Here is a 72,089-nt window from a genome sequence, read left to right on the forward strand (position 1 = left end):
CAAAGGAAATTGAACTGCAGAAGATGGTCATTTGAAGCTCTATAGATTTTTCTGCCCCATAAGATGCAGAGAATGTGTTTGAATGTGTTCATCCTTTCGTTATATGTTTCTATGCATATATTTTTTTATGTATGTGCAAAAATACACACACAAATAAATGTGCTACATTTATGAGGGAAACAGACTCCTGATATTCCACTTGCTGAAAAGATGCAAATTTAGTTTTTGTGTATTTCCCCTCACGTTTTTTAATTTTAACAGTTTTTCACTATATTCTAGTCAGATTCTTGGGTGTGGGGAGAGGCAGAAGAGAGAGGAAGGAAGGGCATAAATTAAAATATACACTGAGAGTCCTAATTAAGATTTATTTAATCCAGCTACAAAACAGTATTTAGCATCCTGATGGGAGCAGATTGCTTTCACATTTGATGTGATTTCCCATTTTTAAATGAGAAAAGTGCACTGTATTAGACCTGAATTATTGCTGCAGTGCTGAGATATTTGGGATTTCAGAGCATGCACTTTCTTCAGGGTCAGGTTTGCTCCAAAGCTACGGCAAAGATGCCAGCAAAGCCTGCCCTGTGCTGCAGAGCTCCCTGTGCCAGCCTCAGGGGAAGGACCTGCAGAAGGGCTACCAAAGGCAGCTTTCAGCTGGTGCTGTGCATCTTTGTTAAAACATGACCTTGAAGGATCGTGGCAGGCAATAAAATGTCAAATGGGACCTACTGCTCTGGGTCAGGTCTTTGAAAAAGTCAACCCAAGGAAATAAGAGTGAGATGGCATTTTTCAAACCCTCTGAAGTGGATGGCACTTAGCTCCTAAATGATTTCCGAAAGTATCCATATTCACCCTTAAGTACCTAAATACTTTGAAGAGATAGACCTGAGTGTCAAAGGAAAACCTCAATAGTGAGAAGCAATCCCTGACCCTACGGTGCTACAGCTATAACTGTACCACGGACCTAGACAGAAACATCTCCACCTCTTGTAAGTCAGAGACCTTTTACCAGCAGTAGATCTTTAGGATTCAGTTTCTTACACACAGGTGTCTCATCACACTTAGCATTCCCTAGGGAATATGTGAAGAAATTGGGAGGATAGTGGGAACAAATAGGTGTTGGGAAGGATATTCTAATATCTGTGTAGATACTGGGAAAGAATTCTTCCCTGTGAGGGTGGTGAGGCACTGGCATAGAAGGGGTGGGTGCCCCATACCTGGGATAAGGCCATCCCTGAGTTCAAGGCCAGGTTGGTGGGGCTCTGAGCAACCTGGTCTGGTGGAAACTGTCCCTGCCCATGGCAGGGGGTTGGAACTAAAGGATCTTCATGTTTTCTTCCAACCCAGACCATTCTCTTGCACTTTTACAACATCATATTAAATCCTTGCTAATACCTTTGACAGTGATTCTTTAAGTGATCCAAATCACCCACTCACAACACCACTAAGCCCTTTTTTTCCAAAATTTGCACCAAGAAACACCCCCCAAGCTCCCCATAGCAGGCAATCTCTGCAAACAAACGGGGGAAAAACGTGTTCTGTGAATTCATAATCTCAAAACAATCTCAGTTATTAATTTCCAAAGCCTTTCAATATAAAGAACTACATTACCAAACTGTTTTCCAAGGAAAGAATAGATGTGACCTCCCAAACCAGGCAGCCTTGATGCAGAGGTATATTAACTGGAAGGTTTAATGCATTTTTGACAAAGCTCAGCAGAAATAATTCCACCAGTATCAAGGAATAAAATGAGAAACATAATGATGCTGTTTAAAATGCCAAAGAGCTCTAGGTTAAAAATATGAATATAAGGCCTGATTCACAGTCATGAATTTAATAGAAAGAGTCATGATGAATGCAGTGATTCTGGAACAAGGCCCCAGAAGAACAAAGCACCACCATGTATTAAGCTACAGGTCAGCCCTCTGAACATTTCTAACACATGAACCAATTTCCACCGAGGCTGCTTGGGTCAGTGCCAGGCTCCCATCGCCCTGAGAGCAGGACAAGTCACTTGGGGCATCTGTCTCTGTTTGACCTCTGGGAGAAAAAAACCCATCTGGAGGCCTTTGGGGCTCGACAGAAAGGAGTTTTTGGCTGGAAAGGCCTTGTGAGACTCAGTGGGGCAGGGAGTGTGGGTTCTGTGAGTTGGTTGTGTCCTGCAGGCACCAGTGCATGGGAAGAGCATCCTGCACAGAGGGCCCCAGGGTGTGCCAATCTGTCTCACAGAATGCCACAAGGTCCTTTTATGCTTGCTCAGTGTGTTCCCAGTTCAGGCCCAGTCACATCTGCTGAAGTGGGAATTAAGTCCACTACCAAACCCTGTGCAAAGCAAGGAAATCCCTCATTCTGAAAGTCTCTGTAAAATAGGGATGCAATTAAAAAGTGAAATATTGAACTGTTTCATTGATAGGGAGCGACCTATAGCTGTAACTTATTCACAGTTATCGTATCAATGATCACATCTAAAATATTTAGAAACTGCTTTAGCTTTTCTAGACTTTAAAATATCCTCCCAATTCTTTTAATAGAATATGTGGGCTTATTAGAAAAATGTAATCAGCAGGAATAGAAAGTAGCTTTGTGATCTTATAATGGGTATTTTAAAAAGACCAGTATCAAACTTCCGCACTTCTACTTTCTCTTCCTCCAAGCAAGAAAAAGAGCCCCATAACAAAAAACACACAAGTAAAAAAAAAAATCAACCCAACAACTAATGAAAGGATTTTATTTCCCTAACTACTATTAATTTCAGTGAATTTGGTCTTCAGCTGCTGCTTTTTCAGTCAGTGAGCTTTCACGGGCCTGAGTTTACTCAGCCATGGATGGTAGATTTCCCAGCTGTCCTTTAAGCAATGGGTGCTTAACCCCAGCTCTAGCTGGTGGCACTCACTCAGTGTCACTCAGCTGTTTCCTTTCCACATCCCCTGAAAACCCAACTCTCTGCAGGAGGGCCACCAGAGATTCCCATCTGTTTATGTGGCATGTGCTGAATTTTACCTGTTTATTTTACTGTTTTACCTTTCTACCAATTTTTGCTGGCTTTTACTTCCTCCAGGACTTTTCGGGACACAGACCATCCTATTTCTGCCTAAAGAAAATACTAAATTTTATTTGTTTATTTTTCCCTCCTCTCCTTCCCCCAGAATTGTAACAAACATCTGTCATGACCTAAAGGATTACCTAAAGGACCTAAAGGATTACCCAGCATACAGGTGTGTAGAAATCATGGATTCCATAACAGATGGGGACACAGAGGATTCTATCCTCTGAATTTCTCTATTTTAGTACAGATTGCTGCACATATATAGCCCAGAGAGGGATCTAACCAGCCCAGAGGCAAACCAACCCCAACAATGGGTCCAGAGGGAAATGAATCAGAGGACAGACTCCCTTCAAAGACAATCCATGGCACAGTCTGGAGTCAGACAGGTGTCCCCAGTGATAGTCCAAGATCTTGAGGAAAGCTCATGTGGAGAATGCAGCCTGTTTGGTAATGGAGTACACACAGCATGAGAAGTCCTCACAGAGAGAAATTTCATTTTGGATAAAAATTAGGCCCTTTTTTATACCACAGAGACATCAGAGGATGGAGGACACCATCACTTCAAGCAGCCAACATGTCCTGCAATTTCAATTTTCACCTGTTAACAGCCAACAGATGATGTTTCCTTTTCCTTCAGACCCACTTGATTTTCTCCATTTCCACTTTTTCAGATGATAAATTGCCACTACAATTTGTTGGGGTTGTGTTTATTGGTAATACCTCAGGGTGTCCAGCTTCCAGATAGCCCAGCTGTACTTCAAAGAGGCCCAGCAGCACTTTCCAAGGATCTTTGTGGTTCCCAAGCTGAGTTTCCAGACTCACAGCCCCTAGGCTGCCTGGCCTTTCTCTGTTCACTAATCCTCCGTTCTAACCAGGCTGCTCACATCAACATCCCGCATCTGTATTTCAACTGTTGCAGTGACTGAATTCTTTCTCACTTGAGTTGACCAGAAGGAAAAAAAAAAAAAAAAAAGGAAAATATTGATCTGGTTTATTCTCCTCCTTACTTCCCAGTGTTCTGAAAAATGTTTTTGACAACACTGACAACATTTTTGTACTGCCTGAAATGTCCCATGAGATACAAACCTCCTTAGGAAGGCCTTTATCCTCTAAGGATTTACCAGTCTCGAACATCTGTTCTTTGTGAGTGATAAAGAGCTAAAGGAGATAGAGAAAAGAAAGTCACAGGAGAGATGCCAGTACCCCAGGGGAGAGAGGACGTGAGGATCCCCTTTGTGCTGCTCTACATAAAGCTTCAAAAAGTTAGCACATTTTGTGATTTCTGGGTACACTGAGGTCTATATTCCTTAAAGTCTGCCTGCTCTGCTATTTGAGGATCACCTGAAGGCCTTCCCACACTTATCCAGAATATGCAGCAGCACAACCTTCCTGATGCAAATCATTTATGAGAGTCTGTACCAAAGCCCTTTATTTCAGTATAAATTTGGTGTCTGCCAAATTCATTTGTGGCACACACAGCAAGGAGGCCCTCTGGAAATCAGACTCTGGATTTGCTTTTCCCTTCTGGCAAATGGAGTTCAGAAAGATGGGAGCAATACATTAGGGGCTTTCTGTTAATTTATTCAGTGTATTCATGACCTGCAGGTTTTCTTTTTAAACCTGACACTGCAGAACATGTTTGAAGCTGGGAACCAGGCAGGGAGAACACGGATTTCATGGCCACAGAACATCAGAATTTGCAAGGCAAGGATAAGATTGAATTCCAAGAAATAGAATTTCCAAGCAGGTGTTGGAAGCATGTTTTAAAGGCTGAATAGTTTGTGATTAATAACAACCCAATCTAATCCTATTAACATTATAATTCAGGATTGTTAAGAATAGAGTATCATTTTAGGAAGATGTTATTTTTCAGACGCTGTGTGTTAATTTGCAGATAATCACTTTAACAGCTGTCTTCAGGAACTTAAAGTAGTTAAATAATTTTAAGAACTAAAAATTAAAATGCTAATGACAGAGGTATTTGTTTTATTATCCTTAAGAAAAGATGTACTTATGGAACACAACTTTATAACTTGTTAGCAAATGTTAATGTACTTTAAAAATCTTGTACTTTAATCTCTAAGTTTTTTATAGATTGGTTATTTCCAGTGCAACACAGGTAACAGATGATCATTCACAGTCATCTGCCTCCCTGCTTTCCAGTGCTAATAACTGAGAATTACTGAAGCAAAAATATAACTTTCTATTAGCAGCCTGTGTTAATTGAAGAAGGTCTAAAGCACACATGCCACTTAGCTCTTAAATAAATTACAAGCCCTGGGTGTTAAGTGGCTAAATGAGTATTTTTTAACAATATTTGAATGTCACCTCTTTTCTACAGCTGCAGGTGTTTACAAAATGCCTGTATTTTACCTGCGTTTCTGCACTAATCTCTAAAATAACACTTTTAAACAGCTGTTAGTTTGTCTGTCAATAGCTCTTGCTTTGTAATCACCAGTAACAACTCAGTGAGATTCCCACTGCATTCCCTCAAGCTATACTACACAAGGAGGCAGTTTTCCAACTTATTTTTATTTAAGCAGCATTTCAAGCACAAAAGTTCAGATTTTTCAATGGCATTAATGTGCAGAAAAGGGAAGTTGTTTGAAACAGGTGAAAATTTGTTCATCCCTCACCTAACAATGGAACAAAACAATCCCTGCAGGTAGGCTGAGGTTCCCTCCTTTGTATTACCATGCTACTAAAGAATTCTGTAATAGGAAGGAATTTGGAAGGAATTTGGAAGGAATTCGGAAGGAAGGAAGGAATTCGGAAGGAAGGAAGGAAGGAAGGAAGGAAGGAAGGAAGGAAGGAAGGAAGGAAGGAATTCGGAGGGAAGGAAGGAAGGAATTCGGAAGGAAGGAAGGAATTCGGAAGGAATTCGGAAGGAAGGAAGGAAGGAACCTTTTATGTATGACTGAGAATGTTTAACGTTATCATAAGTTATTTAAATGTTTCAATGCAACATTTAGTGCCATGGAATATTCAAAGGTCTTGTACTTTTACTCCAGGACCTTGGTATTTTTCAAGTAGCAACCTGGAAATTAACAATAATGTTAAAGACACACATTTATTTTCAATGTGAGAGTTGTAAAATTAAATATGGTATGAGTTAGTTGTGCTACTATAGATTAGTGGAGACATTTGACAGATCTGCTCACACTTAGAACCCTGAGTCCTCAGAGCTGAAGAGCATCAGAAAAGGCACAGAAATGTGATCCCAAGTGAGTGATACAAAGCACTTAAAAGTCCAGAGAGAGAATAGATTTGAAGAGTTGAAAGGTATTTTTACATGTGCTATTTTTGGTTCAGTGTTCCTGACAGCACCAAAATAAATGTGACTTAACAATGAACCTCAGTATAAAGATTTTCTCCTCTGAGGGATCAAGCTGTGGGAATGATGGACAAACCTCAAGCAGAGAGTTTGAGCTTAAACTCAGACCTCCAAAAATTAGAAGTGTAACCAAATCCTCCAAATGTCTTTGGATGTGTAAGAGTATTTACTAATGTGGGTGAGTACTAGAGGTGCCAGCTGAAGAGGCCCCAGACATGACTGTGTGGAAGGAGGTTGGTACAATAGCAGCACACCCAAGTTTAGGAGCTTCTAGGTAAAGGTTGGAATGCTTTGATGCAGCTTGTGCACCTGGCACTGGGATGACACATCCTTTTTCCAGCTCAGAGGGCTCTGGTTTTCATTGCATGCCACAAAATACCAATACCATGCTGTAGGGTACAGACCATTGCTGGTGAGACTTACTAAGAGCCAAGCTCCATCCCACAGCCACTTTTCCCTTTGGGATCTCCCAGTAGATCATGGAGGACTTCAGGCAAACTCATAGTTTCACTTACAAGGATCCTATTTTAGGCTTAGTATCATAAAACAAGATTGAAGACAATGCATAAAATGGACTAGAATTACTAGAGCTGCAAGGCCTGAGATACATTTTGTGTCTCCTTAAAATAGCTTGGAAATAAACCCAAACTACTCATGGATATCTTCAGGGTTTTGTGCTAGAACAAGCCTGACACTTACAGATCTTCTGCTGAAAATATGATTTTATTACCTGGCTGAACTTGCCTTTTTTCAAGGAGAAGGATCTGGAAGATAAGATGTCAGCTGAATGAAAATTTGCTGACCTCAGAATAAATTCTTCCCAGTACTCTTCATTCCCTCTGAATAAAGGGCTGCAGTATCAGTGTCTCTCTTCATAGTCCAATTACTTTAGTTTTGCTCCTAGTGACACTTGGCTGTCTGCTGTCTACCAAAAAACAGCTAAGTAGGGTTCTATTGAGTTACATTGGGGAGGAGAAAAATCTGTCTTCTAAATCGCAAACTTCACAGTCAAAAATTTGAACTTTACAAGTCTGAATTTATCTCAATATTTTAAAAGGCCATACAAAAGATTGTCCATTTTCCAAAGTTATTACCATAAACTGTAAGCCAGACAAAGGAAATTTTATACCACTAAAAGAAGCTGGAAGTGAAACATAGGGAAAGCTGTGCAAGAGTAGATTGGATTTTTAAAAGGATTACAATTTTACTTTTCACAATGATTGTATTTATATTAGGGTTTTTTTCCTAATGAAATTATGGAACAGACCAAATTAAATGTTAAGAATGATACTGAGATACCAGGCTATGTTTGTAGGAACAAGCTGATAATTTCGGTATGTCTGTGTAACACTGAGAGGTGAAATGAAGAAACATATAATATGCAATTTTTTCTGGAATTATATTCCATTTGCATTAGAAAGCACAATCAGTGGTGCCAGTGGGTCCATTATTCATGGCCTGGATGGCAGTACGCATCAATATGAACACAAACCAATCTTCACGTGGTAACAACAACACACTTTTTACGGACAAAAATTTTATAAAACAGCAAAAAATGCCACCCAGCTCAGGCTGCTCCTTCCTGTGCTATCTCAGGAGCTCTCTGACATGCTCACAGCAGGCAGGCTGCTGCTAAATGGCTTTGATGAACAGTTCATGGAACTCTAATGTGAGCAAAATCACCTGGCAGCTGCATGGAGGATGGCACAGCCATGGAGGGAAGCCAGGGATGGGTTCAGCCTGTGTGTTCCTTGCCCATGAAAGAGAAGGCACTACAGCTCTGAGGGACAGCAGTGCACTCACTCCTCATTTTCTGTCTTTTCTGGGAAAAGTTTCCATAAAACAGAATTTTCTGAACAAATAGAACAGCCTCTGCTTCACAATGCAGGAAGGAGATGGTTTGGCACTGGAGATAATTATGTCTGATTGTCAGACAGAGGTCAGGTAGGTCTTGGTAACTCCTTTTCCACATTGACAGTGATTATTAAACTGTACTTTCAAAACTCTTCTATCATTGGTCCATTACTGTGTCCCATAATAAAGGTCGTTCTCTTTTCCTACCTTTCCTTCAAATATAACAGGAAAGAAAACTTTTTTTTTTTCTTATCAGGCCAAATTTTGTAAAATATGGTCAATTACATTTGACAGTTGATATACTTAAAGTGAATTTTCGGAGCATTTTTCCCTTATGACTTTCTGATTGAGCCATGTGCATTAAAACTGTGACAATTTGGGGAAATTTTCAAAGTTAATGATAAAAAAGTACTGATTAAATTCAAGGTTAAAAATGGCCTTTTTTCCCTGAAATCTTAGGGTCTACCTTGAGAATCTACCCTAGAAACAACTACTCACTACCTGTTCCTTAATGTTTCGTTGATATGATCAAACACAAAAATAATCAGAGTAAGATTAACGACTGATTTGGATTTGAAGATTTTTTTTTTTATTATTAACCCAGTTAGTGGATCTGTGTTTAGCAGCTAAAACTACCTGCAGATGGAAACTTGTTAGAAAATTGACAAAAAGTCTCATGGAAGCTATTTTGATCTCTTCAGCAACAGCTTCCTCACAATGAACATCTGGTGTGCTTAATAGTGAATTATCCCACACATTTCAAGAAAGGGAGGAATTGTTAAAATTTTCTTTTTCTTTCGCCAGGCTTTGCATACTTCAATAAAAGCAATTTTCTTATAACTTTTTTAGTAAAGTGGCATTTCCTGAACATATGATGTTCACATGTGCTATGTAATTTGGTGAGCCATTCCACGCCTTGGATTTATTCTATCATTATATTGTTAACAAAAATACTGGTTTTCAGTTGCACAGAAGGCCACATGGACTCCCAGGCTTTTTTGCTTTCCCTTTAATTGCATCTAACTTTCGTTTAAGGACAGTCATTGCCATGCCTACTCATTGAGTATTGTATGCTGTAGATGGGTTTTCATATGCACAAAATACAAATTAGCGTTTGTTCTGTAACCTGATGATGCATTGGCATGGCTCTTGCAAGTACATTGTGTGCATGACTGGTTTAAAATTCTTGCTATTTGCCTTTGTATGGATTTCTGCAGACCTGGGTTTGGTCTTCCTAAAGGAAACCACCCCACAGAGCACAGCAGAGGGTATTGGTATTCCTGGTGTTTTCTCTGGGTAGTTCAATCTCCAGCTGACAGCTGCAGCAGGACTCCTACTCAAAGCAAATTTGGGGCAATTGGAGTCTTGCTTCTTTTCCAGGAGTAGAAAAAACCTGCAGTTAGAGTCAGCCTCCACTAAACCCATTCCTGTTCAGAGTAATTTCATTTCCACTGGTGAAATCAAGAGCAGAATTATGCCCAGATTGTCTAGCAAAGAACAGGATGTAATGAAGGCTGGATTTACTTTGAGAAATCCTCTTAGGGTATTGCCTCAGGAAAGATAAGAGAAATAATTTAATTTCATGAACAGTTCAGCAGTGGTAAAATCCTACGCTGTGAAACAGAAAGGAGACTTTTGGAGAAAGGCTTCTTTGGGTCAGCTGCTGAGGAGCATCAGAGCATCTCACTCAAGTCCCACATCCAGACACATCTGAGACCAGTGCTGCAGCTATGGTGCTATTTTGAAATTAAATGTGCTCTTCCTTTGACAAAGATGTCACCTATCCTTGAGAAATTAGTCCTTTCTTTCCCCATCACAATGAAATATTATTTTTGTTACAAAGAGAGGAAAGACTTTTTTCTGGTTTTATTCAGCATCTGGACCTATAAATTAAAGGTAAACAATATAATTTTGCTTTTTTCCTCCCATATCTCTTGAAGTATATATTTAAGTTGCTAGAACAAAATTTACTTCTATTTCAGGCCTGCTTTTGTATCCTGTACCTACTCAAATAATTTTCTGCTTTAAGGTATTTTAAATGTATTTTGAAATTAGACAAAAGACAGTGACTATGAACCCTCAAACCAATTTGAGCTCGTATAATGAGCATAAATCATTCTAATAGAGCAATTTTAAATCAATTATGACACCATCATTTTCGAGCTCATTACTGATTTTATAAATAAACCAGTAACCTTTCATCATTATACCATGTAGATGGCTAGGTTGCGTTGTGTAGTGGGTGTCATCTTGCATCCTCAAGGCTGTACAGTTATTTCCTAGGTTATTAAAGTATTTGACAACCCTGTGAAGTGCAATTCAGAATAACACCATGGAAAGTGTGTATCATTTCTCTCAAAACACAGGGAACAAGAGAGTTTTTCCACCACTCTGTTAAGTCATCTTCCTCCCTGATTAAGGAGACACTCTGTTGTAACTGCTGGACTCTCCTAGCAGGGGTTTCCTAGTGGGGGTTTCCTAGGGCCGTGTGATCAGCCACATCCCATTTGAGTCCATTTGGGACAGCCTCGCGACCTGGCTCCGGCAGCCAGCAGCGTTACAGCGCAGTGGGTGCCAAAGGAGGTGGAGAAGGGTCTCCCATGAGGGTGGTAAGATGGCTTTATTCACATCTTGTCCCAGCACCCTCAGAGGCAGAAACACCGGGCTCTGGGTCCGGGGTGGTTTTGTCAGGGGCTCAAGGGCGGGGTTGGGGTACAGGAGCAAATAGGGAGAAACAGAGGGAGTGGCCAGGGCTAGGGCAGGGAACAGAGGGAACATCACAGAATCAGGGGGTTAACAGGCTACCACAACACTCATTTCTTTATATTATTCTTTTCTGCCTTTCCAGTTAGATCTTTTTACATCATCTGAAACTTGTAGGACATCCCAGCTGAGGACTCAGTTGTCTCATTTGAACTGTTCCTTTTTTATGCATTAAATTTGTGCTTCATTTAAGTCAGCACCCTGTGCGGAAAAATGAACATGCACCTAGTGAGTGTCAGAGCCTTCCCAAAGATGTAGATGAGGTGGATGAAGTGGTGATGGTCCAGTTCAGTGTCTCAATATAAATCAGAAACAGAGACTAAAACTGAAGACCCCACTGCCAGCCCAGTACCCCACTAATCTGCATCCCCTCACAACAGTGCTTGCAGGAAAAAAAATCATTTACCAGGTAAGTTTTCATACCATTACAGTGATACTCTTCAAATGTCTTTTTTATCTTGGTCTGAAAAAAATCACGTTTTCTACCTCTTTGGACCACCCCTATTAATGTAAAACTGTTGACCTTGAAAACAGCTATTCAGATAACAAGTTAATATTTGAAATAAGTTGCTTTTATAAACAAATGTGGGTTCAGGCTGCCAAAGGAAATGGAAATGGCATTGACATGAGGATGATGATGCATTTCTGAGCAGACTTCTAAGGACAGGTTAAAAATTAGGAGAATGTGAAACTGAGATCCTCCCTGCCAGAAAAGGAGAGTAACCTGTTGTACAAGGGGAAATTTACTCCAGTGGCCCCTCTTGAGATGCAGTGACCCTGCCATACTCTTCACCTCATCTTATCTACCCAGCATGTAATCACAGAGCTGCTCAAAGCAGATTATGAAAGAAATGCAGAAGCCATGCTGCAAACATGACAGTACCACACTTCCTGACCTCTGCAGTGCTTGTGTGAAGCTGTGCCTGTGCTGTTAAATAACAGTCTGTCCTCTGTCCTTGAAATCCAGTGGTGTCTCACGGTGGCTAAACTGTCTTCCCTCCTTTGAAAACAGTGTCGCCTCATATGTGCTGGATACTAATAAATATCTCCAGCCATGCTATCCTGCAATTTATATTTGGGAGAATGCTTGCAGACCCAGGCCAAAATCATGCCACGGAGCACACAAGTAATAAAGCATTAGGAGCCACCTTGGGATGGTTTTGAAGGCAGCTCCCTGGCCCTCGTTCCTTCACCACTGTGAGCGACTGACTTAAAATCTTCAGGAGATCCAGGGCACAAGCACAGGAGGTCAGGACTGCATGCTGGACTATAAATCACAAATGAGCTGGAGGGTTCCATCTGTCCCCTTGTCAACAACTGACAGACAGCAACCGAAAAGAAGTGGTGGTTCATAAAAATGCCAGAGGGAAAGGGGAGCACAGAGCAAAGGAGCGTGGGCTGGAGCTCCCTGGGCAGCTCTCAGCATGCTGACACATCCACGGAGGATTGCTGTTGGCCTGGGAAAAGGCCAGGCTTTCAGCACCACCTTAACATGGCATTGACAACACTGCTAAGACAAGGAGGGGCTTCTTTTCTAGTCTCTTTTGTTTTCCAGGTGGTGACAATGACAAGAAACCATTGTGTGCATTTGTCCTGACTGTGTTTGGAAGCAGGCAGAGACATCTCCGCCTCAGAAACCACGTGCTGGTGTGATTCATCTGCTGGGGGTTGTGGCACATTAGCTCTGCCCTGTGTCTGTCTTTGGGCAGTGAGTGCTCCAGCTCTCTGCTGTGCCTTACACTCTCAGAAATTTTCAGACAATTTCAGAAGAATTATGACATACAAGGCATGAAATTGGAAACAAAAAGCCACAGCTAAATTGTTTGTAAAGTTACTGCTACAAAGATATAGATCCAAATCTTCAGAAGGTGTAGACTGATGGAACTCTTTTTTGTCTTCAGTGGAACAATAATCTCACTGGCTCACTGCAAATTATCTTTTTTCCATTTGAAGGGCAGGGCAGTAGCATAATCAAGGCAGCCAAGGCTGGGATCCTTCTTCAAACGTGAATCCAGAGGGTTTCTGAATGCGGCTGCATATTGGGTATCCTAACCTCCCTCACAAAACTATTTGAGTCATCTACAGCTCAACGTGGGGTGTAAAGAAAGCAACTAAAAGGACTGAATTCAGTAAGTGTAGGAAGGAAAATTTTAGATTTTTTTAAAAATTTACAGCTCCTTAGAGGGTACCTAAGAGACAAAGCACTTTGAATCTTACATTCCTTCATCTTTATCTCCTCCTGCTCCTCCTTCTCCTTTTATGTACATAGCAGGGTTTGGCTCTGAGGTAAAATGTCAAATGCATTTTAGTGCTTTGTAACCAAAGACAGGAGAAGGAAGTTTTCCTCGGCCTTCTGCTATGCTTTAAACCATCTCCAACTGCCCCATTTCTTTTTAAGACTTACTAATCGGAAAAAGAAGCATTTTTGTATTTGAAGTACATTTAAAATGGGATGTTTCAATAGCACAAAGGCACACCTCACCTGAAGGCTGACTTCAAATGTGGCTGTTGTCGAGGTGGACATAAAAGCCACACTAGTCGTAATCCATAGTCGAGAAAGGTAGAGAGATTTTTTTATTTCCTCTACTGCTATTCTTATACCTCTTCACAATGGCTGTGGCCTAATTTAAGATTGGCTGCTTAGCAATGACAAGGCTGTCTAACAAACAATGACCATTCAGGCAGTAAACAATCAGCTATACAAGCAAAAGTATAATTGCTACATATTATCCACAAGTTCTTCCTTGTACACTCTCAATGTCCCATAACAAGAACATCCTCCCCTTGTGTCCAGAACATCTTCTCTCATTAATATCTTCTTGGCCTTCTCTCTGGGTTTTACTAAAGCTGCAGAATTTCACTGTAATATTCTCACAGGTAAATTCTGACTGGTTTCAGGTCTGACTCTGTGAGACTGTCAGTCCGGCTGTCAATTTCCTCATTCAAAAGGCACAGAGCCTTCTGAGAGTGCATCAGGCTCAATGGCCATGTGGAGACATTCTGTGTGGTTTGCATTATGGATTTGACAGGTTTTTTTACTATAATTCCTTGAAACCACTTTTAACAAAGTTTTTTTGGCAATTCATTAAGCATCATTGCCACAGAATGATTTGTAGTTATTTGTTGACCGTAGTAGAAAAGTTTCCATACCTAAAGACCAAGGATGGGATCATTCCTGTCCCCTGCATTCAACTTGAAGGAGGGATTGGTTTTAATGGTAACAGCTGGGGTTGTTGGATCCCATCTCCTTCCCATTTTGTTCAGAAGAGAAACATCTAAAGAAAAAATTCCCTCTTTGAGGAAAAAACCCATCCTGAATGACTCTATTTGATATCACTGTAATTTTAAACAAGTTCAGAGACATGATAAGCTCTGACCTGGTGCTTCCACCTCTGGCAATTTTCAATGGCCCATCTGTCACAAGGCAGTGATATGTATTTCCACTGCCTGGACATCCAAGGCTCATCCCTAACACATGTGCAGAGAAGAAAGCACCCAAGCCAAGGTCCTACTCCTCTGTTACATGACACTGAATTTTTTCCAACATCTTCTAGACTTACCTGCTACACAGAAGTCAGGGTAAGTATTTGGTAGAAGCAGGAGATACCCAATTGACCTCGAGCCTGCAAGCATAGAAGAGTTGAAGCCACATTAGTAAGGATTTAAAGGCAGTCTTTTCAGAGATTTACTTAGAGTCCTGAGAGGTTTGTACAGTTTGTACTAAATACTTTTTTTTTTGTCACATTTAAACTGTGACAGCTATGTCAAAGCCAACGTGAAGAGCTCGGTACAGATGGCCTTCGCATCTGTGAGTGGAGTGGGAAAAAAAGCACCAAAGGCAGATATTTAATTAGGGCAAATGGTGGGATTATTATTTTTCTGCTCTACAGACTCCCAGTACAATGACTTTGGCGCTGACTGTGAGCGTTGTGAGGAAGAAGATCTAAAGCAATTGTGGGGAAAGTGTCTGAGCTGAAAATAACCCAAAATTAAAATTAAAGTAGGGGAAAAATTGACAACTTTCTCTGTAAAGTTTTTTACTGCAAAATTTTAAAGTGTTAAAGAAATGAAGAAAAAATAGGTGTGTCATTTCAAAACGTACTTCACATTGTTCATATATTGTTTTCCTTTAACGAGATATGTATAATATTCAACTCCAGGCATGGAGGCAGTCTATCAGCATAACAGTATAAAAAAATCCCAAACTCTGAAGGAAATATTTTTAAAAAATGATTTAAAACAGGCAAATATGCTATAAGTTACAAATTAATATAGAAATCAACTGAAATAATGATTTGTTTTGCTACTCTTATTGAGTGGACTGAGCCTACGTTGTGAGTAGAATATTGGTACCAGAATCATGCTGGCCAAAAATGGACAGGTGTTATATGAATGTATAAAGGGGCAATTCCCATTTATAGTCTAGATGACAAAAAAAAAAAAAATAATTCAAATACAGGAGAAGAACTCAAATTTCACAAATGCTAGAGAAGAACTCACATTGCCCAGATACTGCAAATCTTTGTTGTGTGTTTACCTTGCTACAGATTCTCTCAAAAATTCAGGTCACAAAGACAGTCGTTCCCTTCCTTTTAGCTGTCCCCTTATATTTATCCCTTCATTAGGTAGTCTACACCTAATTCCATTATTTTCCATATTTTCTTAAAAAACACTCTGATAATCTTTACATCCATTCAAGCTTTTGTGAGGGAGCAATGCACTTTGTCGGTGCAGCAGCCTCACGGGCAGTAGCATTTGAAAGGTATTTATTAACAACTTCTGTCTCTGGCTTCATCCTTCATTTGCTTCTTACTGCATGAAAAGCTGCATTATATCAAGCATTTCATCACTGTAAAGTCTCACACACCAAGAACAATTAATGCACACCCATTAATGCAATCTGTTCCTCAGCTTATCTTTTTCCTTTCTTCCCTCTTCTCTGATTTTCTTCTTTGCTGCTGTTTGACCTCCCACAAAGGCATCACACCACAGTAGCCTGGATGTCAGATGAAGATAACTGAAATACAACAAAATCAAAATCCTACCTTAAAGAGCTGATTGTGGGGGCAGAAGGAGGCGGAAAGAAAGTTTACCTGCTTAAGTTAATTGACTCACGTAGGTGTGATTTCAGTGCAGTGATGTAAAATACCAGCTGGACAGCAGACAGATAAAACAGCTGCTCAGTCACTCAGAACCCCAGATCAGATCTTAAACCAGTTTGGAAGCAGGACTTTGGCCGCTTTCTTACTGAGTTTCCCATGGGCAAAGTTTCCCATTAATTCTTTGAAAATAAAATGAGGGGAAGGGAGGGAAGGTGTGTGTGTTTTTGGGGTGATTGGATGAGAAAGAGAAAGAAGTGGGAGAGAAGAAAGTTTTAAACACCTAAATGAGGCAGGAGCAGCAAACACTGCTGTATTGCAGGCAATTTGAGCCAGCTCAGGTGGGAACCTTTTGCTTTCTGAGTCTGGGCTGGTGCAGGTTGATTATACAGTCATTCAAATTTATTCACTTCTGTGTCAGATAGATCCAGTGCAGACAACTTTAATCCACAATAATTTACATCAATTATTTTCTATAGGTCACACATACAGAATTTTTTTTTTAATATTGATATATCCTGTTTCATTATTTTAGATGAATGAAAACTAAATATTAAAATGGAAGGGCTAGATTTTCAGACATGAAATTTCTCTAGCACTTTTTACTGGTTTGATAGATCTAGGGTGATTTATAGCAGCTCTAAGTCTACTTCTGTCCTGTAATATAATGTCCTGACAGATGTGCTTAACAGTATATACACCAGAGGTTTAACAAGTAAGCATTGAAGATTTTACTACCAAAAAAAAATTAGACCTTGAATTCAGAAGGATCAAAGTGAAGAGGTAGAATGAAATGGAAAAGAGGAAGGGAAAAATGAGCTTGTCCTCGTGGATTAGTTCCTTAATCTTGCACCATCTGCTTTGTGGGTTTCCTTATGTCTGTATTAGAGCTTGCAACTTGTAGCATGACAGTGCCTGGCAGTCGTGGTGTTAAATACCTCTTTCTAATGTTGCAGTTACAATTTCTATTGAGATGTAAATTAAACAGCATAAACTCAGGTATTTGAATTTCATATGTTTTTAAAAATAAGTTAAAGCAATTAGAAAAAGGTGTATTTTGTAGCTGCTTTTTCTGTAGCTCCCCTTTACTCACTCAAATTGTGGTAATTTAAAAATTATTCTAACAGTCCCCATGCCCCTTTTGCATCAGTCTTAAGTCAAGCCTTAGCTTTCCTGAGATATGGTCTAACACTGAATTAAAAGAGAATGCAGGGTAGCTAAATGTCTGAAGGAGTTATATTTTTTTGCAAAGACAATACCTGCACATGGCACATTGTCTGTACTCAACCAGAGATGTAAATGAGAACTGCAAAAGCATCAAGAGCTGATATTCAGTAAGAGATGTGCAGTTAACTCCTTCAACTTTTTTGGCTTCTTTGCTTTAACCTAATTTTATTTCACAATTTGAAACATGTAACTGATGTTCCCAGTAAGATTATTCAAGTGTTCTGTAGCCACAGATACTCAGTTATGCCTTCATGAGGACACACCTGGAAACTGTCCAGGAGCATTCACTTCCACAAGGCCCTAAGAAGTGCCACTCAGGTAATTTTCTTTCAGTGGTGGATTTGGTGACAGTTGCTTATTCATAAAGAAAATCAAGCTGGAAGGTACAGTGCAATTTCAAAGCCCAGCTGTTTCCATACTAAACAGAAGATCAAAAAACATTCAGGTTTTTGTGTGAATTTATCAAGGCTAAAGTAAAGAGAGATTTGTTATGTCTTTATAATTCCTCTTTTCTGTTCCTCTGAAACCAAAATGAAAGGCGTGTGAAGGAGGAGGTTCCCTCCTATTGTACTTGCCAGGCTCCTTTTATGAGGATCCCGCTCGAATCTAGGAGTATGAAGAGATATCAGAGAGGAATTTCATGCAGGATGCCTGTACTGCTGCACAAGAGCTGTCTCACAGATCCCTGGCAGAGTCCCTCCTACTCCAGGAGTGGGCAGGATGAGGTACAGGAGGAAGAGAGAGGAGGTAGCACAGTACAGACAGAGCTGTGACAAAGCTGAGGCAGGTCATCACTCCTCAGGGCCAATTAGGGCTGTTGGTAGTGGAGTGAAACCAGAGAATTCTTTAAATACGCCCTAGACAGACTTGAAATCAGATAGAGGATGTACATTTTATCTCACATTTTCTTTATCCCTAGGAAAGAAATTCTGTAGCTCATTTTTTAACCAGTAGAGAATTTCTCCTGTCATTTTTTCCACACCCCTTCACTGTGGCATGAAAGAAGTTTTGGTAAATATCTATAAATGCAGCTCCAGAGTGAAGCCAGGGGTAGAAGCAGGCCAGGTACTCCTCACTTGCACTCAGCAGGTTCCCTCATGCAATCTCCAAAGCCACCACTGCCACAAAATGCTGATAAGCCCTTGCATGAGTCAGGCTGAAGCTCATTTCATTTGCAGAGGTGAGAACCCTGACATCACTGAAAGCAATTCTGTTATTTTCATTGCAATTCATTGAGTTTTCAGTGGAGGGAGAGACAAAATTACATCGTCTTTTCTTAGAGTAACCTGTTTGCTGTAATGAAATTCCTGCTACCAGATGCTGGCATAAATTCTAATTCTAAAACCACTGATATTTCCAGAGCTACCTGATCTGAGTGATAATGTTAGTGGTGTGGTTCCTGGCTTGTTGACAGAGATGTTGCTCTTTTACTAGAAGTGTGTTTAGGAACCTGAAGGTCAGCATTACAGCAGTGAATGCTCTCCAATAAAAGACTGCTCTTTATTAACCATGGAAAGAACAGAATCAGTGAGCAATGAACCAATAAATGAGACAATCTGTGAAAAAAACTGGAGGAAGTATCACAAGGTCACGTTGGGCATTTCTATCAGCTCAGGGAAAAACAGACTCATGAGCCTCTTGGGAAGAGATTTCTGCTCTTTCATATCAACACCTATCCCAGCAGCACAGGGCAGCCATGTGGGAAGTCAGATTTAAGTCTCCCAGGGCTCTTTGCATGGTATTCAATGGCTGTTCAGAAAACTGGGAACAATTAATCTGCTGAGAAAAAGTTAAGATACCTTCCTTCTCATTCTTCTCATCCTCTCATATCAAAACCCATTTTCAATTTTTTCCAACAAAATCTTAGCACCAGGTTTTATTTTAAGGGAACAGTCATTGAATTTAGATTGCAGGTAGTTGACACAACAAATATGCCCAGGACACCTCTAAAAAGAAAGAAAAAGAGATGGAGTTAAAGAAATTAGGCCCTGAAGATTTGTTATAATGTTCACCACTGAAATGTTCTTGGATTTGATGATTACTAACCACAGGAGCTGGCCAGAGAACCTGCTGTATATTCATTTTGTGAAAGCTGGTAATAGTGAGTTATATCAAAATGCGAGGCAAGGAATTGCCATGAATTGTTTCTCAACTGCTATATAAAGTAATAGAAAAACAAATGCTTTTGTGAAGTACTGTTTCTGGAGGAGGAATTAAAAAAAAAAAGAAGAACCTATTTCAAACATTGTCCATAGAAATATTTGCTTGGAGACGAAAGAAGTCCATTTTCTTTTGCAAAATTTTTATTACTGTCTTCCATGCACTGTGAATTCCACTGGAAAAAAGAAACTTCACAGATACATTTGACTTCTCAGTATAAATCTTTAGTATGAGAACTGAGATCATCTGCATATATAACTACACATCTTTATTTATATGTCATTTAGTAAAAATAATAAAAAAGTACTTTGGCTGACTTCTTGGACTAATGTAGTGAGTAGCAACTGCCGAAAATGTCTGAATTGCAACAGTGTATAAATGAATGAGAGAAGTGGATGAATCCAATCAAAACAGAATGAGGTTAATTCAGATAAATTTGAAGTATTTTTCTTGTGAGAGAAAATTTTTGAGTCATTAAGGAAAAGATTTGCTAGAAAATTGTAAAGACTCTACAGCATTTTAAGTACATTTATAATGACTAGCAAGGATAGATGACTAAGGCTAGAATAAGAACTAGCTCCTTTTGAGTCCTTAAATGTCTTCCTGAAAGAATTATTCTATCTATTTCAAGAGTGGGTGAACAAATCTCAGTGCACTGAAAAGGGGCACTGCAAGAGAGCTGGATCTCATTACCTAATCTTGGGAAAAAATCTGAGGATTCCTCAATGCTGTGTGACAGAGAGAATTTGTCATTGCTGAGAAGCACAAAGTACACAGCCACACGTGCCCCAGAATGTGAAGAAGGAATAATTCACCTGTGTGGATGCACCTGGAGACCACAAATGGGATCTTTTCTGTTCAAATTCACCTGCAACCAATTTTCCTTGCTACAATAAGGTATTGTTGTCCTCTGAGTGGAGGCAATTTCCTGTCTGCTCTCTCAAAACCTCAGAAGACGTGAGGTGCTATAACATAGCCAAGTCTGTAATGAAAGATGGTTGGACTCGGTCATGAGACTTTGCCTTCTTTGTCCACATGAAAAGTCCATACAGACACAGAGGCTCAGATAAGCCAGAAGATAAGTACAGCAGTTTATCCCTGAGAACATGAGAAGTGTGTTTCTGATAAGACCAACAGTCCATCTGGTCCAGGACTATGCAATATCACAGACTCTTTAAGGTGCTCTGGTCACTTCTCATATGTCCTTCTCCAGTCGATTGGTGATGTTAGAAACTACATCCAAGTCCATTTCTTTCACCCTCTGTTGTTCACAAAGCTTTCCCGAATCTAAAAAGACTGTTTTCACAACTCTGTGTAGTAAGAAAAAAATTCAGAAGTTCACTACCTGCTGAGTCAAGAAGTCCTAAAATCAATCTCCTACTGATTTTACTGAGAGCCCATTTGTCTTCTTTTCATACTGTCCAGAAACATGGACTTTTGCTCACACTCTAAATGGCTCTCCACATCTGAAGTTACCTTCATTTCTAATGGACATAGCTGCAGTTGTGAGTCTTATTCCTGTCTCAAAATGATGATGTTTAGGAAGGTACCAGTGACAGCTGATAGCCTGTCAGTGTGTCCGTTCCGTGGAGGCTGTAGGATGACACATTTCACTGACACAACAGTCTTCCAACCTTCTTTTTAAAGCCACACATGCATTCACAAAAACGAGGAACCAAGGTGGGACTACTAGATTGAGTAGCTTGACCATTGCTGTTCCTATTGCTATTAAACACAGATTTCTTTGCCAAATACCACTGGAGAAAAGATGTGATAAAATGAAGATTAGTTTCACTTTAGAGTGCTTTCACATGAAGGAGAGTTCTCGAAATGCACAAACTGATTGAGGCCATTCTTGGAATGCTGTGAGCCAGTACCATGTCAGAGGGGCAGGGTGTTGCTCCTGCTGTGCTGTGCCCTGCCTGTCCTAAGGGCTCATCACCTCCCATGAGGAGAAGCAGGAGGTGATTTGGGCAGGGAGTTTCTTTGGATGCTGAACCCTCTCCTGAAACCAAGTGTGAAGCTGTCAAAATACTCAAACTAAAATTTCACAGTGCTCTGAGCCTCATTTTCTGGTGTCTGATTTGGTAACTGTCTGATTTTCAGAAGAATTGTACACTCTTAAGTCATGGTTTGAGACAAAATAAGTGCTATTCTTTAATTCTCCAAAGTGCTAATAGCTTCACAACTATGTTCCTTAAATTAGACATTCCAAATAATCAGTTATATTTTCATCTATTAGTTCTTTAAATTTATGATGGTAAAACAGTCCATTGCTTATTTCTTGGGGAAGTCACAAAGGTTTCTTCATGTTTTTCAGGAGAAACACAGATGTAAGATGGCTGAAAAAAACATGAAAATTCCAGTGAGTAATTAATAGTTCTGCCTTCAAGGCCAAGCAGAAAATGCACTTAAGCAATGAAGAAGGAGAAGGCATCTGAAACAGCCACTTTGTACCTTCAAAGGGGCAGGGACTCTGCAGGAAAAGAAACAAACTCAGAAACCCAAACAGAATTAGAGTGTGATCATACTGAAGAGTTCCTTCATAATGCAGTTTCTAATTTCAAATGATTGCTTTAGCAATAGAGCCAGTGTGAAATTTGTTGACAGAACCATTTGGTTTTTGAAGCCACAATTCCATCAAAATGGAAATTATCCAAAAAAAGTTGATTTTCCTTTGAATTTTTGGGTTGGAGGGGAGAGAGAAATATACATTATTCCATTTTCACTTTTTCAAAGTTGAACTTTTATATGATTTTTATTTTTCTATCACGTGATAATATACAAGACAAAGTACAAGTGACAAAACTGATGGTACAACAAATATTCTTTCACAACAGGATTTCAAAATTATAGGGCATATCATAACTACATTTTAAAACCTGGCAGCAGTTCCAATTTTATATCCCTTACATTATTTTTTAACTTCTCTATGTAGAAATGTTTCTATATATAAATGGAACAGGAAAAGGCACTAATTACAAAGGACAAGATGTTCCTTGTTTTGTGGTTTGTTTTGTTTTTAATTCCATCCTGTGATGATGGAAAGATTGAATTATTTGAAGGTGTCACCAGGACATTCTGTTTCAATTTTTTGGTAACAATAATAGGTGGCAAACATTATTATGGCCAACCTAAGTAAAAAACCGTGGGCAGGGACACCTTCTGCTATCCCAGGTTGTTCCAAGTCCCATCCAACCTGGCCTTGGATACTTCCAGGGATGGGGCAATGCCTCATTAGCTGTCAGCCCAAAAGTTCAACCTTTTTGATCAGTGAGGTTATTCTTCCCAGGACTCTTTACATATGGGACTCTATACATAAAGCATATTTTTTGGCGTGTAAAATGGCAGAACATGGAAAACCTTTCATAAGGCGGATTCCGTACTTTCACTTTATTTATGTTCAACACTATTCTCGCAGCGACTGCTGCTCTCTGCAGGACATGGGAATTGTCAGGATTTCAATAAAAGCAGCTTCACTGCTATTGGTGCTGTTGCATTGGGCTGCTCACTGGTGTCAGTGCTAATCTTATTTCACAGAAAATAAGCAAAATCTTGTCTAGTGCTAAAGACTTGATCATATTTATCACCTACAAGACACAGCCCTAACGTGTCCCAAAAATGTGTGAGCACATTGTCATAAAGCTACAGTCACAGGGACAGTGTCTGTCAAATCTTCCTTCTAATCCATCCAAGTGAAGAGGATGGCTGAAGAATCACTGTAGTAAGTTTTGTATAAATATATTTATGCAAGTGTGTGTCTGTTACATTTCATTGTTTCATTGCATCCACTATTATCAAACGTCATCATTTTCTCTGTGTTGTCTGGTAGACCTAAATTATTTTGCAAGAGATTTTGCAAAATAAATATGCAAATATATCTCACCAAAAAAGAAGGAAGGCAGCAACCTTTAACTACTTGATTACAGCCTTTGACACTCTTTAGAAATCAGTGATACTGACTGCTCTAATATATACAAACATGTCCTTATCTCTTTCTTTAATATTCAAAATATTTCATCTTATTCACCTGTCTCATCTCTGTTCTGCATAGATCACCCATTTTAATCACAACACACCATGAATCATCTGTGGTGGTCCCCTTTTCTGCTCTCCCCCACAAGCCTTCACTGACCCCATTTCTGCTTCTGAGAAAACTGATTTACATGTAGAGCAACTGCTGACCCCACTGGAGTTCAGGCTTTTAACACGACCCAAGTGCTGGTTTATCTTTATATCTGGGGCAGTAATTTCAAGCAGTGGCTTCACTAACAGCTGGCTCATCTCTGCAGGGCAGACAGCTGGAAATGGAAACCATTAGTGCTGAGGGGGAAAAGAAAAGCTATTCACATGCAGATAAAGCCCTTGCAATTTCAGCTCCTTGACTAAGCCTCTCACCTAGCCTTGACCTTTCCTCCTGGAGGATCAATCCCGTCTAGGTAACAAAGGAACCAACAGAAACCCTGAATGCCAAATTTAACAATTCCAATGTTCTTAGTTTATTTAAATTAGTGAATATTTCTTCAAAGACTCTACTTTGAATTTCCTGAAGTTACAGCCAGCAACCAGAATAAGAACCAAGTCATGATTGTTTTGTTTTTAGGTTTTTTTTGCATTAAATCTTAGAGACCAGCAGAACATTTCATGATACCTGCAGAAGATGTACAGAAGCAAATCAAAGATTCCAGGGTTTTAATTGCCAAGAATAAACATCTTAGAAAAGAAAAAGAAAATAAATGCATAAAAAGATGAAGATTGCCTAAGGAATTTATATTCACTTTTATCATCACAGTCACAAGGGGTACTGCACTTTTTTAGCTTACCAAGACCACCTTAGCAGCAGACTGGTTTATGCACTTTACCCCATTCTAGGTCTCTTTCCTCAGTGTTCAATCTTTGTGCCTCTCAGGCAACACTTCAGGTTGCTGGATTAATCAATTTGCCAGGCTATAAATATGTGAGTGGTCTACTAGGTAGGATGGCTCCCAGCTGAAAACACAAAGCCAAAGGAGTAAAGAGAGAAGGAAATGAACGCAAGAGGTGGACTGAGCAATAATGTACATTTCAGACTTGCAAGGAGTGGGGGAAGATATGCTTTTCTTTGTTCCTAAATGAAAAGGAAATACTATTTTTATTTGCTTTGCAGTGATGGCACAAAAATTACTCTTTTAATTTCTCCAGTATTCTCTCTTTCTGCTTTGCTTACACTTAATTACATTAACAACATCTACTGAAAGCAGGCTGTCATCCAAAAATTAAAACTGGCCATTGAGTATCATAATTTGCACTATTTTTAAGAGATTCTGTGGGAATAACTCTCTCAAATATGTTGATTGTGAAAGTCTGAATAAAAGGTCCAGAACTGGATGTGTGGATGTGCATGAACATATATAAACTCGCACACCACAGCATATATGTACTCATTATCTAACTAATGCCTCTAATGTTTTTCTTCAGATTGTTTGCACAAAAGATTCTCAAAGTGGACTTGATGCCTCCAAAGGGTCTTGAATCGCCTCATGTCTTTATCATTTAATTTTATTTCCCTTAGCACTGGTAAAGAAATAACATTGCCTTAGGTGAAATAGCTAGATTGTTTGGGCTCAAAACTCATGTAGGTGCTTAGGAACATGGTTTAGTGGTGAACCTGGCAGTGTTAGTTAATGATCTTAGAGCTCTTTTCCAGCCTTAATGATTCCATGATTCTCTGGGCACGGATTTGACTAGGGGCAGTTTTGGAGATATCCATTCCTCCAATGCCACTCCCATTTATGCTCTGCCCTCTGAAACCACAGCTACTTCCTTGATGCAGCAGTTTCCAACAAACCTGTAAGAGCTGGAGGAAGGATCTCACAAACCAGGGAATCCAGGAGAGCAAAGCAGCATCACTGCTCCCATCCCACCAGGGAAGAGAGACATGCAGACAAGTGCTGGAGTAAATGGGAATACAGCCCTCAACAATTCCTTCTTCCCCTTCTTTCTCCCCTTTAGCTGCAGTGGCTGCAGGGCTGCTTGTTCTTAGGGTGCTCATTTCTCCTCTGCCTCTTAATGCACAATTCTGGTTAATATAAAACCTCTAAGCACAGTCTCCAAGCTGGTGCTGGCCTTTGTAGCCCATCTGCTGGTGCCTTTTTTCCCCTGCTAATATTGGCTGACCCAGCTACAAAGGTCAGTGAGCAAATAGAGGAGCCTTCCATACCTCAGGCAGGAGAGCTCATGCATTAAAATCCAGAGTACTGGGGTTCAATGTCTGCTGTCTGGCAGTTCAGCCACAGGCACATCAGAACACCTGAACCACTTCCTCTGCAGAGATGGCTTTAAATAATGATATATTCCTGTCTTGAAAGAGTCAAGGCCAAAGCCTATTCCTCTTAAATTCAGTGTCAAGGATCCTATTGATTTAAAGGGATTGGTTTTCAGCCATCAAACTAGAAATGTATGCCTTTACTGACAGGAAGAAATACAGGGTAGGGTAGAAAAAGGAAGGGGAAGGATCCAGGTTTTCAGTCACTCAGGAATGTGTGCTGGATCCACCTTTGTTATTTGAATGTCAAAAAATGTTGTTTATTCCTTAAAGTGCAAACCCCCTCAAGGTGAAGTCCAAGCATGTCTATAATTGTAATTTGTCTTGACTGTAGGAAGCTTCTTACCATTTCATTTTTTCAATAATAAAGAAATTGACTGTAGCATTAGACTTACAAGGCACAAATTTATTGGTTGTGTTCCAAAACCTTGTCTGGGTGTTTTAAACAGAAAGAATAAACCAGAGGTGGAATCAAATAGAGATGGAATAAAAAAATAGATTCAAGTGATACTTTTGAATACATATACAAAATTTTTATGTGTGCTTAAATGTATAGAAGAATTTTAACCCTGAGTTCAGTGAGACTGATTCAATAAATTCATGTGAGAGTGATTTTCCAGAATCAGATTTTCAGTCTGAACTGTGTGAGGAGAGGACGTGTCCTCACCATCCTTGTCTACGTAGAGACTAACAGTATTTGAGTATTATATAAAGAATAATTCACCACAAAGATTAACTGACTCCTGTTAAGGATCCCATTTGCTATTCAACAGGCAACTGACATTTAGTAGTGGTGAATTTAAAGCACTTGAGATAAAATCAATTCGCTACTCATAAACTTTTAAATTCTATTGCCCCTCGTAAAGGTCCACCAAATTCTTGTAATGTGGTCAACCATGTGCATGAGGTTTGCTCATGGAGGGGATTTCCATAAAGACTGTTTTACTCAGTAATGTAATTTATAAATGTCCTCTGATTTCAGTATATTTTATTTGTGTAAGTATGCACTGCATATTTGGTAACAATGCTGAGGCGGGGAAGTCTGGAAACAGTTAAAATGATGGAGCAGGTGAAAAAACTAAAGTATAATAGGAAGACCCTTTTTGAAATTGTGCTGAGAAGCTCCTTCCTTTTTTTATAATTCTTCTGATTTATACTCCAAGATTGAAGGTCTGAAGGAATTGATCAGTCTGAGTGCAAAAGCAGTCAGAATGTTTTGCTTTGTGTTTATCTTAATCACTATCCAGTTGATAAATCTCAAATTTAGAGACAACCCTAAAATCTGATGTGGAAGCTGGTATGACAGAAAAAATGCATTGCTATTAATTCTCTCTCAGGGCATCACTTTGGGTCAGTGTTTGAGCCACTCTCCAACTTTACAGTGACAGTTCTGCTTTGTACAGAGAAAAAAGTTTCTTCATTTAAAGTGTCCTAAATTTAGTCCAAGTTAAGACTAAATCTTGTTGAAACAGGAAAAAAAGTGCTGAGTAACACATTGCTAAAATATTTTGGTGACACAGAGCATAGATACCCCTCTTGTACAGACAATAATGTTCACAGCTTGAGGATTTCACCCTGAGGAGCATTAGGCTACAGTCCCACAGGGACAATTTGATAGAGGAGCTTTTCTTTCTTATTGTCAAGCAGACATCCTATTTAATGAAATTTCTTTTCTTATTATAATTCACATTATTTCTTCTTAATTCAATTCTTTCCTGTAAATATTTACTTCCTGTCCAGCTTGATGGAATGTGGAGATCATCCATTCTCTCCCTTGAGTCTTTTAGGTCCAAAATGCACTGTTTCAGATACCTGGAATGTAAAACATCCCCTCAAATCAACTCAGTTACACAATACAGGTGCTAAGAGACCTAAAGATAGACCCAAACTGATCATGTGTGATTATGGGCAATGCTCTGACACAAGTGTTGCACCAAGAAAGACAAGCTGGAAATAGGAGGATAATTAGGCTCTTTCTTTAGCATGAGCACATTTCTGCAGTGCTGTAGTAATTACAGCCCTGCTGTGATATGCAGAAACTTTCTTGGAAGGCAGAAAAAGACTTTGGAAATTGTAGCCATGCAAGAGATCACTGGGTCTCTATTTCTGTTGAATTTTTAGGAATATAAGCAAATAAAAGTTTTAGGCAAGCTTGCAAAAATTAATAACATCTCTGTGATTTGCAAATATTGCTCAGACTTAACTTATTTCCCCATCAGGGATTTTTCACAAACAGTTGTATAGTGTTAAGACTTATGGTTTGGGCACAACAATCAGGGCATGCTAGGAACCACAAGGAGGTTTCTCCCAGAAAGTTACATGGGTTCAAAACCAAACCCGAAGTCTCTGAAATTTATGAGATTCAGCTAGACTGAAGTATTTACACATTTCTCTGGATCTGGACACTTCTGGTTTTGTTCATCTCACACAACTTTAGTGGGCTAAACATTAGAAATAAAAGTTGCTCATTCAGAATTTGCTCAGAAGCTGGAGAATATTTTTCTCAGGCAGCTTGGAGATGACAGGATGAGGGATCCTACAGGAGCACCTGCCTGTATTCATTGATTGCTGAGAGATTTAAGATTTCTTTTCCCAGTGAGGCTGTGGATTCCCCATCCCTGGAAGTGTTCCAGGCCAGGCTGGATGGGGCTCTGAGCAACCTGGTCTAGTGAAAGGTGTCCCTGCCCATGGCAGGGGATTGGAACCAGATGATCTTTAAGTTCCCTTCCAACCCAAACCATTCTAGGATTCTATGATTCTAACTTTCTATTTTTAGTAAAAAACTCCCCACAAATAAAAGCCCTGAGGGTATGTCCTAGAATTCCACTGGTCAATACTTAAGAAAGTGTTTTAGTGTCCTAAATGAAAGAAAAGAGGTCCTCAAAGGGGCAAAGTGTAACACACTTAAACTCTGGTGTTTGCAGATGTCACAGCTACAAGTGAGGAATCCAGCTGTGTCTTTAAATAGCATCTCTAGAGTTTATAACCTGGGTTTGATTCTTAAGACACTTGCTTTGATATAAGAAAGGCAATGGAGTCATAGTGATTTGAATCTTCTCAGATCAAAATTAATACTCCAGATATTTACTAAATTATTCAAAAAGGTTCCTATTGAAAATAATCTAGTAGATAAAACAATAGTCTTGAAACAAGGCCCTGAAAATAACCAAATGTGGCCTGTGTGTACATATTAGTTTAATTTTATGCTCCATTTCCAACATGGATATTACAATAATATTTCACCCAAATTATAGGTCAATTTTCACAGAGATGCTGCCCTAAAGGTGCATGAAATTGCATTAGGAGGGGAAATTCACATCATACTTGGCAATCACAATTGAACAGAAAAGCAATGTTTTAGTAACCTCACAGCTTTGAAAGTGATGGTGGGTTTCATGATGTAAAACTAATGTTCCACCAGAATGCACCAGCTGTAATTAAAATGGTTTGCATTGTTCCTCGTTCTATGAAACCTTCTATGAATGCTAACACAGGCACCTGCCTTACTAAGGTTTATGAAGTTTTGTTATATTTTAATTTTCTAAAACAAACCATGCCAAAACACTTCTTTCTATGCTATTCCCCATGACCTTGTAGCTTTTCCTCATCACTATAAAAAATTTAAGACAGTTGCAGTTCATTCCTTTTTTGATGCTTGGCTGTTGTAGTTGGCGGGGGAAAAAAAAAGAGAAGAACATAAAGACCAGGTTAGGCCAAATTCCCAGATTGCTGGCCCACGGAATGGACAGCCAGTGCTCCTTCCAATGCCCAAATTTACCTGGCCAGAACCCCTGTGCTCCATACTTCTTATCATCTGGCTCCAGGATTCCAGATGGGCTTAATTAGTGAGATACATTAGTCCCAAGGATTGAGATAGAATTAAGAGCGGACGACTTCTGGCTCAATTTCTTTGATTTTTTTAACCCCGAGTACATATTTCTGGGCAGCTGAGTTGTACTGACATTTTTATATTCTTTTTGTCAAGAAAATTTTTCTCCACAGTTTGTTATTGCCTGGTAAGTGCCCTAAAGAGCAGCTAGCACATGATTCTTTCCCTGTGGTAGATTTATCCTTATATTTGTCTGTTTACTATGCTCCAACTCATCTCCAAAGATCTGTTTAATTAAGGTCTATATAATTAACAGGGCAAATGAATGAAGAAGGTGAAATTCCTGAGCTTTGTGGCTCAATAGCTGACAGAATTTTTATCACTCACTTTTCTATGTGACTCAGTTTATCTAACAAAATCTAAAATTTTAAAAGATATAACTCCTTGCATTGCTCAGAGGACAATTTGAACATAATTCAGCTGTGACAATAGAAAAAGAGCAATTCTGCATGGTCCCAGTGAAATGAAAGGTGTGATTTTGTTCAAAAAGTAATTGCCTGATGTAAATGGACTTCCCAGTGAATGCCACCCACACCCCTAATTCTGTATTTCAGAAAACAACTGGCATGCAAACCACAGGAAGTCTGACTAAGAGATTTAACATCCCCAGATAATATTCACATTAATATAGTCAATCATTATTTAAATACTCTCAGCCAGAATGTGGATTTTCAGATGGTAGCAGCCTCCCCTTCTATCCCAGGGGTGCTACCATTACAAATTTAGAGAACAGATAACTAATGAAATGTTTATATCAATTCCAAGAGCACGATTTATGTGCACCTTTATAGTCTTATCTCAACTGAAATCAATTTTTAATACTCTGTGTAGGTCAGCTCTGAACTGCCATTACAAGACTCACTGCTGTGAGATGTTGTAGACAGAAGAGGCTGTCCTTGGAATGTGCCAGTCTTTCCAATGGCAGTAGATTGCTGCTTTTGCTTCCTATGAAGAAATTGTATGTAAACATTTTCTTCAGGTCTCTTTAGAAGCAAGTGATGTTAATCTTTTTTTCTCCAGATGTAGAAAACAATAGTTTTCTACTAAATGCTATGTAGGTGACTGGTAAAAGAACATGAATGAAGGAATTCATGCATCAGTACTTGAAACCTCACTAATATCTTCCCTTCTCCATAAAAGAGGTGCACCTTTACACAGAAAATTGTGCAACAGTCAGATGCATCACTACAAAAAAACATTATGTGTATTTTGTGTCCCTGGGTTTGGAGAAATCCTTGAACTACTGAAATAAATGTCTTTTTTTTTTCTCATTAGTTTTATGAAAGGAGTCCCAGTATGTTTCACATTTGTCTTTATGCTCAGTGCTTTCCAAAACAATACCTGATTACTCAGCTCTATAATTAAAAAAACACAAATAGATCATTTTTTTGTTTCTTTTCTTATTTAAAGAACACCCTATAGACTATGATAGCCACTTCACATAAGAAAAATTCCCATGCTTATAACTAAGACAAGTATAAAGCAAACCCTTTATTACATGTGGTTCACTTTCATTTTCAATTATAAGAGAACAGAATAGAGCTCAGCAGGTCATCTACTCCTTTGTCTGCACCATAGCTGAATCACATTTACCTTTTTTTCTTTTTTTTTACAGGTGTTTGCAGATGTTTTGTTTGTCACAGGTCAATTAGTGACTTACTGGCAGATTCCACAGCCTGGGAACTTCTGTCAGACCTCCTTCTTCACACTTAATGGAGATGGCAGGAAAGCCTCTGGGCAATTTTGCTGTCCTAGTAGCTGAATGCCCTGAAGCACAGAAGAGGAGCACCTGCTCATGGCTGGATCCACAGGACAGCCTGGAATCACTCTTCTTTGTATGGATGTGCATTTTCTCTCACAGCAGAAGTTGTTGCTCCACTGTGGGCTGTAAAATGGGAATTTGGACCTCATAAAAACAAGGGTTGAGTTGTTCATCCTGATGGATACATAAGAGAACTCTTCATTCTGACTTTGAGTCACATTTAAAGCGGAGCCTGTTACCTGTTCTCTCTGATCACGGTCACTGGATCAATAAAGTATTATTGTCCTTTTTCATTTGCTCAGAGAAGCTGAGGCTGCCCCATTCCTGGAGGTGTTCAAGGCCAGGTTGGATGGGGCTTGGAGCAATGTGAGCTAGTGGAAGGAATAAGATTATCTTTAAGATCTCTTCCAACCCAGGCCATTCTGTGATTCTATGACTATCTTCTTCTTAATAAGGCTTTTTTTCAAACACAAATATTTATTAATATCCCTGAACTTTTTTTTCCTTGGGCTGACAACCTTTTTTTTTTTTTTTTTCTTTTTCCTCACCTTTTTATTTTTATATATATGTATATTTTAACATCAATGTGGATGATGTTCTCATAGAAAGACACTGATACAGATCTCTAATGAACAAGGCATGCCACCATGTCTGGAAAAAGAATCATATGCTTGAATTTTCTAAACTCAAGAGCTGGTTTAAGTAAACTGGGGGAAACACAGACTTGAAAAAGAGATTTCTTAGAAGCATAGAATGGTTTGGGTTGGAAGGGACCTTAAAGATCACCCAAATCCAGCTGTATATAGAAATTAGCTGATTACACCTTCCTATTCAATGGTTGTTAGTAGTTTAGAAACATAGAATCGTTGGCACTGCACAGGACAACACTAAGAATCCCACCATGTGACTGAGAGCCTTGTCCAAATGCTTCTTGGACTCTCTCAGGTTGGTGCTGTGACCATTTCCCTGGGGTGCCTCTTCCAGTGCCCAACCACCATCTAGATGAAGAACTTTTTCCTGATATCTAATCTAAACCTCCCCTGATCCAGTTTCATGCCAGTCAGGGTGTGTGAGTCTCAGCTGCAATCACTTTGCTGAAATGAAGCCACAGTCTCTCCTAAAGTGCTCTTTGCAAGGTGGCTGAAGAATTTTTATTGGGCAGCGTTCAATCACAAGCAATTCTCCTGTATGGTAATTTCCTGTTACCCCAAGCTTTTGGCTCACATTGGCACTGATTTCACAATCTGAACTACACTGCACTAGCCACTATAGGACTACTGTGCTTGACAAATGATGGACTTAAACTTCACAACAGTGCTATTTTGGGCCTTACCAGAGCAGTAGGTATTGAAAATCTGTCTGCTGTAATTTGTTTTAGGAGATATCCTGCCCAATATTCCAAAACCTGCATTGTGACTTTTATTGCAGAATTTCTCCAGGCATTTCTATCCCTTCAGACAGGCAGCTTGCTCCTCATATAATGTTAGGACATTACACGAATGTTCCACTCTGTACTCGCCGTGAATATGTAGATGTACCTGTGCTACCAGCAGGTGTAACCGCCTAACTCACTCTGCAAGGGCTGAGCTTTATTATTCTTTAGAATGAATGAAATTATACATTAATTTACTTGGAGAAAAAAATAGATGCTGCACAGACAAGACTTCAGCTGGGGCAGTTGAGCCCCAACTCAATGGCATTATGATGCAGCCCCACCTGTATAATGATGGCTGTGGCAAAAACTCCTTTGCCCATCAGCACAGGGCAAGAAATGTGGTGATCCTTCAGCTTCCAGTCCCTTAGGCATGGACTATTCTGCTCACCGTTCAAGTACAGACTAATGTGCGAAACAAATATTCACAGATTATATGCTTTATTTGGGGTATTCCCTTATTCCCTATGCATGGGCAATATCACCTGAAAGCTCTCATGAAGTTAGAAGTCAATAAAACAGAAACTGGCAATATTATTACACTACGAAGCAGAATTCAGTTTTTGCACTGAACTGAAGGGAAATCTCAACCAGTGGTTCATTTCGACAGTTATAAACTGGTTTTGTGCAGCAGAAGTCACTGCATTTTAAACATTTCATAAAAATGCTAAAATCCTTGCCTTTATCAAAAATTTAAAAAATTCTTAAATTTTGCTCCTTTATTAAAGTGTAGGCAGCCCAGCCTTTCCCTCACTTCCCCATGTGAGGCACCCTGCCACAGAAGATCAGGGTGTCCCGCAGGACCTGTCTTTCCCAAGCCCGCACTGGGAAAGAAGCTTGTCCTGTACGAGCTGTGTGATGGCACTTGAGGTGTTCTGCTCCATGGGGAAGCTTCTGCCTACTCAAGGACTATGAAGCTGCCTGTGCTGCTTTCATGCACTGCAAAGAACATCTCAGTGCAGCTCTGCTCCTTGGAGCGGCTGCTCACCAGGAACTTGCAGGAGCGGGAGCAGGGCAGCAGCATCAGACACCGGCGTGGCCACTGAGGCAAACGCAGCCAGGCTGAGAACAGCAAGTTTTGCACCCAGGTGGAGATTTGCTCTATGTTTAAGTAGGAGCCTGTGCAGAGAGTTTCTAGGAGCAGTGAGCTGTGATCCTGCAGGAGCTCGCTGCCCCGGCGATGGACAAAACACAAGGAATATCCCATCAGACGCTCCATGGAGCATGTGCACTCCAGCACCACACGGATGTCAGAGCACCTCTCTGGGTGCTGCCTGACAGTGTCCCGCTCCAGGATGAAAGACTGACCAGGGGGTGGCCGCAGGAACACGAGCAGCTGGTAGAAGATTCTGTTCTCAAAGATACTCCAGGATTCATGGCTGCCATCTATTCCACTGTCTGGGTAAATCTCTGGCATGAAAGTCCTCCGGGAAAACTCTCGGCTGATATACAGGAGGTCACGCACCAGCTGCTTCAGATTCCTGCACGGGTCAGGCAGGTCCTGCACTGGTAATCGGGTGGATTCAGCCAAAAGTCTGGTACCATTGCTTGCTTGGTTGAGGCCCTGTTCCCCCTTGTTGTCATCCTCCTCCTTGCGGTTGGAGGCAAGCTTCCTTTGCCAGGCCAGCCAGCAGACCTCCATGAGTATGGCTGCTGCAGTGGCCCAAAAGAGCCAGTTCTTAATCACAGAATGGAGGAGGGCTTCTTCCAGGGACCTGGTCTGCTCAATCTCCTGCCACAGCCGTGTCATCTCCTGATGCAGAAGCTCCTTGTGCTGCTGCATCCGCTGTGCTGAGGCCATATCAGCCTGTGGATCGTGTGTTAGCCTGGGCAGCATGGCCAGCACAGCCACGAGGAACACGATTGCCTCAGTCATGGCCTGTGAGAGGTGGGGAAAAGGGGGCCAGCAGCTCTGGGTGACAGGGAGCGTGAGACTGGGGCAGCAGGACAGGAGCTATCTGGTGTTGGCTCCCATTGTGACCTGCTCTCTGTGATGTCACAGCCACCAGAGCCATATCATAAGGTTGACAAGCCCCAGACTCCATCCCCACCCCTGCTCAGTGCGTTCTGGGCATCATAACACTGAGTGCCAACACACCCACAGGAGCTCCCAAGGGAGCTTTTTCCCTTGGCAAAGCAGGCAATCTCCCAATGCCACCACAGAGAGCCCTGAGCTCCTCTGACCCATCTCCAGTGGCAGACCCCTGCCTGGCCCCGAGGGGATTAGATCTCTTGCTTTGGCTTAGAAAGCCCCCTAGGGATTTGCCCCAACCCTCATCCAGCCCAGCCCAATCGTGGAACAGAGCAAAGAGCTGAAAACATCAGATAGAAAAGATTTCACTCACTGACAGAATCAGAAGGGAGCCTTGAGATCATGCTAAACTTTGATTAAATTGAGCCTAGGCTTATGGAGGATAAAATTTAGTGTGTGTTTCTGCAATATCTAATAAATATCGACAATCAGCAGAGACACTGACTTGCCTGTTATCTTTATTACTGAGGCCAGGTTTCCTAGAACAAGGAAAGACTTTGTGCAAGAGATAAGACAATGTATTAGTGATGCTGTGGGATGTGGGGATGAGATGTCCAGCTCTGCCTTGAGCTCAAAGACTGAAGTTCAGCTGACACCTGAAGAGGTCAGTGGCAGACCTTGACTGTCCTGAGGGGACAGAGCAAGCCCACATAAGATCTTACTTTGGTGAATCTGAATTGCTCTGAATTGTTCTGGCCAAGTGTACAATAGAGATTCCAGACAAAGGTCAGGGGTCTTCTGTGGTCCCACAGAGATGGGATTAGTAGAAGTTTCTATTTTTGCTGATTGTTTTTAGTCATAAAGAAGTAGCTCACACAGAGAGGCACGTGCAGGTGACTGCGAATGTAACAGCCTGGAGATAAAAACATTCACAGTGTGTGGATACATCACAGCTCAGGGACAGAGGATGTGACCTGAGTACATCCTGTGATTTACAGCTGAAAGGTCCTCTGCAGATACAAAATTTGGGGGTGGGAGCTGGGCTCTGCTCCCTGGCAATCAGTGGTAAGAGGACAGGACAGAGCCTTAAGCTGTAGCAGGGGAGATTTAGGTTGGACATCAGAAGGAATTTCTTCACAAAAAGGGTGATTAGACATTGGGATGGCTTGTCCAGGGAGGTGGTGGAGTCACCGTTCCTGGAGAGGCTTAAGCAAAGACTGGACATAGCACTCAGTGCCATGGTGGTGTTGGGTCATAATTTGGACTCGATGATCTCAGAGGTCTTTTCCAACCTGATTGATTCTGTGATTCGAAGGGGATGCTTGATGCTACCGCATTTGCATTAAGTGGAGGCCTAGGGCATTCCCTGTCCAGTTTCCCCCACTGAAGGATGTTTGAGGGCTGTTTCACTGCTTAGCCACTTACACACAAAATCCATCCTATAATGATGTTTCTAGCAGGTGGTATTGTGTGTCCTGTAGATGTCTCAGACTTGGCACTTTAAATCTCCTCCTTTCTTTCTTATTTTAATGCTTAATGCAGTTAGGTCTTTTCCCCTGTACACTCAACAAAATGCAAAACTCATTCCCTTTTTTATTTCTATTTGGTAGATATATATGGATATACAAATATATTGGTATTCATGAAATTGAATTTTATCTATTCTTACTCCAACCCTCGTCTCTCCTCTTCCCTCCCTGTATCCATATTTATTGCATTCACTTTATCAGTCAGCCTCGAATTTTAATGTGTCACCAAAGGAAGAACCTATTTCATCAGTGGGGGAATGCACCAATTCTTCTAAGGGTTTTTTTCCCATTAAGGAAAAGCATTTCCCTGGTAAATGCTTCCTTTTGGAATGTTTCCAACAAAGGTGTTTCCAGAGGCCTGATTTTCAGCAGCTGAGCACACAGTGTCAACACCACTATTGATATTTACTGGGACATTTTACAGCTTCAACAGGACAGAGTTTGTATGTATCCATTTAAAAAGATATTATTTAACATATTTTTCTAAAATGTCTCAATAGAACTGTACTCATCCTTATGGATTTGATGTTAAGGTAACTGGCCGGTGGACCAAACTCATGAGATAAATTTATGAAAGATGTAAATATGAAGAAGCAATTTGTCTGACAAAAAATGTATGTAAGCAGGTATAAGGGTAGGTAACAGGAAATACCCTCTACTCACTGACTCTATTGTCATACTTCTTCTTTCCATTTTAAAGCAATATAAATAAGAATTTATCTGATTTGCTGTTATGAAAATCAGCATTGACCTAACCTTAGAAACTTACCTACAGAATGTGGGAGATATGTCCCAGAGTTAGACATCCCAATGAGGCAATGAAGCTCTCCTGATTTTTATAAACTCCAGACCTAGACCTAAAGCTGTAATTTTTGCAAGTTGTTTTGCCTTTAGCCTTAGTTCACTCGTGCTTTATAATTTTGAGACTGCCCTGATTATTATGGATTGGAAATATATTTTCTCTAATACACAAGCATTGTTGTTGGAAAATAAAGTGTAGACTAACACAGAGCTAACTCATAAAGAAGAATCAGAAAACATAAAGATGTATTGCAAACCCTGGGGAGAGTATCCTCTAAGAGAGATAAAGAGATTCCTAAAGGGCTTAAAAGAGTGAATAAAATCAGAATGTTTCTGTTGCTGCCACATGATATGAACGCTGATTTCTTCAGGCTCTCCCTCCTATCTCCTTCAAAACAGGGTACCTTGTTTGCATGCTTCAGTCCTTTTGGGGTAATCTTGTTGCTCTTCTGGTGAGTTTTGCCTTATATACACCTGGTTTTACACGTCATCAAGACTTCGTCTTATATTCCTCTTCCCTCTTCTTCAGTTTCATGTAAGGATTCATCTGGACTATTTCTGCATAAAAGCTTTTATTTAAGGGAACAGCTCCTACCCCACTGCACTTTTTTCAAACAGCAGCTGTGCAAGGCTGGCCTCATAAATTTATTTTGTTATCTTTATTTTGATGTGAAGCATTAACTCTTAAATAACTGTCTTGGATTTTTTTGTGCATCCCTAGGCAACCACATGCAAAAACCCCCCCAACATTTAACACTACATCCATGTCTTTCCCTTTACTGGATTCTAAACCCAGACTTTTCCATTTTAATCTACCTCTGGATATTTTATTACTATATTTGCTGATATCTAAGCCATGTTTTTTCTAAGGTATTTCATCACATATATGCTAATGAAATGTGCCAAACCAATGCTTGTTCTTTGGATGATGGATGTCTAGGATAGATGAAACAAAGCTTCTTGATGGAAACTATCTTCATGGAATTTGAACATCCAAATCCAAGCTGGTTTTTAATATATTCTTAGATAAAACTTTTATCAATCTACCTATCTATCTATCTATCTATCTCTACCCAAACAAACATTTTAATTGCTGTGACATCTTTTCCCTTCAGATTTCTCTTTTCTGATAAAAAAATAAATTATTATTTTGCTGCTGGTGCCAGTACTTGAGGAGTTCTCTTCTCCTTCTTAAGAGAAGTTGATTTGGTTTTAAACCTCATATTACATTCATGGCTGGGTTTAACATAACTTCTAAAGATTGTCTAAGAAATCTGTGTCCAAACAAAACAAAAAAATAGTTTATGTAATTCTGGACAACATATTCTGATCTAGCCATAACAAGGAAAGAAGAAATCACTAGTAGATAGCATTTTTCTCAATCTCTTCCTTACAGGTTGTGAATAGCAACCCTCACAGCATTGATCAGTAAACTTTGAATTAATTCTCTTTTAGAGGAAAACTTGTGCTGTTCATGGTCATGAAAGAATGTGTGGTGATGTGATACCTTTATTGTATTTTTATGTAAGTTTTCTGTACCCCAATGGTTCATCCCTACCTTCCCCACTCCTACTCCCAGCTGGTTTGCCCCAGACCCAAGCCGCTCCCCCGGTGCTCCCTACATGGTTGTTCTCCTCCCCTTGTTCTAGCTCTTTCCCTATCAATCACCCAAACCCCTCCTGTTGTTCCTGAAGGTTCAGTGTCCATCACCTGAAACCTCCCAATTTACCCTCATATGGTCCCCATCAATCCCCCGAGACCGTACCCCTCTAGATACCTCCCCCTTTGGAAATCCTCTAAACCTCGATGCCCCATTGGGGCATGTGATCCCTTTCCCTCCTCCCCTTGGGGCTACTGGTTCAAGGAAATATCTATCCTTGTCCCTATCCCTCCCTAAGGATTTCTATTGGTCCCCAGTTAAGCCGTCCCCATTGTACCGCCTCACTTTATAAGAAGTTCCCTGGAGCTGTTGGAGGGTTGTCTCCTGGGGGTTGCCTTCAGTAAACTTGGATTATCCCGTGTGGCAAGCCTCCTTGCTATTTTTTATCCTCTCCCTCATCCGGACTGCTGACAGCCACTGTGCCTGGAGCTTCAGCTCCCCTGGGCAGAGCTGAGCTCCTGAGGAGCAGCTTTAAAGCCGAGAGCCTCCAGCTGCTCCCCACTCCTGGCGCACACCTCAGGAGCTAGCCTGGGCAGTGGTCAGTGGCAATCATTGCGACAGGAATGGAAACAAACAGACCTACTGTGGATGCAGGGGAAAGGGAAACCCTCTATTTCCCCTTGGAACAGGATAGAAATTATTTGGAAAAATATTGCATCCTGAAGTTTGGAGGGAACTCTGATAGATCCTTAAAATTTTTACATTCTTTCCTGTATTCTGTTCACAGTTGGAGAGAACCATTACTTTTCTCTCTTTTTCTTTGTGTACAATTGTGTCCAGAATATGTGTCTTTCAACTTTCAGCTTTCCAGAGGAATTAAATTGTCTGAAAACTTTTTACATTTGTGCATTTCGGCTCCCCCAACTCTCTCCAGACTTTGCTTTCCCCACCACAGACACACAGTAATTGCATAATATTGATGTTATTCTCCTATTTTTCAATTCTAATTCTGTGCTGCCATACTTCAAAATACCAATTTGTTTCTTAACATCTACAGTGTATATGGAATAAGACTCTACTGTTAGCCGAGCTGTCCAAACTGATTTGTTCCTTTTCAGGCATTTTTGGTGTTTTACTTAGTTTAGTTCCTTACAGTGGATACAAACTTTCTCTTTTTTTAAAGTTTACATTCTCCCTATTTACCACATCCCTTCTGCCCATTAAATTCTTCCTGCATTTTTTAAATTGAATCATTAATAGTGTTTCTGTTGGATCATGACAGCTTTGCTTGTTGTAGTTGTCATTTCCAGTGTATCAGAGCTGTCCCAGAGTATGGGTGACAGTGACATTGCTCTGAAATGAAAATTAAATGGGGTGCCAGCTCCTGCTGGATAGATAGTTTACTTGAGAATATATATCTGCAAAATAACTAGTGCTAAATCATGATGAATGAGAAAGGAAAATAGAAAATCTTACAAGAGGAGATGGGTTAACACTGAATAAAGCAAAAAGCCATGTGTTGATATAGAAATGGAGTAAAATAACTGATATTAGCAATGCTGTAAATAATAATTCAAATTGTTATTCGTAATAACTGGTAATACAGGTTAGCACCATGAGGTACTGTCTACAGGCAGAAGTATTGCCCTGAAGAAATTCTAGTCTGGGTTTAATGATAATCTGTAGCTAAAATTAAGCACTGCAGCAAGTGGGGTTTGGGGTTTTTTTGTATAAAAAAAATTGTCTATGAAGAAGCAAAAGCCTAGGGGAAGATATGGGAGACTGGAGACTGCCTGTAAGAAAGATGGCAGAAAAAGGGAATCCTAGACCAAGGGAGTCCCAAGGGCTGGAAAGAGAGCTAGAGACAAAAGTCCTGTTGTGGGAATGTGCCCTGATATCCATCCTAGCACAAGAAAGAGCATTTGAGAGGAAAATTTATCCTTAATTTGAATTATATTTTAATATATTTGACAGTCAAAGATGTATTTTTCTGCATGCCTGGACTCTGTTTCCCCTGGGAGGAAACGGCCTTTCTTCGTATAGAGGAAAAATACACAGAAGCAAGAGGAAAGGGGCAAAATACTGCAAAGAAGACACGAGCAACAGAGATCCAAGAAGGATAATTGGTTCATCCAGACCTTTACAGTGCAGATTGAGCACATGGGGAAAATAAACCATCACAGTTAAATGTTCTGTGGAAAGACTTTGGCATATGAATCCCATAACCTGGAGCCCACACTGCAGTCAGTCAGCATCCATACTGATGTGGGGAGCTGACAGGTTCCTTTTTCCTCCCACATTAACCCAGTTAACTCAGTGTTGATTTCTGACCACAAACAGTCGTCATTAAGATGAAAATTCAGCTCAAGTTAAAAATCAACACTTAAAGACTAAGTTATTTTTCCAAATCCTGAACAATTAAAAGGAAAAATCTCCCAAAAAAAGAAGGAAAAATCACGTCAGTAACTGTATGGAAGGTCTTTCTTTGTTGTCTCTTCAAGTCAGATTGAAGTTTTTCTGGTTTATGAATGAAAAAATAGAATTTATTAGAGGGATACATACATGCACAGATGTGTACACACACTTTAACCATTCATTTTATCCTCTTGAAATCTCTTTGTTAACAGGGGTCCGAATTTTAATTTCATGAAACAACTCAGCTGATAAGAATGCAAAACTTGTAATGGTTATGGGAAAATATTAATTGAGATCAGGTCAGGACTTCACACAAACATATTTTTAGTGGAAGAGCAGGAATGACTATCCAACCACTGAAGATTCTTTCAATCTCTTTATCTCTATGAAACATCTTAAAATTTGTTTAGCTTCAATGCACAAATATTTATTTTGATCTTAGTAGGTTTTACACACAGTAGAAGGTAAGTATGAGTGCTGCTGATTCCTATCGTGACAACACAGCTCATTTTATACAATGTTATTTTAACCAAATGTTGACTTTGAATCAGCATAGAGGGAGGGAATTGTTTGGAGCCTTGGCCAGTGAGATCCTAATATCAAACTTGCAGTTTTTTCATTATTAAAAGAAAACTCACCTAAAGAATCCTAACAGACACTCAAGATTTGCAGTAGAATTTTCACTTGGTCTTATTTTCACTGCAAATGCTGCAGAGATACAAACTGAAACAAAGACCTACTAAGCAACCAACTCACTTTTTTCAGGGCATAGAGAGGATAGCTTTTACTTCATCTCTGCTCTGAGTTCCCCTTCTTCCATATTCTTATTAATGAGCTCCTATTTAGCAACAGAAGTTGTTGTGAAGTGACAAGTATGATGTCACAGGACAGATACCTGACAAACCAGACTTCTGCTTAAGTAAACTAAGGACTGGGTGAACATAATTGTTGGGGTCCCTCCCCCGCCGTGTAGCCCTGGGAGAGGGGCCCTGAGGGCACAGACACGGGGTTTCCCTGCCCCTGCTCAGCCTCGTTCCCATTGGTTGGTTTGTGTTCCCTGCGCGGGCAGAAGGACCCTTGGTCCCGTGACTGGGACAGTTCCTGGGCAGAGCCCCGGCCATGCGGCTGGAGAAATAAACATCTCTGAAACATCTAGCAAGAATCTGTCTGTCCATATATATTTCCTTTCCACGGGACTCCTGGTTTGGTATATGCGTGTTGCAGGATCCCCACTGCAACACATAATCTTGATTCTCAGATGCTGCTTAAATAAAAGCACTGCTCCTTTCAGACAAAAAGCTGAGCAATGCACAGCTGTTCAGGAGAAAGCACAACGACAAATCGTGCAAATCACTACAGTATGGCAAAAAGCATTGGGCTGCTGCAGTGGCATCAACATGCACCAGCAGAGGATTTGATCTTTAACTCAGTTTGTCAGCAAAGGGAATAAGTTCAAAAGAATCCTTATTTTCAGCATGTAAATACTGCTCTGTGCAGCCTTAACAAATAGTCTTTGTAACAAGTGTGCATTTCATTCTGCTTTCATTTGTTCCCACTATCAGGGAGAAAAACTTGCACATTTATATCATCATTCTAATATCGAAAGTTATATAGGTATGTTCAAAATTTCCCCAGACCTGCAGCTGCTAAACTTTAAAAATATTGTCCCACTCTTCTTCACCTGGCTTGGAAGGCAAATTTAGAAGAAATGTGAAGTACTGGGATGTCAGCCTAGGACAGCCAATCCATTTGTGATTGTGAATCCATTGTCAGCTCTGCAGAGCTGACACAGTGAACATGGTGGCTTTAACCAAGCTTTAAAATCTTTGAGCTTTCTCCTTTCTAAGATTATATCCTGAGTTGTTATTTTCCACCTATAAACCATTAGAGAGTAACAACTTGCATTTCCATTATATCAAAAAAGCTGATTTTCTATTTATTTGTTTAATTTATTTATAAAGATTTTTTTTTCTTTTTCTTCACCTTTTTTTTTTTTTTTTTTTTTACTAGAATCTAGACTTTTCCCACAAAACAAAGCAAAAGTCCTTGATCCTTTAGAGAAATTGGTGGCACGTGTCATTTAACAGCATCTAGGGTCTTGCTCATCTCCTGTGTGTGATCCAGATGAATCCACACCCCTGAAAGTCAGCAGAGCCAGGTAGATTTGCATCAGCTGAGTTTTCCTCTGATCCAATATTGTGCAGCCTGGGTGCCTTGCAGTGCTGGAGAATACAGGTAAAACAAGCTGAACAGTTCCATCACAGACTGGTGTTCTCACAGTAGTTCTGCACATTCTCAGATGGATAAATAGGGAGGTATTTTTGTGACAATGTGGGAAGTGACTTTTCCTTTCAGAAAGGAAGGTGCTAACAGAGTCTGTAATGCAGGTACTGCTTAAAAGGCAAAACTGGTGCACATGTGGCATTGGACTGAGCATTTGCAGTCTGAATCCCTTTCCTAGACTCAGGGACCTATATCTCCCTTTGGAAGAGCAGTGATCTCCCTTTGGCACAGGAGTGGCTCCCTCTTTTCTCTCAAAGCCAGGCAGGGATGGTGCCACCACTACTGTGTGCCAGCCTCATGGTTAGAAATCCCAGGACAGAGTGGAAGATTTCCCTAAGGCTGTAAACAATTAAAAGCACTACTTCCCCAGCAAGGAGAATGCACCAATTTCCTGCACAGGCACCAGGCTGGACCAAAGATATGTTTCATCCCTCCTGTACTACAGTGCTACTAAAAAGTCAAAATTAAAGGTGAAAAACAGTTTCCAGACAAGACCAGAGTAACTCTGGAACCTCACAGCTAGTGCTCCCTTTCTGGGGATGGCAGTGTCAAACTCTTTTACCAAAAGTGAATTAAATAATCTTTGAATAAAACATGTGAACAACATCAGGAACAACAGCTAAACCCCCACGTGTTTTGCAGCTCACTGGGCTACAAAATCAAGCTGCTTTCCCCCTGTCTCTCTCCCTGCCCTCATGAATCTTGCACTGCTGAGCACAGCAGCCCAGCTCCTGTGTGTCTCCACACACAACTACACACTCTACAGCCAAGGCTGGGGACAGACACCAGCACTGGAGGAAACACTGATTCCTTAAAGAACTGCTGCTGATTTTTCTGCTCTACAGTAATCCCTCACATGGGACCCTGGTGTGTGTCCAGACTTTCCTCTTACATTTATTTGTTTTTCACATTTCAGCTATTATAAGGGGGAAGATTCATGCTTTCCAAGTATTTCTTCCCAGCTTCATTAGATTGCGTATTTCAATAATTTCCTTTAATTGGCATTTTCAACAATCTCTTTCTCAGGTAAAGCTGCATCTTGCTAAACTAAACCTAGCATTGCAACAACATAGTTCTGATTACGCCATTTCATAAGCATAGGTTTTAATTCTTCTGGGTTATTCTCTAATCCCTTTTCAAGAACCCTCTCCTTACCCCTCAACAGCTCCAAATACGGCCTTTCCACCCTCTGGCTGTCTCTCACAGCACAGATCTTCTCCAAGCTCCTTAGAAATAGTGGCAGACCACCACAATGGTCACAATGATGAGACCCCTAGGAATGATGGACATCAGAGATCCCTGAAGTTCTTCCTATCAGCTTGAGCTCAGTTACAAGATGAGGGTGATGGTAAGAAGGGTAAAAAGTGACCAGTGAAAGGCAGGAAAAGGCATCCTGTCTTTTCACTTTGAATGTTCAGAGAATCTCTAACTGCAGTCCATTTCTGGGAAATCTGAATAACAGAACCAGCTACATGTCCCTGCTACCTAAAACAGGTAATTCTGCCTTGCAGGACTTGGTTATTCACCAAGTGTTAAGATGGAAAGGTGACACAGGGGGGTGGGCAGACAGGCACCAAGAAAAACACAGGCAAAAAGTAGAACTGTCCATATTTGCCTTGCCATAAGCTTCAAATACAGAAGCACCAAGTTCCTCTCTGTAAGGATTCCTTTGCCTTTAATCTGCATGGGTTTTTTTACCCAAACTGATCACATTCACATGGAACGAATAAGAGGGAAGCATTTTTTTTAACTACTTAGAAGGGATTTTTTTAAAATATAACTTTCATATTTACATGAACTATCCAAGCAATTTTACAGGTATTCTTTCAAAAATATGCTCCAAAACCTTAATCCTGCAACCATGTAAACATTTCTTTATTCCTGAGAGTACAACGCACACAGGAATAGATATTCTCTGCATCAGAAAGATACAAAGGGCCACACCCCTGCTTTGAATAAATTTTCAAAGATTCATTTGTTTTAAAAAATTAAGGGAATGTACTCCCCTGACAGTGTGAGCCACAGCCACAATTCAGTAGGAGTGGGCAACTGTGGCTTAATAAGTGATAGGTCCTCAGCAGGTGAGCTGCAGTGTCTCACCTTTCTGCATTTTTGTCTTTTCCCAAATGCAAAATTAGATACGGAACCTTAAATCCCTGTCCCTATCCCTTAGGCTAATGCACTTTATTTGTGCATCCTATGTACAGGCACTCAATTACCACAGACCAGCTGATGAGTCCCAACTCATTAAGTCGTGCTAACTCAACTGTGTCCGGGTTGATGATGACATGTGAGGTTCACTGGCGTTGCAGCTTCTGCTTGAGACAGAAAGTCCTGGATAATAATAAACAGCAGTGAATTAAGTGTTCACATGTGCATGGCTTTCATCTGCTCTGACCCGTTTCTGATGCTCTCTGGAGTCTCCATCTGAACCAGCTGTCTCAGCTCCTCACTGCTATCAGGGAAGGTCCTGTCAGCTGAGTTAGAAGAGTTCAGTGTCTCAATTCCACTCCCATACACAGGCACCTGCAGTGTTTGATGTATGGATGGCTCCCATGTGCCAGTTCCTTCTGTAGCAGCAGTCAAAGGCCAAGCAGGAATCTTAAAAACCAAAGTACCTCTATGTGGGGGCAACTGAATGAAGGTCTGCATACACCTGTGTCACCAAATGAAGGGGTCTGCTCCTCCTACTGTCTAGTGCCAGAGACAGGACAGTGGATTTAGTGGATCTTTGATCTGACTGCATAGAACCCTTTTCCATTGTCCTGTTAAAATGGCAATGGGACTTACTTTAAGTCTGAGTTGTTACACATCACATGACTTCCTGCGAATTAATTCTCAGCTGCAATATGTTTATTCGGCAGAGTGTCTCAGGCAAGGATTTACTGTTCAGAACAAGTTTACAGCAGGAGCACAGACAGCAAAGCTTCTGACTGGCAGGGTTTGGGTTGTGGACCAGGCTAGAGTGGAGGTGACTGTACTGTACTGCCAACTGAGACCACAGCCTGAACCTCCTCCTGAAACCTTCCTCCAGCCACTCTCCTTCCTGTGGCTTCTGTCCCCTCTTCTGGCACAGCATTCACCATTCTTCACTTGTCCCCCACAGTCTTCCCACTCAGCCTTACCACAAAGTCACAGTCCCTCTGTATGCCTGTTCCAGAAGCTGTGTCCACTGTGCATCCCAGCCCAGGTCCTTCCTGATAGTCTGGGACCTGCTTCTCAGAGCTCCTAATTCAGAAAGGGCTTCACATTGCTGGGTTAGGAAGAATCCTCTTCAGCTTTGCCAGTTATACAAAATACAAGTTTCCTATGCCTCAGGTTTCTTTTGTCCCATCTCCTGGGTAAAACAATGCCCCTGCACAGTTAACGCACCCTCACTGTTTTCCTATCCTGGCAAACACCATCCATATCCCCCTTCTTATTTTGACCCTGTTCCTCTTTATTCCAGGGATGGTTTGCTTTTGGTTTTTTTTCCCCAAATACATGCACTCACACTTGCTCTGCTGATATTTGTAGTTTGTAGTTGAAAACTGAAGTCTGAGTGCTGTCTCAAGATTTTTCACCACATTTCTAATTGCTGTTATCTGCTTTCCACTTTCATTTTCCTGCTGCTAGATCTAAGGCCACATGCAGAGGGACTTTGTAGGAGAATTCAGCTAAGCTTTGTTTTCTCAGATGAGCAATCCTCTTGCTATAAGTGCCTGTCATCCCAAGCCTTTAGAAAATATGTCATGAAAACAGGGAGTGACCGGGGAAATCAAGAAACAAAGTAAAAGAGTACAAGTACATGTGGCTCTAGTTTTAGAATTAGAAATTGAGGAAAAGGCCTTATATAATACATCAAAAGCCTTTTATATAAGTGATTTATTTGGTTTAGTGTAAGTGATTTATTTGGTCTATTTTTGTTCTAGGCTTTCAGTGTTATAAATAACAGCAAGGTCTCTTTCAAACAGAAATACAACACACACCTTGCTAAGACAGAAACTTTCCCAATTCTTATGTAGGGGAGATGAGGTGCTGCTGGATGTTAGTCATAATTCTGGCACATTGGCAGGTATTTCTCCAAAAATAACACTTGGAAATATTAATTTACAGCTTTGGAAGTTAAAGGCTAGTTGCAAGTACAGAGAAGAGTTACTTCTCTTCCAAAACTCATCCAAATTCCTGCCGTAGTCTCATCGCAAGCCCCACAATTCCAGATTCTCACATAACGTGTCCATTATCATCCCAGCTGCTCCCTGCTTCCTCACCCAGGAGTGGAAGCTGTGTTGGATCACCCACAGCACAGGGACAATGTGGGAGCACACTCACAGGAGGAAACAGCAGCAGCCTCTCTGATGGAAGAACAACTCTCTGTGCCAGCTGCTCCCTGATGAATAGTAATATTAATTCTGCCCCTGAGGGGTATGAAAGGCTGCTTTTTGTTTCCCCATCTCTCTCACACACCCACAGTGAGCAGGGACCTGCTGGCACAGGGTAACCTTGTTCTGTGAAGACTTTTCTTGTAACTGCTTTCTGCACTGACCTTGCATCTATTCAAAATTATAGGCAGTTTTTTCTCACTCATCTCAGGTTGTTAACGAAACACAGTCAATACTGCCCAAGAGCCTTTCTTTTCCTATCTCATTTGAAATTAAAGAATTAAAAAAGATAATTTCAGAAGATGCTTCTGACCCATGCTTAGAAGTGTTCAAGGCCGGGCTGGATGGGGCTTCCCTGGGATAGGGGAAGTTGCCCATGGCACGGGGTTAGAATGAGGTGATCTTTATGTTCCCTTCCAACCCAAACCATTCTGTGATTCTGTGATTCTGTTCTCACTCTGGACAATCCCCAAACACACAAATATTGAAGGCCCTTTCCATGCCCTCACTTAACAGAATGAGATTTTTCAACTCTTTCCTAAGAAAACAAAACTTATTCTACCTCATTGCTACTGGATTACATCAATTAAGAGGGAAAACCTGAAGCTCAGCCACATTGCTGGACACAAGAAAACTACCAGGGGGAGCTTCACAGAAAGAAGGAATTGAACAAGAAGTTGAACTTGCTCATAAGCCTGGTGGCTCTCTCCTGTGCTCCAAAAAGCACAATGGACTCAAGTCTGAAATCTGGTGGTTATTCTCTGGAAAAGTTATTTTTTGTACTTTATTAACAAGGTGTGCTGGCTCATAAAGACTGTAAAGATGCCTGGGTGAAAGAAATAATCTAATGAGGTTGATGGTCTCAAAGAAGATTGTGTTGAGCTGAAGAGGAGCAGGCAGAGTTTCTCATGATGCTCAGGCATATGACAAATGTGTATAGTTTTTTCTTTTTTACCAGTTGCCTTGAAAAAAATAAAATACAAGTTAAACTGATGATTTTTTTGTTTGTTTTCTTAGCAAATATAAAGTAAGTTTGAACACTTTTTTCACAGATGAAGTAAAATATTTTCTCTTCTTTGGATGTCTTTTAAAAATTAACATCAATATATTTTCAGATAAAGCCATTTTGAAATACTAATGAGAACACTTCAGTTAAAAATGTCAAAATGAAGACATTTATTTTTCATTCCTAATTTCTGTGATGACATTTAACAGCAAATGAAAAATGGGAAATGAACTGTGCTTTCTTAGTTTAGTTTGTTACTGGCTGACACAAAAGTTTACACCTTTTTTCCACCATTGACTAGAAAGGCCACTGAGGAGGATTTTCCACAATGTGGAGAGAGTAAAGAGAGGAATCCAACCAACAAGTATGAGAAAATACATTTTGGTGGGAGGAGAATAGAGAAACTCAAAGAGAACAGAGATCTGTGGTATGTAGAACACTTCTAAACAATCACAAGCAAATATCATATAAATTTGATTAATTTCTCACAAATGATATACTGTAAAAAAATTAACTCAATCTCTAAGCAAATGAAATCTCCTTAGCAGCTTTGCCTATTCAGTTTACTTGCTGGTTGAGCTAAACTACAGATTAAGAGCATCAACACACACTTTCTATCCTCAAAGGGTATGCTGAGGTGAGATAAGTATCTTCATAACCTGGTATTTAGATTTGAAGAGAGTGTGACAGGGAGAAAACAGAACCAAAAGCCTCAAAGGAACAATAGAGCTTGTTTCCAAAAATATTGATCGAAGCATTGCCGTTTGAAGTCAGCTTGGCTCAGGCAGGTGGCTGATGAGCTGAAGGAACGTGCACTGTTTTGACAGGAAGGCAAACATATCAGTTTAAATTTAACAATCCCTCTACTCAAGTTGTCATTTCAAATCTTTCTTATGCCATTGACCTGACATCAGATCAATAAAATTATGACATTTTATGGCACATCAGTGACATAGCAAAATACTGATTGAAAATCCTAGAGGACGGAAAAATACCAGAAAGCATGTATTACAGATGTGGGTTTTCTTTTGGTTTTTGGGGTCTTTTTTTATAGTCATGACCTCTTTTACATCAAAGACGTTAACTGGTTTCATCTTTGCCATATAACTTTATTTAGTAGTTACTGAAATTTTATCAGGGGATCCTTTCTGACTGAAGAATCTTTGACTGGCCCTAAAGGAGGCCAGTTAGCTGAACTCATTACTTTTTGTCTGAACATACACATTGAAAGGTATTTGTTCTCCTTGACTGTTTCTACTTCAATCTTATTTTCATCTTTCTATTATTTCTGTATGTGAGAAAGTATTATTACAATTTTTCTTGAAGTGTAGCTCGATACCCACTCTATGCATAAAACGAAGTCTTTATGAATGATGCCAGAAGGTACGTTAAAATGTTGTATTTTTAACAGTAGTCTCAAAGTCTAAATGGGAAAAAAATAACCTTATTTGAAGACTGACCATAAAACTCCCTCTTCTCAAGATAGCCTAAACTAGTGCAAGTTTAGAAAAGTACACTAAAAAGCCCAACTTTATAAGACATAATACCTGGCACAATGTAACTGAAATGCAGAAAAGCATTGTTTTGTGATGTTAAGAAGGAGTAACAGTAACACAGATTATATTTGGTAGAATCATAAATTTAACTTCCATTGCCCTGGACTTTTTCATAATTTGAAAGAGTCCAGCAGTGCCCACATTTTGGACACTGGGGGGTTCTGTCTATGGCAGTAACATTCCTATTATCTGTGTGATTACCTCATAAGTTACTCTCCCAAGGGCTTATGGGGAATGACAGGTGCTTAGCAGTGTGATTTGCATAACCTATTGTGGACATATGCATTAGAAAAAATTAAACAAATCTATAGACAGCACTGGCAACTTCATCCAGCCCAACAATTACAGACCCTGGAGTGTCTAGCACAGCTCTAGCCATCTGGTCCAATGAATCCCTGCTTGGATCATTGTCCAAATAAAACAATCTTCCACTTCATATTATTTCTAGGAGAGATCTCCCCTTAGAGTGCAACATTTCCATCTGCACACTAAGGATCTTCTGAGTGAGAGAATAGTCATTGAAGAACTGATGTGCTGGATTAGATTGAGACTGAAACGATGGATTTTAACGTTTTCCCTCAGCTATGCAGAGCTTGACCTGAACCACTCAGGAGAAACCATGTGTTTCTACATGGTAACTCTTCTCCTGACCACAACAGCAGGTCATTTTCAGTATAAAAACATCAACTGTGGTTCTAGAACAGACTAAAGCCTAAAAAGTAGCAGAACAAGAGAGCTTTCCTGGGAACACCACCTTTTTATCATGCCCAAACTCCCAAGGTTTGCTATTTGCTAGTGCCAAAGACAGGGAACATAGATATTGGATCTCACCAATCATGTATGCTCTCAGGAACCTGATGGATTCCTCCAAATGGCTCCACGGAGGTCAAAAGGTAGATAACTGAAACTAAATTGAACTCTTGATCTGAAAAAGTGGGAAGTGCTATTTCAATGTGTTCTTGTGATATGTGTGTGCATTACGTGTCCCTGCACAGATGCATGCTTGTATTATTCTTAACTCATAGTTATGGCTTAATTTTTAATATGTAAGACCCTAATATATGAAACAGTGTTCAAATATATCTTTTTGCACTGCTTTTAAATTTTCCCATCATATGTGTAATTAGTCTAAACTGCAAAGGCAAATTTTCCTCCACAGACAGAGGTCCTTACAATTGCCTAACTGACTGCAGATCTGCCTCTGAGTGCCACAGTGCAGATAAGAGTTGAAAAAGATGAACTGCCTAAAATAAGTGTGTTTTCAATTCATTAACTTTGTAGTTGAAGTATTCACCTTAGATGTGGAGGTCATTTGGTTGAGAGAATTTAAACATCACTTGATCAGCATGAGTTTTCTAGCCACTGGAATAGCTGGAAGCCTTTATGGCATCATTCTTGCAGATTTCTTGGTGAAATTATTTCTGCACCAAAGGTGTAAAATTTAACTGGGCTAGGGACAAGAGAGAAGATGGGTTTGATTCTATATATCCACCTTTCCTGCCCCTGGAACCACACTGACCAGTCACCAGGAGCCAGTGCCAACCTCAGTATCGATGGAGTAGGTCCTGTTCTGCACTGCACACCTTCCCCAAGTGTTTGATCCTTTTCTCAGCTGATATAAAACAGCCAAACTCTTGTGTGGCCGGAGGAGCTTGGCTGACCAACAACAGTGTCTGGGGTAGGAAGAGTTGAGCATATCCCAGACCTCTTTCTAACTCCAGTTCACAAAGCCAAGGGCTTGGTTCACATGAAGACACCTCGTGCCATTTTGGATTTGTAAGGTATTGTGTGTAGCTTCTGCTGCTTCCAAGGAGCAGGGGTATCTGCTGTAGTTCTTCTGTGGCTCAGGGACCCTAAGACAGCTCACTGCAAGGGTCCATTTATAGCTGCAGCTGAAGAGTTTCTGTTTAACCTTAACTTTCTAGACCAAGCTGCTGCTTTTAGCTCTGGAGCAGGCTGTGTTCAAATCCCAGTGGTTTAACAGAATGCTGTTTCTCAGACTTGGATGCTAAATGAACAGTTGTGCAATGGGAACAATCAGATTATCTTCAGTCCCTTCCATGGGACAACGACAAGTTAATCAACTGAGGATCTGATCCACTGATAAATGATATAAAAAAATCAACAAAATCTTGCTTTGAGTCAAAGATGCTGGCATCCCAGTTCTGAATGTCTGCATGCGAACGTATCCTTACACTTGGCTGGACACAATGAAATAACACAAAACATGTCTGCAGTAAGAAAGGATGGAACTGCTATCCCTAGCAGAAACTTGAGCTAAAGGAAACTTCATTATTTCGGAATTATTTCGGAAAAAAACCCTAAGTGTCCTGTTAAAAAATATGGATCTTTTTAAGGTATATGGAAAGAAATCATGTATTTGATGAGTCCTCAGAAAAAAAATAACCTGCAGCCTGTGGATTAGACCCTACCAATCCAGTATTCTTGCTTATTCTGTAAATTTTAGGAAATATTACTACACATAAAGACTGTAGGCAGTGATGTCCAGAAGCCAGTGAAGTGAGGTAGAACACACCAACAACAGAACAACTTGAAGTAAGAATTATTGTCACGCAGGAAGGTTTTAACACGAATTGATTTAGCTTTTTACATCTCCTGAAATACTATCTTCTTTCATTTTTCTTTTTTATGATACATTACTCTTTGGCAAATAAAACATCAATGCCAAATTATCAGGAAAGGATTAGTTGGCTGATTAATGACCTGATAGTACATACAGGAGTAATTTATAGGTGATTCCTTTAAAAAAAAAAGGATTATATTGAAATTATAGATTTACAGAACTAGAAGAGAGGTTTCAAATGCTTTGCAGCTCCTACATGTTCAGGATTCAGTGAGTTTCTAACCTTACCAGCTGTGTGTTGGGAATAGAGAGAGAAGGGAAAATACAATGTTCATGACACATTGAACACAAAGAAAATATTTAATATGAAGTTTGAAGGCTTCATTTGGTGGAGGGGGATGTTAGGACTCCTGATGTTACAGATCACAATAACTCCCTTAAATAAATCCAGTCCTCTTCCTTCACTGATCCATTTGGCTCCTTGACACCCTTGAAGACCTAGAAGATCTAGAAGGTCTCTTCCAACCTCCATGATCCTTGAATTGCCCTGTCACCAGTACAGGACTTTGAACTTGCTGAACCACACTGGGTTCTTGCAGTCCCACTGCTCAAGCTTAGCCAGGTCCCTCTGGATGGTCCCTTCCTTCGCTTGTGCCACCCGTCCAGCTCAGCTTCCTGTCAGCTGTAAAGGTGCTGGGGGTGAGCTCAATCCCACTCTCTGTGACACTGATAATGACATTACACAGCCCTGATCACATGGCAGAGTCCTGAGGGGTCATCCCTCATCCCTCACCTCCACCTGCACATGGAGCACTGACCACAGCCCCCAGCTGTGTCCATCCAGACAACTGCTCCTGCACCAAGTCACCCGGCCTTCACAGCCAGGGCTGTCCAGTCTGGAGATCAGGATGTCGTGTGGGGCTGTGCTGAGAGCCTTACGAGAACCTGGGCACAGCAGGGCCTACAAGTCTGGAAGTCCAGGGGCTGAGCCCTGCAGGTGCAGCCATTTCCAGCCAAATCTGAGTGGTTCCGCTGTTCCAGGTGTGCCGGGTGTGGCCCTTTGTGACAGAGGTGCCTTCCAAGAGCCCTTGGTGATTCGGGGCCCCATCAGCACCGAGGGGCTGATGTGACACTGCAGGGTGTCACTGCCCTGACCCACAGGGATCTCCTCCCAGCAGAGCCACTCTGCTCCCTCATGAGGAAGCAGCTTCCTGGAGAGCTCTGCTGCAGAGGAGGACAGAGATGGCAATGGAGGAGAAGACGAACACCAACTCTTGGGGCAACTGCCTTGAGCAGGGCACAGCCACAAGCTCTCGGAGCCTGAGGGCTGCCCTGTGCCACAGCACACCTAAGACATACACCCTATACGGGAGCCGGATTCATGTTGATGCCTTAGGATTTTAGCTTTTATATTTTTCATATTCTGTAATTCTTTAGTGTATAATTCTAAACTCCATATAGACTGTTAGCTACTGTTCTCCCATTTTAGTCAGACAAAACCATTTCTCTCTAGTCCTGAAATTCAAGGACACCTTACTGTCTCAGGCCCCAAGAAATGTAAACAAAAGTGGGTTAGCGGGGAGCAAACTTGACATAAGTGACTTCATTACCTGAATCTGTAATTGGAAGATTAACCCCTGATGTGCAAATGGACCAAATTTATAAAAGTGTGAAAACTCATGATCTGGTCATCCATTTTGGTTGTAGCCCATGGGTGCTTTGACTGCTCTATTGTACCTGAAGGTCTTTCACTAAACATAACCACTTTTATTCTCTTAAATTTGTCTAGCATCTGGTTTTAGGTAGTCCCATCAAGGCATCACTGTGAGAGTCTCCTGCATGGCCTCCACTGGGATGCAGAGGCCCAGCCAGCAGCCGACAGCCCAGCAGGACCGGGAACACAGCACGGCTGTGCCAGCTGCCCTGGGAGAGCAGGGCCCAGCACTGCCATTGCTCTGTGAGACAGAGCCTTCTCAGGAGCTGGAGACAAGGAGCTCGGTAGGCAGCCGCACATCGCAGGAGACCCACGTGCCGTACAGGAGCTGTCTCGCGAGTGTCCCACATGGTCTCTGCTGAGATGCAGAGGCCCAGCCAGCGACCGACAGAAGAGCAGGAGCAGGCACACGGCAGGCCTGTCTCAGCTCCCCCAGGCAGGCTTCCAGGGACATGGTGCTGCAGGCAAGAGACAGAGCAGGACCCAGCAGTGTCCTGTGGGCAAATGGGGAGGCAAAACCTCCCCGGCACATCTCTGCCACTGCCTGCAAAGCCTGCTGAGAATCTGAGCACCCTGTCCCAGAGGAAGCCCCCACAGGATCTGAACACGAGGCGCCTGGCCCGTGCAGAGCACACACTGCCCCTGCTCAGGGAAACCAGCCCAGTTCTCCAGAAATTGGAGGAAATGCCCAGTGGTGAGAGGAGGGTGCTGGACTGGCTGGAAGCAAACTTCCCAACCCAGTGTGGGGCCTTGGCCAAGGAGGAGCAACAGGGGCAGGAAAACAGCCCCCAAGAGCTTGGCCAAGGGCCAACAAAATCAAGGACAGCAAGCTGTCCCAAGAGGAAGACAAGGGACACCAAGAGCTGTCCCAAAGGGAAGATGACAATGACAAAGAGCTGTCCCAAGGAGAATAGGATAACAAGAAAGCATTGTCCCAAGGGGAAGACAAAAATGATGAAGAGCTGTCCCAAGTGGAAAATGACATCAGCTATGACCTCTGGGACAACCCCTTGGGCCTGGTCAACAAGCAGCACTCTGACACTGCTGCCCAGGAGGTGCCCGGCTGTCTCAGCTCTTTGGGCCCAGGAGGTGCCCGGCTGTCTCAGCCCTTTGGGCCCTGAGGCAGCAGCAGAGGCAGTGGCTGACATGCCCAGCACAGCTCCTGCCACAGCCGGTGCCAGGGCTCAGAGCCAGCAGGTGCTGCCCCGGCCAGAGCGTCCAAGGCACAAGAGGAGGCCATGGCAGCTTCTCCTGCCTTTGGCGAACAGGTGAGAGCTGCAGGGGCAGAGAGCCAGCAGCTGCCCCACACAGCCCCTGCAGCCAGGCCAGCCCTTCGCCCAGCTGGCCAGAAGCCCATGGCCTCAGCGGGCAGCAGGTGGGGGCAGTGGCAGGGTCAGTCCTGCCAGTGCCAGAGACCGAGGAGGCGGCCTTGGCTAAAGAAGAGTGGAAAGACTCTCTTGACCAAGAGCTGGCCCAAGGGCAAGGTGACAGAGCCCAAATCCCATTTCAAGGGCAAGATGACAGCGATTAACTGTCCCAAAGGGAAGCCAAGAGAGACCAAGACCAGTCCCAGGTGAAAGGGGACAGAGACCAAGGCCCGAGCAGTCCTGCAGAAGAGCAGGCACACGCCTCGCTCAGGCACACGCAGGCCCATGGCCTCCACAGGCCGCAGGCTGGGCACCGGCAACGTCCCTCCCGCTTCAGGCGGGCACTCCGGGCTCTGAGCAGGCTGTGCCGGTGTCCCTGCATGGGGGACAGCCTGAGGATTTGTGCCCCGCTGCCAGCACCAGGCCGGGCCCCACACAGGCTGGCTGGCCCTCAGCCTGCTCAGCATCCCACGGCAGCAACAGAGGTGGAGAGTCCCAGAGGACGGGAGGCCGGTGTGTGTGTCTCAAACAGCTACAGCTGGATGGAGTCAGCCAAGCACTCTTGGTAATAACAGACAAGAGCTGCTGGGAGTAACCCAGCACTGCTGGGAACAACTGGACATGACAAAGAAGAAATTGTGACTGGAAAAGGGGTCCATGTGGAGGGAGGACAGCACTTTTCAGGGACAAACACCCTGCTACTAGTCCCTGGAAAGAAGCACCACAACGGACAGCAGAAGAGCAGCAATAAAGCCAAGAAGTGAGCAGAATCAAGACCACCCAAGAGCCCTGATGCCTCTGACCCATTTCCAGAAATGTCTGGAAGAACAGACTATGCATAACAACGAATTTGTATAGAAAGCTGGAAACCTGTCTTCAGGACAGGGAAACCCCTCCATGCATAGGACCCCCCCTCAAGCCTGGACAGTGCTCCCAGGACCCTGGACATCCCATCATCTGGATCAAGGCTTGAACCAGGAACGAGACCACAATCAGCTGGATCAATGCCAGAACCAGGAGGGACATACCCATCACCAGGATCGACACTGGAACCAGGATTGCTGATCTCTTGTTCTCGCTCTCATTTTTCTCTTTCTCACTTTCTTTCTCTCTCTTCCTCTCTTTTACTCATCTCTTCTTCTCTCCCTTCCTTTTCCCCCTACCCCTTCCTCCCACACCCCCATGCTGGTGTAGATAGCGTAGCTTAGGAACTAACACAGCTGTAGTCCCTAATTATGCCAATTTTGTCATTTACTAATGAAACTTGGTGAGTTTTGCAAACCCTGTGACTTTTGTCATTCCTTTTGATCACAAGCATTTACAAATCTTGGGTACTTTCTTCTCCCTGAGGGTGGATTCACAAGGCTGTGGCCACAGTAATCAAAGTTCTGTCTCAAGCATGTTTTTTTGGTGTGTTTTTGGGAACCTCCTGGACCAGTTTTTCCCAGCTGGCTGGTATTGCCGATTAACATCCAGAAAGTTGAATTACCCCCTAAGGACAAGAGCTAACTAATTCTGGAATGTTTAAGCTGTATTCACATCTGTGTTCCTCCTTGATGGATCTTCCATTACCATGACAAGCTCTTAATGCAAAAAAATTGCTTTTGCACTGCTTCTGGGAGTTTTATTTTTCTTTCCTAGCTCAGGGTCTCCCATTCTATGCTATTGTTTCTTTTTGTTTGTTTTTTAATCTGTAGCCTGGCATGGCTAATAATGGCAGAATTGCACATAAATAAAATCCATGCAAAATGGAATGCACTATTGGTTATGGCTGTATGAACAGGGCTCTGAAAACACCAAGTTAACACAGAAACTCCTCATTGCAAAACTCTCCATATCTTTTTCAGATTTCTTTCAGAAGAAATTTGGTTGACTCCTGTGATGGAAGGAGACATAGACTAACTTGGGGGTCAGAGGAAGGGGAGGAGAGAACCCAGGCGTAGGGAGTGCTAGTGGAAACTTGTTATATGAAATTATTCCTTATTTGTCTACACAGAAGCTGTGAGTGAAGATGTGTAAAACAGTGCTGTCTACCCATGAGAATTTTAAGACTTTTGTGTCCCTGCCTAAACAGACATATTTTTTTCTGTAGTGATACCACCTGCCTACATTTGTCTTTGCACCTTTGATATCTTCTTCCATGTAGTGCTTTCCTCCATGTTTGGCTGAATTTCACTTGCTGTTTCTCCTCTCTGGGAGTTTGATGAGTGACACTGAGTGGAGCTCAGTCAGTAAACGGGCAAGTGATTAACAAACTCTGAGTAAGGACATGATGAGCTGTACCACATCAAGAGTTTGTAACTCTACCCAGGAGATTTGAGAGTAAGAGAAGCTGAGAATGACCAGAATTGGGATCACCAGATGTGTTGCCAGTAACCCAAGGGAACACAGAGGATGCTGTACCTTTCACTTGCCAGTTCCTTTTCCTTTGCAAAACCAACAGATTCACCTTTGACTATTGAACCATAAAGAAAATGCCACTGAAGTGCTACTATGGCTGTGATTTCTGTGTGATTATTTACTTAATGCATGAAAAAAGGAAGCTAAATTTATAACCCATATTCACCAATCACTTTTCTAATATAGGGTATAACTTCGTAAAACTGTCCTACTCCCAATTGCCTCATTTGTGATAGAATTCCTAAGATCCTTCAATAACAAAGCACTCAGTCAAATGGATTTGTGTAATACAGGCAGAAACATAAGTTGTGCCCAGGGCTTCAAAGAACAGGAGCAACACACCGAGCATGCCAAACGCTGTGACCCCTGTTAGGGAACTCAACACTGTTCATGGGGAAGGAAACAAAAGACACTCCTGCTGCTCTCTCAATTCCAGGCTTTCCTTAGCTAGACTCAGACTTGAGTATACCTAACAGGAGCCAGGCTTTACATTTTCATTTAGGCTTGACACAGACGCAAGCCCTGCCAAGAAAATAAGAGTGAAATTCAGTCTCTATTTAAGTTAGTGATGAAACTCACACTGATTCCTCTAGATCACGTTTTCTTCCCTGAACTTACTGCTTTATCCCAGTGATATGATTGAGAACAAAGTGAGCAGAATGTCAGTGCCTGGTTTTATAACCAGACAAACTTTGGCTGCCATAGCAGCTGCTTTTTACCTGGCCATCAAGCACAGGGCAGATACAGGAGTCAGCAGACTCAGCGGAAGTGACCTGTGTCTTATCCTTGTCCCCACTGGTGAGCAGACTCAGTGACCTGGCATGATTCAGCTCACAGCCTTTCTGTCCCTTTCTTTACAGTCTGTATTAAACAAAGTATGAGTCACACTGTAAAGCTGGAGAGGATAAATTGGGCTGTACAAGTTCTCCCACCACTAATAAACCATCCGAAAGGGTGCCATTTCTCCTCAGCTTGACTATACATTTATCCAGAAAATAAATGCACTAATCTCAGGTCAGTTAGAACAAATACTGCCGTTTTAGAAAGCATATCTTACACTGAACTTTCATTCACAGTTTGTATTTAAAAACAAGAAATCTTGGTTTTATGTGGCTGCCTGGACAGAGAGCATATTTAAACAGATCATGAGGGTATTTTCTCACAAAACATTTGACAAATACTCATGGGGGGATTTTGAGGAACCGGATGCTCCTGTGGCCATGCAGGAGAATTTTTTCCAATGTACTGAAACATTTAGCGGTGTGAGGACAACATCACATATTTCCCTGTTATACCTTTCCTTTGGCATCTGATTTTGACCACAGAGACACGATATGGATCCAAAGATGGAACTTGTGTCTGACTCATTAGCACAGCCATTTTGATGTTCTGAAAATATATTGTCTCCCATTCCTTATGGCAGCTGGGTGGCTGCCACTAACAAGCAGTTGCTTATGAAAATCATTTTCCACATGTTCTTAAAATAGAAAAAGCGAAGTATGTGCTGGCAGAGTTTTAATTTCAGTCAGTTTTAATCTCAGGGCAATGCTGCAGCTTAGTGAACGAGACAAGGCACATCTGTAATATACTATAGCCCACATTCTGTCCCACTGGCAATTCATTTTCTACCATGATGCCTTTTCTATTCCAGTGGTGTGAACATACAGGAAAAGGGCGTCAAGTTATTTACTGGATGTGACTCAGAAAGCACAATCAAATTTCACAGCCAAGGAAGGACAAATGGTAAGCTGATAAGGAACAATTTTCTTGGGACTTTGTGCTGAACAATGGTTTCTTCCAGAGATGTCCCTCCTCTGGTCTCACAGATCCATTTATTCCATCTGATTTACCTTACTCTTTTCACTTCTTACATTGTCTCTTCAATTTGCACTAAATTCAGGCCTGTGAGATACATTACAGCAGCTGATTCCTTTGTTACTTTTCACTGAAACTGAGAGACCGATGCTGAGCACACAGGAGGCAAAAGGAGAGAGGTGCTGCTGTGCATACACTATCAGAGCCTGCTACAGCAGAGACAAATCATTTTCCAAGTTAATTAAAACCCTTCTTATTCCATCACCACCCAAAAAAGGTAAAATTCAGGAAGAGTGCTGCCTCTGCGTCCTTTCGAAGCAGTTCCCACTCAGCCCGGTCAGCTCTGGACGCAGCAGGCTGCGGGGGCCAGCCTCCAGAATCCAGGAAACCAGAGGTCTGGCTCGTGGGTCCTTCCACAGGACCGCGGCAATAGAGGCAGGTGGTAGAAGAAGGAGGCAGACTCCAATCTGGGTGAGATCCGGGAAGTTTATTGTGCCCTCGAGCACACGACCGCACCTCCCAGGGGAACCCAGCTCAGAGTGAGCCTGGAAGGCTCGTGCAGCAGGTTTTATGGGGGGGGTGGCGACAAGGGAGGGATCACAAGGGTATCCAATCACAGAAGGGGAGGGTGCGGTCTATGGGATGAAGGGCGCACAAAGGGACCAATCAGGGGAAAGGAAGGGAGGGACCCTTTCCCCATGGCCATTCACGCGACGCTCCAGCCAGAGCTTTCTAGAAGCCTGGGAGGAGTGCCAACGCGATTGGCAGGGGCCCGGGAGGAGACAAGGAGGGAAAGTAAGGCAATTAACATGGAACTGGGAGGGTACAAACTGGGTTATCACAATAATACAAATCCAAAGGGGAGACCCGGACCAAACCAAACAGAAACACACTCCCACAGAGTACAGAACACCCATTCAGAAGGGTTGAAGATTTCCCTGCCGTCTTCCTAGCACAGTCTCAATAATTCAGCTTGTTAACTTGTTGGACACAATAAGGTTGGTTATTCCGTAGGCACAAGAATAATAAATATTATTACTAATAATTAATGCTTGTAAAGCTTTTTGTGAAAAGATAGATGCTATAGAAATATTAAGCTTTTCATACATATATAATCATTATTGGAACTTATTTAAATTGAAAATAAGAAAATCTATACATGGCAGAGGTTAATTTTACAAGTGTTTGTTGTTTTGTTGGGGTTGTTTTATAAAACAGACACCTGAAAGTATTTTATTTATTTATTAATTTAGAGATGATAGATTATATTTAGGACTGAATTATTTCAGTCTCATACAACTATTAAATCAACCTGGATTTGCAGGAGAATATGGCTGGAGCAGCACAAAGTGAATCACATCCATAATTTGTACAGTTCCTTAGGGAATCCTTGTTGCATTTCAAGGCCATTAGCAAAGCACAGGTGTAGGGAACATTAAATGCTTTTCTGGTCATTGTTTCTATCTACCAGCCTGTTAGCAGATATTTTTGGTGGGAAAATTCATTCTGGAAAATCTTTAGAAGAGGTTTATACATCTTTGTCTATGTTCAAGAAATGGGTTTGCACTTTGAAGTATAGCAACATCTGATAACAAAAGTATGTATGGATGGGTGCTTCATTCCTTCCTCCACCTCCATATTTGAAAGAAGAGTGACACACCAGCAGAAAAGAAACTTAAATTCTCTGGTAGAGTGGGCTGTTGCTTTTGGGGAATGATGAATGTGGTGATCCATGACTGAAAATACTACACTGAAAGAATTAAAATGCATCAAAGGCAAGATTTCTTCTATTTCTCCTACCACTACTTCTAGGACAAGTGTTACAGTGCAGATACTGCAACACGCATATCAATCAACGAGGCCTGTGGAAAAGAAATATATATGGACCAATTCTTGATAGATGTTTCAGAGATGTTTATTTCTCCAGCCTCATGGCCAGGGCTCTGCCGAGGAACTGCTCAATCACGGGACCCGAGGGTCCTTGCCCGCGCAGGGGAACACAAAACAACCAAGGGTGAACGAGGCTGACCAGGGGCAGGGAAACCCCGTGTCTCCCCCCAGGGCCCCTCTCCCAGGACCCCATGGCAGGGGGAGGGCCCCAACATTTCACCTGTTTATTTTTAACAAAAAGAGATTTAAAACTTAACATTGAAAACAACTGGATAAACATGAGATAACAAGAACAGTTTCAAAACAAAACAAGCCACCCTCCTGAGTCTTTAAATGTCCAAACAGATTCTGTGGAACATCTTAAGGATGACAGAAGAGAGACAGGACTCTCTGGGCATGCTTTGTGGGGAAACTGAGGCAGGACAGGGTTTAATTTCTTCCCTTCCCCTTTTCATCCCCCCCTCGGCATCGCAGAGGAGTTGTAGGAAAAAGGAATTGTATAGGGAAGCCATGGGGTGAAAAACAGATTAGGAATAAACTGGGGATGGGGTAAATTTAGGAAAGGGTTTATATTGGGTATAGGGTAAAAGGGGAAAGTGGGATTAGGAAAGGGAGACTGTAGGGCGGGTTTATAATGGAGATATTGTCTAACATGACTATGATTTTTAGCATATATACTGCCTTTCACAGAAACACCATCAGGCCCAGTGACCTCTGCTGCTTTTAACCCTTTTCTACCTTGCACAATTCTGAATTCCATCACCTCCCCATCTCCCAAGCCTGGGATGCATTTTTCAGGGTTATTCTTTTTAATAGCAGTTCTGTGAACGAATACGTCTTGCTGGTTGTCACACCTTGTTATAAAACCATAATTTCTTTAACATTATAGCATTTTACTATTCCTAAAACCTTAGCTATGGTGATTTTTTTCCTTTTTCTGAGTGGCTGCTGTTTTCTGTCTCACTGCGTTTTTGCTTTTGCTTTCTCTTTCGCTTTCACTCACTCCCATGTTGGAATTGTCGGGGCTGCTCGTGCCTGCATGCTCTTCCTGGGGTCGCATTTGGGGCCACGCGGGCTGGGCTGGGCCAGGCCACGCTACTCAGCTCCCTGCACGCTGTCTCCTCTGCTCTCAGCTGCGCTGCTGCTGCCTGGGGCCGCGCCCACATCTCAGCGGGGCCCCCGAGCAGTGTCCCCCCTGCGCCCTGCTCCAGTGCGTGTTTCAGCTAGGCGCGGCTCCGCTCCACCACCGCCAGCCACCACCCACCCAGCGCCCCTCTCGGCCGGGCGTTCACGGGGCTTGCTCCACCACGCGCTGCGTGGGGCTGGGCGGGCACCGCCAGGTCGCCCCGCTCCCACCACACCTCGCTCTGCTGCCGACACTGCGGCTCGTGCCGCTCCGCCCACGTGCGGGAACTGCCTTGCTGCTGCTCTCAGAGCGCTTGGTCCACGTGGTCTGGGTCACATGGACTCTGAGGCACACGTCCCTTCGCCAGGACACAGCTGACATTGCTCAACAGTCTCAGTAATTAAATACTATTCACGAAAATATTCTTCCATCGTCATATATTTTGACTCAGAAATTAACTGTGTCCAAACGGTCTTCCAAAACTTTTTGGTAAGAATTAAATCCCAAGAAACATAGAAAAAGTTCTTAAACAACCATGCCAGGAAGTGTTTCAGTTCTTTTTGAGCTTGAATTAAGCTAAAATTTACAAATCACTGTTCAAGAATCTTTTCAAGTTTAAGATAAATGTCCATATGCGGCTCTGAGAGCCAACAGTCTTTCCACAGTTCCTCCATAATTTAGATATGGAAGAGCAAAACAAAAACAAGAAGAGGAATCCAGAGTTTACTCACAAATCAGTCACTGTAGGGATCGGGGATCGTTCTGCTCTCAAATCTCCACCATTTGTTACAGTGCAGATACTGCAACACGTGAATCAGATAACAAGGCCCATGGAAAAGAAATATACATGGACCGATTCTTGATAGATGTTTCAGAGATGTTTATTTCTCCAGCCACATGGCCGGGATCTGCCGAGGAACTGCTCAATCACGGGACCCAAGGGTCCTTGCCCGCGCAGGGGAACACAAAACAACCAATGGGGAACGAGGCTGACCAGGGGCAGGGAAACCCCGTGTCTCCCCCCAGGGCCCCTCTCCCAGGACCACATGGCAGGGGAGAGGGCCCCAACAGACAAGAAATTAAATCTTAGTAAAGTTCTTAGGTAATCCAAAGTCCTAATATTTAATTTTGTTTTCCCTGCTTTATTTTGGTTTCAATCCTTGATTTTAATTCACAAAAAAGAAAAAAAAAAGTCTGAAGAGATCTAAACCCATCTCAAGGTCGTCTCTAACACTGTTATCATAATTCACAGAGCCTTTGGAAAGACTTCTTTTTGCGCTGAACAAATCATAAATTGTCATCTCAAGTTTTAGAACCATCTGTTTGAAGAAGCATTAAATCTACACTATTTTTATCCAGCAACTACAGCATCTATTTTTATTTTGTTATGTTTTACAGGAACTCTATTGTTAGCTTTTTCAAAGCCTTCTCAAGAGGTTTTAACTTTGGATGACTTTTTATTTTTAACTTTCTGAATTGCTACCTGTTCTTAATTTACCTGCATTTCTCTGTTATGGGATAGCTCAATATGTTGAGACTGTCTGGTTTCCTTAAATCTTAGAGATGACCTGTTTCCATTTGATACATATTTATGACTGCATTTACATAAAATGTTTGAAATGAAAATTTAGAATCCAAAATTACATTTCTCTTTCACCTCACAGTGTGCTAGCAGATGCAATGATGGATTAATACATATTCCAGTATATCCCAGTTTGTTTTGATCCTATGGGTCCACACTAAGAAACAAGGAATGTACATCAACCTTCCACAGACCAAATCTTTACTTTTTCATGACATAAACATCAGAAGAGACAATTTCTTTTAAAGAAGCAGATGTCTGCACCAAACACAAGAGCTGGTTTGGTTTGTTGGAGAGAAGACAATCTACCCTGAAGAAAAGGAGGAAAAAAAGGTAACAGGAAAATGAAGCAAATAAATAAATCCCAAATTAATTCAGCAGGTGTTGCAAGAATTAAGTCTGAAGTATATGAAATATATTACTTGTAAGTACTCCTTTCTATTCCTTTCCTATTTTAATTTGACTGGATAAAACCGTCTTAAAACAGTTAAGATGATATGTCAGGAATGCTACAGTGTACTGGCCCTAAAAAACAGAAAGCAGCTAAGTATAAAACTCTGGGACTTCTAGTGCATACCAGGTTTTTAAACAAAATCATAAATAAAAATATATGGACTAGATCAACCAGTAAATTAGCACAGAGTAGGGCAGCTGGGTCTAGTGAAAACTCCAGTGCCAATAAAGCCAATAACAGTTTTGACATTGATTTCCCAGGGACCAATAGCTCACTTTGGAGTACAAGTATTTCAGACAGTAATTTTTGAGAAAAATGGATGAATTTAAATGAAAAGCTTCTTGTTTGAATTCCAGCTAAGCTAAAAAAGACTTATGATTTGATTAAACAATTCAGATTTGAATTTTAACATTTTTCTTTCTAGACATTTACAAATGTACAGAGTGATCTAAATGGTGTAAGGGTTGCTGGCCTGGGATTTTACTGATTAAATAGTAGATGTGAATTCTTTTAGTGGACTGCTCATCTGTGCAGGGCCGAGAGCTGGACTCGATGATCCTTGTGGGTTCCTTCCAACTGAGCATATTCTGTGATTCTGTGAAACCACATATAAAAGAAGCAATTATTTTTCTTTAGGCTAAACATGAAATTAAGTAGAAAAAGATCCCCCAAAGATATGGGCTGGGTGGTCATTTCATTTTGCAGGCCAGTGGCTAAATTCCTGGTAAAGAATTCTTCTGAGCAGGATGACATTGAGGCAGTTCAGCCTCAGTTTCTAGACAGCAGCTTGGGCCAGTGTCTACTGAGAAATGTGAAGACACAGCCACTCACCTGGCATGGGGAAATCTACTGAGGATCCAAAACGTGGCAGAAACTTTCTTCTGGTGTGGTCCAGTGCTCTCTTTCTTGACCTGATATAAGCAATAAGGAATAATCTATATGAGGTTGGCTGGACCAGGATTAGAGTTTCAGGGTTAAAAACAAGAACTGTTTTGTTTATGAAAAATGGATTAGAGTCCTGTGTGTTATGTTCTATATTCAGCCAACAACCATGTCTTGGATGTACAATACATATTTATGTGAGCAGTACAAATCTAATAAACTCTTCCCTTCCTTCTCATTATTAGCCACCACTTTATTGCACTTTTTAATCAAGGCTCTCAGAACATAGAAGGAAGGAGCTCTGTTATTTTGTCTCCATTTGTTTTATTTTCCAATAAAAGGTAAATTGCTGTTTTCCTTTTCTTATTAAAGGTTGATTTCTATGGGTGGTTTTCTGGATTTAATTTGCCATTGCACTGCTGTCAAATGTTTTGCTATTAAAATAAGTAAAAGAGAGAAAAACACCAATAGATAAACACATCCTGTGTTGTCTACCTTGATATAATTTGCCATCCACAAGAATAGAAAGAAAGTAAAAGTCTGTAGTTTGGCTGTGAAGGAAAAAAAACACGAAACACTCCAAAGTCTCACCTGAATTACTATTCTGTTCATAAAAACACTATTGATAGAAGGTATGACTACCCAGAGCAAATGTCCTGTCACCATCTCATTTGCAAAGCTGTGTTGAATAATTTCTTAGAAAAGAAGAGAAAGGAAATAATGACAACTTCTCCTTCAAGTATTAAAAAGAGATTTGGAATTTTTTTGCTCTTAAGAGTTCAGACTCTCGTCTCCTACAAAGCAAATAATGCAAAAACTCTAAGAAGCGCAAGATTAGAATCAGAGCTCTGCTCTTCTATATCCTGGGCAAACACAAATTAAGCTTTAGAAGTCTTAACTCTGCACTGCTGAATGGAGGCAAAACCAGAAGGTCAGAAATAAGAAAAGATCACAAAGCAGATCAGCAATAAAGAACCCAGGTGCTAAATCCATGTTTGAGCTCAGGCACAGCAATGCCAAACCTCACATGCTGATGTGACAGTAGCCAGGGCTAGATCTTAAGGAGTTGAGGAAGGGTTTTGTGACAGCTGAGTTGCTCCAAGATAACACAGAGGGAATGTTAATCTTTAGTGCTGGACACTAAGGAGGACTGGATCCTTTCCAGTGCTGTTTGCTGATCTCTTACTTCCACCTGTGATTCTCTCCCTGTATATTAGAGGGTCTCATCCTAAGGTCTGACTGGAGCTTCCTTTTGATATTATACCCTGACACTATATTTTAATTGCATTTTGGAGGAAAAATTAATATCTCTCTCTTTAACAGCACAAAGTAGCTTTTTCATCACAAAGATGTTTTTCCAGCATTGAAGGTAGTAAGGGAAAAACTTAACTGAAAAAGCCCCTGACTGGCAAATTCTAAAGTGCCAGCTACATACCAGCTTTATTCATACAATTCAATCATCCCGCTAAGCACTTTTCAATCTTTATTTCTTTCTTCTCACCTTCTGCAGGCCCATGTTAAATCCATTCTCTGTCTCATGGACTATTGAAAGCCTCTTGGGATGACTTAAAATGTCTCAAAGAGGATGGATGGCAGGTTTCACCTCATGGCTCAGCTCACTCTGAACACAAACATGGACATTGGCAAAGGAGGTATCTGGGACATGGCCACCCGTGGCTGCCCTTTGACAGCCCTGTCTCCCAAACACCTGCCTGTCACTGCCCAAAGGCTTTTGAAGGGGAAATTCTAATTTTAACTGCTCAGAAGTAGTTACATGCTGTCCCAGCATTTCTTATTTGAGTAACGTCATTTCTGACTTTGAATAGGAAACACCTGAGGTGTCCCTTCTAAGGCTGGAAGTGGTGACAAGATGCAGTGCAGTGACATGAGGGATGTTTGTGGCAAAGGCAGATGTCAGGAGTGAACACAAAAGCTACCTTTTGGGCATCAGCCATCCCAAATCAGAGGCTTTGTGGGTAAAGGGAAGACCTGAGCACAGCAAACCACTGCAGAGGTGAGGACGTCCTTTTTCCTCACATACACTCATGGAATTCAGCACTCTTGCATTTATGCTTGAGTGAGTGGAGACAGAACAAACAGAAAGCTAAAGTCTGCAGGCTCAGGGAATAAAGTGTGTAGCTTTATGTTCTTCTTACTTTCTTACAATTTTCTCTTTCCCTGAACTGAGACACAAATCTTTCTTCTCTCCTGAGGGGGGCGGCCCTGCAAGGGGCAGGACACGCAGGAGGTACATTTTAGGGAGAGGTTACAGAATCAGCAGCAATTTCAACAATCCAGTATGGACCAAACCTCCCACTGAGCAGCTCTGGCCAGAGAATATAAAGGAGTTTTTGAAGGCAGAGTGAGTGCATGGCTATCAAAAAAGATCATAAAGCCAATGCAGAGAGCCAATATGAGCCAGGATGAGGGTTCAAAACTGGGTAAGAAACAAAGAAACTTCAGTCAATAAAGCACAAGTGCTGGAATAGCGGGCACCCTCAGGTTATATTTCAGGAAAAAGCAATTGCAGAGACTGAAGAGAAAATAAACTCTGATTTTTAAACACTCACAGATAGCTTGGAGTTTTAGCAGTTGCTTCCAGTACAGCCATCTCATGCAAATACTGCAGGTGAATCATTATCATAATCGCCCAGTTTGGAATACAATCATCTGTGTTTTGTTCCATATGAGAAATATTAATTCTGTTTGCCTGCCTCTCCCAGTGGTGCCAGATGAAAAACTCCACACTATTTTCTTTATATGTGACAATAAAATCAATTGGATTCCACAATTGTTCAGAAATAAGGAACTTAAATATTTTAAGAGAAGTTGGTCTAAAATAAGGCCAGGAAAACAATTCTCTCCAACTGTAATTTCCTGCCTGACTGCACAACAATTTTCTACAAATTATCTTCTTCTGTAGATTCAGCTGGAATTCAGCCAGAATGGATTCTATTAGAAAAACACTTACATCCATCTTTAAAAGACTTGACATCAGCCCTATTCACACAACTCTTGTCTGTATGGATGAGGCAGGTTGGATGGATTCTAGGGACCATCTTGTGTTCCCCTAAACGAGGGGAACACGGAAGAAAAACTGACCCTGGCAGATGTAGAACTGACAATAAAACCAGGCAAAAAACCCCAGCAGAAATATGTCTCTTCATTTACATTCTGTCATGGAAGTAGTTCTCCATCTTAATTTTTTTTCCCATGATAAATTTCAGTCTTTCACAACTTTTTCAGTTTTCAATCTCTTTTTTTTTTCCTTGGGAAACCTTAAGGGTTGACGCTTTGAGCACTGCAGTCTCCCTCCCAAAAAAAAAAAAAAAAAGTATATTGACTCAGTAGCTCTTTTTTCTTTCTTTTCTTTTTCCCACTAGTTATCTTGACAGGACAGATCAATTGGGCCTACTTAAAACCTTTTTATTTCTAACCATATTATTTTCTCTTCAACTTAACAGAGACAGGTCTCTGGGCTACAATCAAACGCATCAATATGCATTTCTGAGTTACACAGGTGAAAAAAGCAGCATTTTTCTTAAATGAAACATATCCTCTGTCACAGTGTCTAAAAAATTACATAGTTCAAATTGCTTCTTCTAAATTATTGAATAGACACCAAGCAGTAAAGTTGTACAATATGGAAGTCTTTTCAGCTGTGTTTGTGAAACAGTTCATTGAATTTTACATAAATGTAACTTTGGCAAAAGAATATTGACAAAGACAATACGCAATAGTTCTGAACACAAACTTCCTCCATCTGGAAGTATTGTGAAAAAACAGAGGTGAAAAGCATTGAGGAAAATGTGTTTCCATGTGTTTTTCCCAATGATTAGAACTGGTTAAAGTTTACTAAGTGCTGAATATGTCAAAGATTAGTATAGTCTTAAAGGCATATATATGAACATACATAAATTTTTTTTAGAAAACAAAAATATGTATATAGAAAACAAATATGTTCATATATTTATATACATATAAAAGAAGAAAATTTATTTATTTCTTCTTGTGGACACAGACACAATCTGTCTGGTTTTTTACTGGACATTTTTCTATGTTGTTTGGGTTTTGAGGTTTTTTTGGTTGGTTGGTGTTTTTTTGGTGGGTTTTTTTGTTTGGTTGGTTTGGTTTTTTTGTTTATATTGGAAATAGCTTTCCATTCTTTCTAGTGGAGTTATAAAAATACAATTTCTCCTCTATTTGAATTAAGATGTCCTGGAAGTTGTAAGCAGACACCCTTGTGTTCACTAACTGCCAGTCCAGTTCCTTCTTTGCATATGGAAATATCCACATAAGCACCAAGAACTAAAAACCACAGCTGGAAATCTGTAAAAGATTGGAGGGAAAACCAGGAAGGGCAAAGCAGTCAGAGGATGAAAGTCACAAGGAAAAGGCAGTGTTGTGTGTAAAAAAGAAAGTACAGGGAAATGATGTTGTACTGATCTGAACAGTGGCTGCAGATGAGAGAACAGGTGACACAGCAGCATGAAGCCTTAATGTTTCAATGTTGTTATAGGAGAGAGGCCAAAAAAGCAGAGTTTTCTCGTTTTTTCAATGCAAAGTGTTCCGAATATTTGCTATTATCACAATGGAACACAGGGAAGGAGGCAAAGAAAAATAGCTGAGACTTGTTTCTAGATATAAGTCAATACATTTGTCAAATAAGTATAAGTCAATATACTTGTGACTAAGCATAAGTAAAAATTTTTCATAGCTATTCTAAAAAGTTATGCATGTATCTGCATGGTAAAAAATATAAACCCTTTTTTTCTAACTACTGTTACAATGTTTACACATACAATTCAAGTACTTCCATATTCAAATAAGCAGTTAAGCCTGGGCTTCAAGAAAGAATTTAATGATTCACAGGGCATTCTCCAGTTGGAATATGTTTCTTACACATCAAATACTTAAAAAACAAAAAAGGAGAAATGAGTGACAATTTCAGGCAAGCCTTTTCCATACACATGCAGGACTTCAAGAATTTTAATTAAGTACACTTTTTTTTGCCTAGGAAAACTGGGGATTTTTTAGCGATAACAAGATTAACAAGTTAATAATTACTAGATCAACAATTAACTTTTGATTGGCAGTCTCGTCCAATGATTTTCTTGAAAAGTGTTCCATGACGAGAATTTCCATAGGAAACTAAAATATCCTGCAGCCCTTCCCTACCTGCAGCATAAGCAGTAAAAACAGTTATACCACTTCTGGAAGAAAAAGTCTCAGTTTGGCAGGTAGTGAAGTTAGAGGATGGAAATTTAAAATTCTGTTTAGATAAACAGAGAACCACCAAGAAATACTGGAAATAATAGCGGCGGTGGCAATTCCTGAAAAGCCTCAATTAAAAGTATTTTAATCACTTCTTCTTTTAAATTGCAATTGCTTTAATGTGTTTTTGTGTTGTTTTCAAGACGCTGTGAGCTAAAGCTAATTGGGAGGCTCCATAAAAGGGGGAAGATTAGGAAGGATATTCTTGAAAAGAGGCCACTCGAATGAAGAGAAAATAAATGCTTTCAAAATTAAACTGGTATATGAAACACCAGACAAATGGATACAGCTTCCCATTTACCCCACTCAGCCCCGTGCACTTGCTGGGTGTCTGTCAGCAGCCTTTAATGGAGATGACTTCCAGAACAAAACAGCTCATAATGTTATGAAAATAGGGGATCTTTCATGTGCCTTAATCAAAATCAGCAATGCTGAAAACCTTAAGAAGCAAAGGATAGCTTGGGCTTCTTTTATCTAAATCCAATTTTGGGGACTCATGTAGTTTTGAGACTCTTTTTCTTTTTTGCCTTTGGATCCCAAAGACCTCCCAGATCGTGGGGAAAATTGCACACACTTACCCACAACTGCTTTCTGAGGATAATCCTACTGAA

The 72,089-nt window shown here is 41.1% G+C and overlaps 1 long non-coding RNA gene across 1 annotated transcript; it reads left to right on the forward strand.

Moving 5' to 3' along the window:
- Positions 1-9,881: 9,881 nt before the first annotated feature.
- On the forward strand, positions 9,882-32,129 carry LOC125326764. Its single transcript, XR_007203985.1, has 2 exons — positions 9,882-10,127; positions 31,289-32,129. It is a non-coding gene; the product is annotated as an uncharacterized LOC125326764 (long non-coding RNA).
- The last annotated feature ends 39,960 nt before the right edge of the window (positions 32,130-72,089 follow it).

The sequence above is a fragment of the Corvus hawaiiensis genome, chromosome 5, assembly GCF_020740725.1.
Source record: "Corvus hawaiiensis isolate bCorHaw1 chromosome 5, bCorHaw1.pri.cur, whole genome shotgun sequence".
NCBI classification, from domain to species: domain Eukaryota; kingdom Metazoa; phylum Chordata; class Aves; order Passeriformes; family Corvidae; genus Corvus; species Corvus hawaiiensis.